The following is a 72089-nucleotide window of genomic DNA, read 5'->3' on the forward strand; positions in this document are numbered from 1 at the left end:
CTTTCCTCAACATTCTGTTTGGCTCTTAAAGCTATAATAGCAGTATCAAAGCAATATTTGAATGCCTGAAATAGTCATTCCAACCATGGATTATAGTACTAAAAACAATAGCCAAAAGCATCAGTCAAGTCAGTTAACATATTTTTATTAAATGCCTACTATGTGCCAAAGAACAACGGAAAGATGAAATTTTAGGAAATTTCCTTCATTTAAACAAAATAAAAACTAGGCTGGTGATTTTCCTCTTAAAACTAAGTCTACACGTTATGAAGGGAAGTTAGGTGGCAGCATAGTGCACCAGATCTGGAGTCGGGAAGCTTGTCTTCTAAGTTCAAATCCAGCCTCAGACACTTATTAGCTGTGTCACTCTGGGCAAGTCACTTAACTCTGTTTGCCTCAGTTTCCTCATCATTAAAATGAGCTGAAGAAGGAAATGGCCACCCACTCCAATCTCTTTGTCAAGAAAACTTCAAATGGGGTCAGACATGACTGAAAACTACCGAACAATAATAATACATATAAAATAATGTTAAGAATTATGCAGCTCTCTCTCTTTGTGTGTGTCTCTCTGTGTCTGTTTCTCTTGTCTGCCTCTGATTTCTCTGTCTGTCTCTGTTTCTGTCTCTGTCTCTGTGTGTGTATCTCTTTCTCTGTCTCTTTCTCTCTGTTTCTATTTCTCTGTCTCTATCTCTTTTATCTTTTTCTCTTCCTGTCTTTTTTCTTTCTCTCAAACATACACACACATAACCATATCTGTGTATGACAACGGAATTTGATTAGAAAATGGTAGACATCAAGGAAAGAAAAATTGCTGTCCCAGGCAAGAAAATTATTTAAAGGAAAGAGTTCTAACGACATAAAACCCCCCTCCCAAGTTAGGAGGCATAGAAATTCTTGAAATCGGTAGGACACAGTTCCTAAGGAACAAGTAGACATGAATGACAAGTATTACAAAATACAAGGCATCATAAAAAATCTTCAATGTCTTTTTTAAAAAATGGCCTATGTCTTTTTTTAATGGCCCCCATTTTCCTATTCACTCAAAATTACTCATTCAAAATCCTCTTCCTGTGGGGTGGTTAATAATGTTGTCCATCTGCAAAGCTGAAACCAGCATATACAAATAGACACATTTCTCCTTTTCCCTCCTTTGTTAGCTACAGTAGGGCTAGGTGACATGAAGCTAGACTGCTGGGAATCTAACACCAAGGGATATGTTTGTTCAGGACGTTTTCCTTTTTTCTCCTTTGAGAGAGACAGTAAAGCATGCTGGAGATCACCATAGTTTAAATGCGTTTGATACCATCTTGGGAAAGAAAGAGCCTGAAGACCATAAACAGCAGTGAAGTATTAATTAAGAAAAGTATCAACATAAGGAACTATCCTCACACCCTGCAGGGAGGCAGAGACAAATGCCATCTTTGCCTCCCCCATCTCTCCCTCCCTCATCTGTGTTACCCTGCGCCTCTTTTGACTGGGTACATTGCGAATATTGATCAAAGGCTCACTAGTTACTTGGCTTTAAATGGTATGAACCTTCCTCAAAGAATAAACAGGAATGAGCACATAGTTTCCTCTGCCCTTATAGAGATTTCAGTGACTATAAGCTTCAAATGATGTCTTTGTGAAGGTGGTCAGGAATCTCGTCCACCAAGTTTAAATTTTGTTTTTTCCTTGGAAGGAGTCGACCGTAGAAAAAACTATGAAGTGGGGCATTAGTTTGCCTTCAAGGATTCCTTGCTTTTTTATTTTATGGAGCTTCCCCTCCTTTCCAAACACCCTCCAAAGGTTCATTTGGCCTAACGCAACTTGCTCAGGGGTAAGCGGGACAATTCGATAACCAGCTCTCTGTGGGGGAAATGTATTCAGGATATGCTTTTAATTGTAATCTGCATTCTCTCCATCACATCTTAAATCTTAGTTCTTAGACAATCAACAAAAACGATAAAGCAGATCCGATTTGTAAATTGACTGATTTCCAAAGAGCACATAAATTCTCACAATAGATATTTAATAATAAGCTCTCTCCAGATGGTTTGAGCTGGCTCCAGCATCTGCCTGGTTTCCTGGGTCTATTCCTTTCAGTAAAAGTCATTTTTTGCACCTTTTTTTCCTTTTTAATCAACATTTATCTACCTGACATTCTAGTTCATGAGGGTACTGGTATGATCTGCTAAATTGACATAAAAGAAATTTCTAATTTTCTTTTTTTTCTTTTACTACATACCACATGCAAATGAACATTTCTATATATCAAGAACAGAAAAAGATTGTCTATGACACAGTGAATCTCTATGTAATTTTTCTGTTTCTGAGTAAAATATATTAAAATTAACAGTCTTTTCCATTCTGCCTTACTTATCCATGCTCTTCTGAATTTCCTTCTCTTTTTTACCATGTATTTTTTTTATTTTCCACTGATGGTCTTTTCTTGTTGTGGGGAAGGGGCACCACTATCTCCCCCTAAAAAAATCACTGCCTACAAATAAAAGGTGTAATCAAGCAAAACAAACCAATATTTGCATTTCAAAGAGAACTTTCTGGAGATTTTTCATCTGAAGGAGATATTCTAACAGTAGATGATTCACAGATTATGATACAAAGCATTTGAGAGTACAGATGAATCTTTGGCACTCTTTAAATCTACCTTTTATGTGAGGCTGTACATGTTAATATGTAAATGTTATTAATTTAAAATAATATAATCTTGATAGATCATTATTTAAAATTTTTATCCATTTTAGATTTTGATGGCCTGGCCCAAAGCCCAGTGCCTCCCATATTAGTTTTTTTTTAATAGCTTTTTTGCTTTTACTGCCCTCAAAAATGCAACTAAAGAAAATAAGAGGACCTATAAGTTTTACACAAGGGGAAAAAATTAATTTCCCTAAAATCAATAGATGGATTCTTCTTTCATCATCTCTAGGAAGGCCTATTGAAGAAAATATAGTGATTTCTAAAGATGTAATTAATACTGGTAATATATATTTTATCTACATATAGCCTCTTCTATTAGAATGTAAGATCCTTGAAGGCAAGGCTCATGATTTTGTCTTTCTTTATATCCCTAGCACTTAGCACAGTGCTTGACACATAGTAAACACTTAATAAGTGCTTATTGAATGACTTGACTGACTGAATGAAGTGTTGACATCAACAACGATGAGCCAACTGGAGGAAAAAAAGTGAAAATCAGGGCATCCTCAGATGGACAGTCTTCATTTAAGCATAACCACAACATATGCACGCAAAATCCTACTTCTTTATTAAAATGCATAAAGCAGCCAGAAGCAGAGACACCAATAAATTCTTCTGTATAAGCAGAATATTTTTAATGGCTCCCTGAACACTAATAACTACTGCCCTCTTATGTGTACTTGACTCTGTTTAACCTTTTGCTGGTGCTTTTTAACTTCTCCAACTCAGGTACTAATATGGAACTAATGTGGGGTTTATTTTCCCTATAGGAATAGCAAAAAGAGCACTGCACATTATCATAAGCACATGAGATCCTTCCAGCAACTGTAAGACTTGACATCAAAGCATCTGTATTATGGCACAGGGAAAGAATTTAATAACAATTGCAAGGCTAAGCATTCTTAGTTTTTAAACATCAGATAGTTCATTGAATATTTGTCATGGGAAAAAAAATAGCCAAGCAAAGGAACCAACAAGATAACATAGAGACATCTCTTTAGTAACAGATGTCAATTTCCAGGCAATGGATTCCTACTCCATGTATGATGGGAGCCCATCATGACCCGCCATTCAATGGGCAGCCAGCAAGAGCAAAATGGAAGGAGTTCAAGCGGCTGGAAATTGTAAAATCTAAATGTAGAAGGCAAGGGATGATGGCATAAGTCTGTTTCTATCAACCAAATACCTCTATCTGACAGTCTTTGTGTGCTGAGATCTTGCAATATGTTCAAAACATATCCCAGGATCAGCATTTTTGCCTAATTTTTAATCTTCATTTAAGTATTTGGTTATTGGGGTTTTTTCTTTTTTTGTTTCTTCCCTTTTTTGCTGTTGTTGTTATTGCTTCCTATCTCAGGATGGTGGGGAGACACCCAGAACACTCCTATAGCAAAAATAAACAAAATACTTCCCCCCCTGACATTTAACTGCTGGAGGTTTTTGTCCCCCCCTTTTTTGTTTTCCTTAACTAAGAAGGTTACCCCAGCATCCTGACATACTGTACTTGTGTTCCGACTGCATTAATCCGTGTCCTGCTGAGCTACTGCAGAGAGAAGAATTCATTTGACACCAGCAGGGAGAAGACAGAGGGAAAAATTAAGAGCAAATGCATAAAGAAATAAATAATTTAAATAACAGGGGAAGGAGGGAAGCAAGAACAAAGCATAGTGAGCATATGTGTTCACTACTACACGAGCACTCAAATGAGAGCATGAGAAAAATGATATAAAAGAGGGAGGAACACAAAACAACAAAGACTATCAAAAGGGAAAACTACTTTACCATTAGCCTATGAAATAGCTACTACACTGATTTCTATCAGGGTCCTGTTGCAGCACCACATCTGAAGTAAGAAGTAGACCATCATTTCCACTTACTAAAAGAAGCCTCCACTCCTATGTACTCTTTGACAATAACTATTTTCAACAATGCTCCTGGCATGTTGCTGCTGAGCTGAATTTGTTTAAAAGTAATTGCTTTGGGTATAGGAATATAAATTATTATCAACGAGAATAACAAATCTGAAGAATTCAGACAACCATGAGAAGACTTGCATGAACTGATGCAGAATGAAGAACCTGAACAATTAGACAATGACAACCGTGAGTAGAACCAAGAGAATATTATACACAACAGCAAGATTATATGATGATCAATTCTGCTCTTTTCAGCAGCAAGGTGATTCAGGCCAGTTCCAATAGTCTTGTGATGGAGAGAGCCATCTGCACCCAGAGAGAGGAGTGTGGGGACTGAGCGTGGATCACAACATAATGTTTTCACCATTTTTGTTACTATTTGCTTGCTTTTTTATTTTCTTTCTCATTTTTTTCTTTTTAGATCTAATTTTTCTTGTACATCATAATAATTATGGAAATATGTATAGAAAAATTGTTCATGTTTAACATATATTACTTGCCATCTAGGGGAGGAGGTAAGGGGAAGGGAGGGAAAAATTTGAACACAAGGTTTTGCAAGGGTGGTGAAAATTATTTATGCATATGTTTTGAAAATAAAAAGCTTTAATAAAAATAAATAAATAAACAATAAAAAGAGAATGACAACTTAATCAGCAGAGTACTGGCACATGGTTAACAATGGTTTCTTGGGGGAGGAAGGAATGTACATATGAAACAAAATTAAGTTTAACCTGCATTATTCTTTCTTAAGTCTAGTCAATCAACCAACTAAAAAATAAATCAAACCCTGATTTGTAGCTTTTACCCAGGTGTAAATTAAATGTTCACATGGAAAATTTAACAATTGGTTCAAGTTAGTTCTTGCACCCTAACCATACAATAAATGACAATAACACTAAAAGTCAGTAAAAATAAATTACAAGGAGTAGTTTTAACCCCAGAGAACACAAGATGAAACAAATCTTATTTGGGTACGCAGATGAGAAACTGCAGGTGTTTTATGGTGCATATATATGGTGGTTGTGTCCCCCCCCCATTATCAGAGATAAGGGAGGATATCTACAAATAATTGGGACATTCAAAAATGTACCAATAAAACCTTTGTAAAGGTTTTTAAAACTGATGTCTCAAACATACACAGCACCTTTGGAAAAGGAGTAAGAAACACTCCTCTTCATTTGTGTTGCCTATTGTGTTAATGTGGAAAGGAGACAAGAAAAAAGGGAATAAGTATTGATATAACGCCTACTAAGAACTTCCTAAAAATTATCTCATTTTATCTTGTAGGCAAACTGATGCGCCAGATAAACTCATGGAATTGGAGACAAGTCACTTAGCTTCTCTGAATCTGTTTCTTCAACTGTTAAATAAGGAGGCTGGACTAAATAATCAGTCTTTAAGGTCCTTTTAAACTCTAAAGCCTAGAATTCTAATCAATTAATCTCCATAGTTGGAAATATGTCTAAGGTTCTACTGAAAACTTACTCCAACACTCTTCTAAAATTATGATCAATGAAATTACTCTCTCCAATATGTCTTCTTTTCTCTTCTACTACTACCTATAAGAAATGATTTTAATGGAAATGTTTTACTGTAATTGGATTTACAGAGGATAAAAAGATTCTAAGTCCATGAAATGTGTTTCTTTGGTGATTTTTTCCTAAAAAGCTCCCTGTTCAATCAGTTACCTAATCTTCCCAGGTCCATCTCAACAATTTTTTGTAGGAATGGGAATAAGCATTTATATAATACCTACTATTTGCCAGGCACTGTGCTCAGTGTTTTACAAATATTATCTCATTTGATCATCACAACAACTCTGACAGATAGGTTGTGATTATTTCCATTTTAGATATATGGAAATTGAGGCAGAAAGATGGTAAGTGTGTTGTCCAGGATTCATATAGCTAGGCAGTGTCTGAAGCTGGTTTTGAACTCAGGTCTTCCTGACTCCAGTCTCAATGCTCTATCTAGTTGCCAACTAGCTGCTTCCCATGCATCTCCTTCTCTCTTCTTCCAGAGCCATTACCCTAATTCAGTTTTTAACCATCTCTCACATGAACTACCTCAAAAGGCTCCTAATTGATCTCCCTAAATTCACATCCTTCCCTCTCCAATCTATCCATCACACGGTTGCCAAAATAATCTCCCTAAAACATTGGTCTGATAATATCCCTCAATCTTTTCAAAAATCTCTATTGATTCCGGATACATCTAGGTAAAATACAAGCTCCTCCACTTTATTTTAAAAGCTCTTCTTAGTCTACCTTTCTAGGCTTAATGTAAATTGTTTCTGTTTTGTCTTCATATTCCCAGCACTTAGCATAGTGCCTAGTAAATACTAAGTGCTTAATAAATGTTTATTGAATTGAATTGGATTATCGAATTGTTCAGTTAAATTGCATTGGATTGGAAGGACCTTGGAGATCATCTCATTCAGCTCCCTCATTTTACAAATGAAGACACTTCATCCCAGAGAATATGAGGCTCACTCACAGAAAGAGGTAAAGCTGGTATTAAAATTCTAAGATCGCTGATCCTAAATTCAATTCTCTTTAGATTCAACTCTATACTCTGATTATTGGATAAATTCTTCTAGTTCTCCTTGCCAAGACACTTCTAAGAGCAGTATTTACTTTTTTAACTGTATATTATAAATTAAAAGAAAAATATTTATAACAAAAAGCTATACAATCACTAAAGAATCAAAAAATACAGAGTGTATTCAACCCAAACATCATATTTCAGGAAAAAATATTTACATTTTAAAATGAGGATTATTATTGGGAAACTATTTGATCTTTCACCTTAATAAGGTGAATGCTATTACCATGGTTACTGACCTCATTAACCAAATTTTGGCACTACACAAAATAATTTGATTAGTAGTCTATTCAATGTTCCGCTCTGAAGATTCATACAATGGATGGGAGCTAGCTGTTGGTGAGTTCTTTTAAGGGAATGGCCTCTTCAGAAAACACCTTTGATAAAAGGGAAAGCCCAAGATGGCCCCAAGGCCTGAGGGAGTTCATCAATTATTCCATTGTGGTCTTATTCCAATTATGACCTGTGAACTTCACAATTACACAACTTAATTTCTGCCAGAGGGCTTTCCAGGGGCTCATGAAATATTCCAACACGTAAATTTGCCTGCAGTAAAGTAATAAAGGGTGCCTATGCAAAACTCAATCAATGCTCATCTACCATGACAGAAAAAAGCTATTAAAGGAATTAACCTCCCCCCCCCAAAAAAAAAAAAAGAAGCAAATAAATCAGGGCCTATTTCACTATTATTGCGATTATAAGGACAATGGGATGTTGGCTGATCAAGGCTTCCTTTCAGACAAATCTGTACAGCAAAGATTCCATGACCAGATGTGGAATATTTACTTATGGGATCTCATTGTTTATGACAGGTCAAGTTAAACAGAAACTGTCTTGTGAATCAACCTCAGTTTTCCCAGCTGCTGATCATATATGCTCCTGTGGACACTTTTTATAAATAGTTTGACCACATTTGTCACATGTCTGGAAGTTATTTCAGAGACAAAAACGGGGCCATAAGCATCTGGGCCTGGGATTCACAAAAAGATCCCTCATGGGGGAAAGATTAGAATTCTTCACAATCATAGTAAAGGAAGTTGTTAACTCTGCTATTCCAGACAGAGTACCCTGCCAGGCTGCAGAGGATGACTGGGGAAGGGGGAAGCGGGGGAGCATCAGCGAGGAAAATAAAAGCCTGAGACTGAAATGATACAAAAGAAAGAAAGAAATCAGGAGAAAGGGAAAGAGAGGAAGGGTGGCCACATACAAAGCATAGAGACAGTCGTAACAAGGGGAATTTTTTAATGTAATTTTTAATAAATATTCATTTTTAATACCAGAAAATTCCACTCTCTGTAGCCTGTAGATATTTATGTTCTCATAAGTCAAAACACATGTGTTATAATAAAGACTCACAGCCTCAGGTGGGCAGTAACACACAGGAGGTATAATTTTCAAAACATACACACAAATCCCTTGTCTTAGCTCTTGGTAAACCTATGGATGGAGAATTTTTTTGGAGACTGGGCAAACCCTTTTGTCCAGGTTAGAAGTGCCATTCATGGTTCAAACCTCACTATTGATCAGTATGAAGATTTTGACCCAAACCATTTCCAACCTGCACCTCCCATGGTAGCCTGGTAACTACCCCATGCCCCTATTCCCCATCCCTAGGATTCACCATATTGGTGCCAGAGTCAGGACAGATATCTGATTTGTTTTAACCCTATTGCAGCACAGAACTTCTGAGCTCAAGCCATTACCAGTCTTTGCCTTCCCAGTAAAAGAGATTATAGGAATAAGCCATTATGACTATCTAGACTGAAAAATGGTGAATAAATCCTAGAAGATTTCAAGGGGTCATATAAGCAATTTGAATGTGGTCAATGAGAACATGGGGAATGGAAGGAAATGCAAGGACATTTCTCTGTTCTCTGCTGATGATAATATACTGGCAGGATTTTCCAGGATTGACTACTTAAGAACGGCATTTATCAAGTATTTTCTTGATTTCCACATGTCTTAAAAAGACATGAACTCTATACCATAGCAGGTAAAAAAAGTAAAGTAATCCTGTTCCAAGGTTTTCCCTCACAAAAGAGTTTAACATCTTTCATTGACCTAAAATCTGGTAACTACTGAATCACTCTACCCACACATGAAAAATTTGCTGGTCTCTTACAGTTGATCCTTGATGGTAGAGTTGATCTTCCAGAGAATGTGGTGCCCTTGTTGAATCATTCCTCACTACCGGTGAAATGAAGGAAGATAGAATACGATATCTAATATTATTCAGGCTATTATTTGCAGCTGTGTTCCCGGGCATAACAAAGTATCTGGGAGTTGTAGGAATACAATTGTAGGTAACTGGGAGTACTCAACAGAGGAAAAGCTTCAAAAGTCCTAAATTCAATCATCCAGGAAACACTGCATGTGTTAACGACCATATTCTTAACATACACATGGAATAAGTCCATGTGCAACTGATTATAGGACTCTTCAAAAAATCAATGTAGTGCTAACAATGAGCCAATAGTAAGTCTGAAGACAACTGAGCTCACTAAGCAGCCAGCATCAAGAAAATAGTACACACAGTCACAGATCTTCATCAACAATACAAATAATAAATTTGTCATCAAGATCAACTCTAGCATGCAACCCCGTGATGCACTAGTCAACCAAGAAGCCAAAAAAAAAAAAATCAAGAAATCCAGCATGTTCTTTAAGAGTTAACAAAAATTTTGGCATCAAATACCATGTGAGAAGAAGAGATCTATAAATCAGGGATGTGTTTGACCTTCCATATGGCTGCGAGAATTAGACCTACCACAAATATTAGATCTGGCTTCCATAAGTTATCAGCTATACATCCTATAGAAATATTTAATGTTGTAGTCAGCCAGCTAGTCAATGAATATTTATTAAGGACCTACTCTGTGCCAAGGACTATACTAACCTCTAGGGATAGAGAGAAAGAAAGGCAAAAGATGGTCCCTTCTCTCAAAGAGCTCAAGCTAATAGGAGAGACAACAGGCAGATAATTATGTAAAAACAAGTTGTCGTCTATAATAAATTAGAGAAAATCTGCAAAGGGAAGTCCCTGTTATAATACCTACGGGCAATCTCTAATTCATATTAAGGTGTTTTATCCACAGCTACCCCCAAGTTGAAGGTACTTCATGGGTCAGCATCTACTCAGAATCATAGCTCCTCTGGAGTCCCCATCGGTATGTCTACATTTACTAGTTAGCCAGAAGGTACAACTAACTCAAAGGAAAGGTATTTAATGAAATACCACACGAATAAAACATGGAATAAAATAATTCCTCTTATAAACCTGAGACCCTCTCCCACAAATGCACATTTTATTAATGGGAGAAGTAGACATGCATAGGGCATACTTATGGTACATATAGGGAACACACGTCCAGGAGACATGCAAAAAGTGAATACAAGTAGGTAACAGGCTGCTAAACGTTCCCATGAAGAGGTTCACTCACAGAGACCATGTGTAGCTGAAAGAGATTCATGGATAGGTAGCAGACACAGGAGATGCTATAGACCTGGTCTTTTGATAATGTCATTGCACTGTTCCACCTGGCCTGCCCCTCGTATTATTCAGTAACTGCTGAGTATCTCACCTCTCCAAGATGTATGTTCTTCTGATGCTGAATGAAGTAAGCAGAACCAGGAAAATTGTACATAGCAACAGCAAGATTGTGTGATGATCAATTGTGAAACATTTGGCTCCTCTTAGCCATGTAATGGTTCAAGACAATTCCAGTAGACTTAGGATGGAAAATGCCATCTTCATCCAGAGAGAGAACTATGAAGATCAAATGTAGATTGAAGAATACTGTTTTCACCTTTTTTTCCCTGTTTTTTTTTCCTTTCTCATGGCTTTTCTTTGTTGTTCTGATTTTTCTCTCCCAACACGACTCATGGAACTATATAAAAAATGAACTTATGTGTACAATCTAAAAAAAAAAAAATTTTAAGATATGTTTTATCAAAAGAGGTATAGAAATCTATCTTACCCTGAAGGAAAATAGGAGGGGAATGGGCTATGGGAAGGAATGGAGAAGGGTGGGAAAAAAAGAGGGCATATTGGGGGAGGAAGTGGTGAGTAGCAAAACACTTTTGAGGAGGGACAGGGTAAAAGGAGAGAAAATAAATGGGGGGGAGGGGGATACAATTACTAATAGTAATTGTAAAAAAAAAAAAATTTGAAACAAGTTTTCAAAACTTAAACCATTGTGGTTTTTTTGTGAAAGCTCTTTTAAAATAATACGAAAGTCCTGATATACACATTCGACTAGAGAAAAACCCTCTGCTTTTCTCCATAAGAAAAGACTTTCTCCATGTCCTGACAAGAATTGACAAGAAGGGGATCCCTGCACCAGGCCAAACACTAAAAAATACAGAGCCCCAGCCATTCCAAGTAATGGATTTCATATAATTTAAGTCTTTTTTTTTGTTTTATTTCCTGGCCACTACCTTTCCTCAGAATTGGAATTATGCCTCATTCTGACTTAGGGTTAGGAAGTTCTTCCCAGCTGCTAAATTAGGCTACCTCTCCAGCAAATGGCCAAAGGCTAAAGGGTTTTGAGAGCCTTCCCTACCCCCCTTCACCAGTATTGCAAATTTGAAATTCTTTAACTCACCCAAACAAAGAAGTGGTAGGGGAGAAAGGCAGAGGAATAAGCCTAAGAATCAGAGGCAAGATCCTTGCCATATCTCCTATACAGAAGAGGTTTTGAGCCAGCCCTACATGATAGAGATAAAAAGAAAAGAAAAACCAAGCCAAAATTCTGGAACATGGTCATTCTAGAAGCAGTGAAGTACTAGTCATCACAACCTAGCTTCACAGAATTGAGACAATTGATCAACTAGCATTAAATAAATAAAAAAGCACTGGACTTTCTGTTCTGGATTTTTTCACCAACTAGCTGTTTCATGGATTTTTCTGAAATTCAATGATTCAAATCTCATTGTTTCCAGATAATAACTGAGATCTCCATATCTCTGGGTCAGGGAGAAGGATTTGCACTTAAAATCTCATTAGAGAGGTAGGCCCACTTATAGATGCTCATACATAGCAGAATGCTCAAATCAGCAATTGTCAGTCAATTGACTAGCATTTATTAAGCACCATTATGTGCCTGGCACTGTGCTAAGCATAGGAGACACAAAAAAAAGCAAAGGTACTCCTGCTCTCAAGTAGTTTGCCACCTAATGGTGGAAACAACATACAAACAACTATATATATTATGTAAACTTCTCCCTGAAACTCAGATCTTTTTTAATACTGACATTTCACTAGTTTACATAGCTGTGAGTCATGGAATACTTTACATTTCCATGAATCGAAAATAAATTAGCAGAGAACAAAGGAAAGAGTCCTGGTGCTGGAGGCAGAAAAAGTGGGTTTAAAACCTGCTTCTGATATTTGCTACCTGTGTGCTCTTGGGCCTCCAGTATTTCCTAACCTGTACTTGGACTAAGACTAGATTGATGACGCTATAAAGACCTTCTCACAGAGGGTAACAGAGAGGAACGCAATAGGTATGAGGAAGAAGTATCTTGAGAAATAAAAGTAAAGAATGTTATCAAAGAAACATATGTTCAACTGATATAACTATTCTGGAGAACAATTTGGAATTATGCCCAAAGAGCTATAAAACTGCATATCCTTTGATCCAGCAGTACTACTACTAGATCTGGATCCAAAAAAATCATTAAAAATGGAAAAAGACCCACATGTACAAAAATAGTTATAATAGCCCTCTTTATAATGGCATAGAATTGGAAATTGAGAGAATGCTAATCAAATAGGGAATGGCTAAATTATGGCATATGAATGTAATGGAATATTATTGTTCTATAAGAAACGATCAGCAGGATGAGTTCAGAAAAGTCTGGAAAGACTTACATGAACTGAAGTGAAAAGAATCAGGAAAACATTGTACATAGTAAAAGCAACATCATGTGATGATCCACTTTGATAGACTTAGCTTTTCTTAGCAATACAATGATCTAAGACAATCCCACATCCAGAGAAAGAATATGGAATCTGAATGTAGATTGGAGATACTTTCTCTTTTTTTTTTTTTTTCCTTTTTCATGATTTTCCCCTTTTGTTTTGATTCTTCTTTCACAACATGAATTTGGGTTTTAAAAGGTGGGCTACAAAACTGAAACAATACCCTGATAGAATTAGTTTTCAAAATAATTGGTTTTCTCTATTTATTTAGTTTAAATCAACATTTTTAAAGGCACATTTTTTTCAGGCTTGATTTGGTGATGTTTATTTATGTCAGTATATAAATATCATTTAGCACTATGCTGCCCGGCAATGATAAGATGAGGTCTATTTTTGAAGAAACATTATTGTGATAAGTCAAGGATTTCACTCCCATACTGTAGCAAACTTTATTGTAGAATCCTTCACTCTTATATCTGCCTCACTATTTCCTGATCACAAGTGAACATTACAATTAAGGCCCAAAAAGTGACTAGTTCTGGGACACAGAGTTAATGTCTGAATCAGAATTTGAATGTAGATCTTCCTAAATCCTGAATCCAAATATAGTGCCCACCATGCTAAGGATTTTATTCTCTCCTAGGCAAACACTTTCACTAGCTCCCTATTACTTATCAAATTATAATGTCCACACTTTTTATACTGGCATTTAAGGTCTCCCACAACTTGAGTCCACCATGACTGTCCAATCTATCACACACTTCACATACATTAAACTCCAGTCATGTTGAGCTACCTGGAACATGAGGTCCAGATCCCACTTCAGTCCCTTCATGCCTTACCCTGTGTGGTGGAATTTCCTTCTTCCCATCGCTGTTATGTTTCAAAACATAGGTATCTCCTTTCTGCTAAATCTGAAGATGAAGAAGCACTACAGACCACTCATGAATAGCATGGACTTTGCCTGGACCCTGGAGAGCCTTGCCAATCTCACAAATACAAGACATATTAAAGGGAACTCTTGCTATAAGGGTTAACCTACCAGCAGAGAACAATAACCTACATAGAAAAGGCTTGAACATCTCATTCCCACTGGCACATTTCAAACAATCCAGTCATTCCTGACACTTTTACTTTGTAACTTCTCACTACTATGCTCTGCTTCAATAAATCTCATATATATTGGCAACAATATACATACAATATATAATACATATAACACACATATACAATATATAATATATAACAATATATACATATGTATATACAATATACAAGTGTGTGTAATATACATATGTGTTAATATGTACATATGTGCATCTACACATAACACAAATAACAATGTGTATATGTACAAATGTATATATAGCATTATAATTATATGATATGTACATATATAAGCAAATAACTATGTATTTATGTATATATATTTATATGTATATGCTTGTGTGTGTGTATATATATATATATGTGTATATATATATAATACAGTTTATTTCTCCCACCTAAATACAATGGACTATATGTAGCTTCAGTGGAGGCAAAAGTGCCTCCTATTCTCTCTCTGCTGCTATAGGTCATATGCATTGCTTTTCCCATGATGCTAACATTCAGTCTCTTCAAATCCTACCCGTCATTTAAGATATAACTCAAATACCATTCGGTTTATTAAATAATGCATACCAATTCACCTAATTAGAAGTGATCTCTCCTTCCGTGGAATTCTCAAAGCATTCTGTTTTATACCTTCAAACAACTTCCCATTCCTACTATTTTTAAAAATCTACTTTGCACAATGTTTAAGAAGAAAGCATTTTGCAAAGTTGAAAGGACCATATAATTTTGAATTAAAGATGGTGGTGTTTATTCTATTTCTTTCTGTATATAAAATTTCTCCTACTAAACTATGAGTTCTTTCTGGCCAAGATAGGGACTACACCCTATTTCTCTGAGTTTCTATTTCTAGATAAATCCTTAAAAGTTGTAGGTCTTACTTAAATATTTACAGATTTCACAATAAAAATTTTCTCTTCCACTCTCTAATTATGAGCTAGAAATTCTTTTGAAAGACAAAAATATCAAAGTTTTTGGTCACAAGAACACAAAAATGTCATAATTATGACTTTACTTTTGCATTTCAGAGGGATGGAATTTGACATTCTATTAGGTCATCACTTTCCCAAGGTCACACAGCTAGTCAGTGCCTAAGGGGGGATTTGAACTGAGGTACTTCCAACTCCAAGTCCAAGTGTACACTCTTCCACTAAACCACCCTGTTCCGCAAAAACAGGAATTTGGGAGAGACTACTTAAATTCTTCTGCTGGCTCTTTTTCATAGGTGATTTTGGGTAAGTCCTTGGAATGCTAATTCAGTTTTATCAACTACAAAATGGGGGCTTGGAATAGTCAAATGTTCTTACTACATTACAAAGAGTTCAGCCCAGAGAACATTTGGAGTAAGTTCTAGTATAGCATAAGCAAAAAGCATCATTATCCCAACCAGAAAGCTGTTTAGGTCAGTAAGTCCAATTCTTTCATTGGATAGATGAAGAAACTGAGTCCCCAGAACAGCATCTTGTTGCTAATCTGTTTTTGCATATTCTCACAGACTCAGAGTTATCATTCTAGGCACAGTTCAGAAGCCCTTGAAAACATACATTTCTGGTCTTTCTCTATGACTTATTTTCTAAGGCATTTTTGGTCTTTATCTTTCTCTATCAACACTTTTTGTCTTAAGGGAGAAAATGTGTCATTTTATTTCTCAATATAAGTAGTTTCAAAGGGTATTATTAAGCTTACTTCAAATTCAAAACTATACAAAATTTTCCTTTCAAAAAGAAATAGACTGTAGAGTGAGGGAGTTGAGGGGACTAAGACAGCAAGTGGTTAATTGTGGGAATTGAATAAGCAATTCTGACTGACTCTGACTCTATCTTGTAATTCAATTCTGGAGCTAGCTCATTCTCATTCTACTAGGTTAATTGGTTGTTGTTCTTCATTCTTGAAGACCAAAATGGCACCGCTGTGTTACAGACGAGTCAAATGTGTCCAACTGTGACTGATTGGACTAATATGAGTTCAGAATGTGCTGCCACAGGTAAGACACAAAGAGAGTCTATGAACATTTGGGGCGGATTCTCTAACTTTGCCTATCTCACACTTCTTCTGAGTTAATTCAATTCTTCTTTGTTCATAGACTACAGCATCTTCTCGATGAGGGTACGCCATGCTAGGTGGTCCTGGGTCAGTGTCTCCCATGTCATACAGTCAATTCTAAAGAGATCCCTTGTATCTTTAGAGAGTGTCCTTGTATCACTTTTTCTGACCATCTTGTGAATGTTTGCTCTGTGTGACTTCTCCTTTCTATTAAATTATAGGTACACTCCAATTTTTGTCTTTGAGAAAACTTTTTTTCAATTATGGGAAGTGGGAAAAAATTTATTACATTATTTGAATCTAACCTTGTGTGGCTGAGAAGCGTAACCTGCTGCTTATAAACCCTTTAACTAAGGACCTAGATTATGCAAACCAGAAACTCAATCAAATCTTAAAATGGATGCAGGAAGTTTTCTCATAATTGTACATCTCAAGCAACCCATATGTCTTATCTGAAAAATTACCTCATATTGATCAATCAGTTATTGTTTCCATGTTCTTTTGACTGAAAACAGATACTTGGGGGAAGTGAGACACCTCTTTTTTTCTGATTCCAGAGAATTATTTCTGTTCATTCTCTCCTTCCCAACATGAAAAGTCCCTAATCTTAGGTCAGCTAGGTGGTACAGTGGATAGACTACCAATCCTGAAGTCAGGAGGACCTAAGTTCAAATCTGGCTTCAGGAACTTAACACTTCATAGGCTGTGTGGACCTGGGCAAGTCACTTAACTCCAATTGCCTCAGCCAAAAAAAAATCCCTAATCTTTCCTCCAATTAGAATTCAGATTGCCTAATATTGTATCCTACAATATTACAATACAAAAAGGAAATTGTATAATTTCCTTTTAATTAATTATTCTTATTGATTATTTGTTTTTAATTTATAAAAGTCTGTTTCCCCCTATACTGAGACCCCAACCCTAAACTGAGGAAGGGACCTGTCCCAATTTGTTAGGCAATTGGTATGTATTACTTAATAAATGAAAATGTTTGGAAGATCCTCAGCCATTTCATCTTTTACTCACCACAAGGGCATACTTTAATTTTTATATAGTGTAGTCCCTTTAAAAGGGAGCCCAATTACATTTTTATTTTATGCACATAGAGAGACCAGTTTTAAATAAGTCACTGTAGAATATAGCTCCAGCAGTTTGCTTTATATAGTAAACCATAAACTACTCTACATGGCAACACTTCACCTGAAAAGATTTGGATTTGTTTGGATCCCTCTTTGAAGTGGCAGAGTATAGTTCCAAGTCCCCTCAGAGGCTCGGGAAGGTACTGAAAAGAGTATAAACTATATCCATAAAATTGCTTCACTCATATCAAAGGGGAAAAAAAGAAAGAAATTGATTATCGACTTACAAATAAAAATTTTCCTTATGGTGAGTTTTCCTTAAATATAACACAAATAATAAAGTCATTTTTAGCACTAAGTTGTCAACATCCTTGAAGAAAATGACAGTAATCTATTTCAAAACAATTTCTATGTACTTATAGGTGAAGTAGGGAATGAGAGGGAGAAATACTACATGATGTAGAAAGAAGTTCAAATTGTATTTTTCTTCTTTAGTTAAAGCTTCACAACAAAACACAGCTGCAAACTGCCCTGGCATAATTATAGCTCGACCCGTGTGTATGCACTATATTTCAGAGCATGAAATTTCATTAATAAAATGAAATAATGTGTGAAATTATATTTTAAACACGAAATAGAAGCAGTCTAGTAGGTGCTGGGCTCTCTTCAGTGGACCACAAAACAATGTTTTGAAAGGTCATCCAAATAACTTTAGCCACACATCCCATCCTAGCAGAGGGACTGTAGGCTGTACCATGCAGTGTTTCATATAAATGCACTTGGTTTTTAGGGAGTCCTTGTAATTTCATAGCATTGCAGGAAGAAGAATGGTTACAAAACAACACATCCTCCTGCTAGAAGGTCCGTCTGCATGTTTTGCCCCTTGGAATCAACAGGTTGTAGGAGAAAACCTTGAAAAGAATAAAGGGCAATATAAGGAAGAAAGTTGATTTAGGACCTTTCTACACATTTATTACTTATTTGTATAGGCTTCTGACTTTTAAGTTGTCTGTTTACCTATGTTGCTAATAAGAATCACAATCTCCAACAGAGCCCATCTTTAACTCCACCTGCCACTATTAATAGTACACATGAACTTTCAGTTACTAAAAACAAGAAGCATTAATAATTCCTCATAATGTTATGGAATATTATTGCTCTGTAAGGAATGATCAGTAGGATGAATACAGAGAGGCTTGGAGAGACCTACATGGACTGATGCTAAGTGAGATGAGCAGAACCAGGAGATCATTATACACTTCGACAACGATATTATATGAGGATGTATTCTGATGGAAGTGGATTTCTATGACAAAGAGACCTAACTGAGTTTCAATGGATAAATGATGGACAGAAACAGCTACACCCAAAGAAGGAACACTGGGAAACGAATGTGAACTATTTGCATTTTTGATTTTCTTCCCGAGTTGTTTTTACCTTCTGAATCCAATTCTCCCTGTGCAGCGGGAGAACTGTTCGGTTCTGCAAATATGTATTGTATCTAGGATATACTGCAACATATTTAACATATATAGGACTGCTTGCCATCTTGGGGTGGGGGGGGGATGAAGGGAGGGAGGGGAAAAAACGAAACATAAGCAAGTGCAAGGGATAATGTTGTAAAAAAAATTATCCTGGCATGGATTCTGTCAATACAAAGTTATTATTAAATAAAATAAAATTTAAAATTAAAAAAAATAAAAAAAGAAACATTAGCTCTAAAAAATAATAATAATAATAATTCTTCATAAATTAGAAAGAGAAGCTCAATTTTATATGTCAAGTTTATCACCTTTCTTAGCCTTTTATAAGTAACACGAAGACCCCTTAATAGGAGACCCTGTTAGTTAATCCCAAGCCTATGGTAGGTACTCAAATCTATTTCTATGTCAATTCACAGTTCACAAATCCCTGTTTCTGCTAAATCTCCTCCAACCCTGCCAGGAGGGAAAAAACACACGTGATATCATAGGAAAATAAAAAGTATTTACTCACAACTGAATACAAGGTAAAATAAAAGACACTGAATCAAGCAGCAAACATTCAGACCATCCATTTTCCAAATTACCACCTCTGGAAAATACAAGTAGTGAGTACACTGTCTAGACTGTATATTCAACATAATGGGAGAAGGACACGGGCAGTTTCACTCACACATTAGTCAATTAAAGAAGTTATAAAGTACACAGAAATCATGGTGGAGCATATCTTATCCCTCTTATCTCTGTTCCCCGTGCTGTCTTTCCAGTATGGCCTTGCAAAAGAGAAGTATTTACAGCATGATCTTGGGTTGACGGGTGGAGCGGTTGGTATTGGGTATGCTGGACTTGGTAAGATGCCAAACATTGTTGCTTCCTCTCAGGAATTATATGGGGAGAAATGTCTCATGTCATGACTAGCACCAGCATATTCTAGATACAATTCCACTTCCTTCTCCATCTCTTCCTTCTCTTCTTTTTTTCTTCTATTTTTTTCACTTCTCTTTCCTGCTCTTCTGGTTCTTTTCTTCTGCTTTTTTTCCTCCTTTCTTCTTCTTCTTCTCAAGATTTATCCTAAAAATCTACTTTTAAGTTATATCATAGGGTCAGAAGAAGATAGCCTCATTTCATGAAATTTTTACATCAATGGTAAATAATGACACTGTTATTTACCAGTGCAGATCATAATGCTTTCATTTCTTCCCAGACTGCATAATTCTTGTACCTGCCTTTCTATAAATCTTTTATAATAACAATAAAAATATCATTTTATTCCCAATAAGGTACTTCAAGATACTAAAATGTCCTCCAAAACAAAAAAAAATTCATAGTTAAGTACATCATTATTATTGAAAATTAATAATACATATATGTTAATATTCAGTTAACTAAAACTTCCCCTTCTTAAAACATCCTTGACTGAGAGCTGAAAAAGACATTAGAAGTCACCTAATCATATCCCCTCATTTTAAAAATCAGGAAACTGAGGCACAGGGAGGAAAAAGGATTGGCCTAAAGTATGCAAGTAGACTAGAAATTTAAATTCAGTGATCTATTCACTGAAACATGCTACAATTTTGAAAATTTTGTCACATTACTATATTTTTGTTTCTAGTTCTATGATCAATTTTCCCAAAGTTTTTTTAATGTAGTTTCAGGGTAAAAGATACATATCATAAATTGAAATTGAAGGCACTTAAAACTAATTAAGCAATGATGTTGCTTATCTCACATGCTGATCAATAGTGGGATTGGGCTATGGATAACTACACTTCAGAAATGAAAAGACCCAGTCTTTCTTCTTCTTCTTCTTCTTCTTTTTCTTCTTCTTCTTCTTCTTCTTCTTCTTCTTCTTCTTCTTCTTCTTCTTCTTCTTCTTCTTCTTCTTCTTCTTCTTCTCCTTCTCCTTCTCCTTCTCCTTCTCCTTCTCCCTCTCCCCCTCCTCCTCCTCCTCCTCCTCCTCTTCTTCTCCTCCTTCTTCTCCTCCTTCTTCTCCTTCTCCTTCTTCTTTTTCTCCTTCTCCTTCTTCTCTTTCTCTTCCTCCTCCTCCTCCTCCTCCTGTTCCTCCTTCTTCTCCTCTTCCTCCTTCCTCTCCTGCTTTTTCTGCTTCTTCTTCATCTACTTCTTCTTTTCTTTCTTTTTTCTTTCTTCCTTTCTTTCTTCTTTCTTCTTCTTCTTTGAAATCTATTATATATAAAACACAGTATAGGCTCTCAGAGTACAAAGTTCAAAACCAAACAGTACCTGTCCTCAAGGAGTTTTTCATTTATCAAGAAATAAAACATATACACAAGTTCCAAATCATACCAAGTAAAGAGACAGGGAAGATCAGGAAAGACCTCAGTTGGAGGGGGTGTGCTTTTACAAAAGCTAAGGTTTCAAAAAGAAAGCTATAACTAGTTTGAGAATTTTCTGTTTTGATTCTTTTCTATGGCTGTTTGGGGTAGGGCAGATAAAGGAAAAAGTACAGACCTGAAAATAAAACAAAACCACATTGAACTTTTAAAAAAGTAAAGCTATGGCTTCAATGAAGGAGAAGTGAGGAGGTAGTGTGTCCCATATATAGAAGGTTAATTAGACAAAGAAAGTACAAAGTCATGTATGGATAACAGCTAGCAGTTCACATATGAAGAAGAGTAATATGAAACAGAACTGAAAAGGAAGGTGAGTCTAGAGAGCAATTGAAGATTTTTGTGTAAGGATAACATGATCAGAGCTGTGTTTTAAGAATATCAATATGACAGCTATGTGAAGGTTGGATTAGAGAGAGAAAAGAATAAGGGCAAAGAGGGATTATTGAAATAGTCCAGATGAGGCTGGATGAATAGAGAGAAGGGAACACATATGAGATAGGTTATGGAGGTAGGAGCAGCAAGACTTAGGAACTGATTAATTGTGGGGATTGAGAGAGCAGGGAAAGTCAAGAATGACTTCAGTTTCACAAACTTGGAAGAATGGTGGCACCCTTGAAAGAAATATGGATGGTTGGAAGAAGTATTAAACTCAGGAAGAAAAGAAAATGCATTCTTCTTTGGTTATATTGAGTTTGAGAAGTCTATGGGACATCCAGGTGGAGATGTCCAGAATATAGTAGGTAATTCAGGACTAGAGTTCAGGTTTGGACTAGATATCTAGATTTTCCACATAGAGATAATGATCAGATCCTTCTTTAAAAGCTAAAAAGAGAGAAGAGACTCAGAATAAAGTGGTCTGAGGCATGCACAATAAGAAGGATTTAGCAGAAGAGACTGAAAATAGTCAGAAATAAAACACAAGATAAAAATATGAATGTATATTGAATATATGTGCCCTATAAAGTAGACCCTACACATTCAGACTTAGGCTCTCTTGAAAGCCACATCCTGCCACAAAAAAACACTATCATTAAAAGCAACCAGTACAAGTCATCACAGTAGTGCCACAGGATATCACCATGATCCAAAGAGGGAATACAGCAAGTTGTTGGAAAAGAGGATTAGGATTATGTTGGTTTCCTGTTGCTTCCTTTTGATGCCATCCTATGTTACCTTTCTCACAATTAGCAATCTCCCTACTTCCCATGCTCAACAAAAGGGGGCTTTGAATGAGAAAACTTGCATCTTTCATTATTCAATATAATGGAAATCTATCATCTAAATATCACAACTGCTAAAGAACTGTCGTGTTCAAATTCCACTTCACTGTTCATCGATGAAAGAAACCAAATTTTTTTTAAAATCTTGCCTGAATTTTCAACTAAAAAGCATTTGACTTCAAGGTGACAGACTGGATTCTTAAGAGCTGTTACCACCTTGGATAATTATAAAGCAGAGAGAAATTCAGAGTGATGGAACCAAAAAAAAAAAAAAGCCCACAAAAAATAAAAAAAGATTAACACCTCTGTATGTTTATGTAGTATTGCTCAGGTGGTGTCACTTCTGACATAGAGCTAAAAACACTGCTAAAATAGCTGCCAATTGGAAATAAAAGCAAAAGAAGGTAGAAGAGAAGACCCCAAAATCAACAATTAAAAACAATCTACTTTATTTCTAGGAAAGCTACAGACAATCAGAGCTGAGAAAATTCAGATGACTTTAAGTCTTACCAAGGTCACACCGATTCCAAATGAATGACTTGCAGAATACAGAATTTCAGAATTAAAAGGATACTCAGTGAGCATCTAGTTCAAATTCTACTTGGAAAAAATTCCCCTGCCCTAAAATATGCCCAATAATTTCAAGTCTTTGCTTGAAGTAAAAAGGAATTAATTGCATGCTGAGCCAGCCAGTCACCTTGACAGCTCTAATTTTCAGGAAGTTTTCTTTGTCACTTCAAGCCCCAATTGCATCTTCTACTAATTCTTCTCTAAGGAACAAGTAAAACAAAATTCCCATATTCTGGCCCTTCAATTACTTAAAAGACATCTAACACTATATCATCTAAATCTTCTCTTATCCAGGCTAAATAGTCCCAGTTTCTTTAGTCAAATCAATGAATCAATATTTAATGTTTATTAAGTACCTACTATGTGCCAGGCACTGTAATAAGGATTGGAGATACAAAAAAGACATAAAAGATAGTCCCAGTCCTCGAGGTGCTTACAATCTAATGGGAGTGACAACATGCAAACAAATATATACAGAATGAGCAGGATAAAAAGGAAATAATTAATGGAGAAAATACAGTGGATCTAAGAGAGGTTAGGGGGAGTCCTCCTGTAAAAGAAAGGAATTTAAGGGTATTAAAAAGGGATTTTAGTTGGGATTTTATGGAAGACAGAGAAGTCAGTAGTTGAAATTAAGGAGGCACCCTTGAAAGAAATATGAAAGAAATATTCCAAACATAAGGGACAGTCTGAGTTCTCCTATGGTTAAGGTTCTTGAGATTGGTTGAGTTTGAAGTCCTTCACCATCTAGGTTGCCATTCTCTGGATTCTATTTAGTTTTTCAAGCTTCTTCCTAATAGAGGATTTCCAGAACTAAAAACTGTGTTTCATATAGGACCTGACTATATTTCCTGGTCCTGGACATAACATCTCTCAATATAGCCTAAAACTACCTTTCTCGGCTACCTGAATCACATAGTTCACTAATATCTATTAGTTGACAACGATTAAATATCTACTGTATGTAAGGCTTGCAACAGGCAATAAGACTATAGAGACAAAAATTAAACAGTCTTGGACCTCAAGAAGCTTACATTCTGTCAGAGAGAGACAAAAGAGCTTTGAATATAATATGGTATTATGGATTTAATGAGCCTGATCTCCTAATTATACAGATAAATAAATTTAGGGTCAGAGAGAACTGAGGCACATAACACAGCTTGTTATAGGAACAACTAATACTAAACTCAGAATTTTCAAATTCCAGTTCACCCACTGGACTTGGAGTGAGGAAGACCCCAGTTCTAATCTGCTTTATACATTTTCTAGCTATATGATTCTAAGTAAGTCACTTAATCCCTGTCACCTTTCTTCTTCACCTATAAAATGAAGTTAATAATACCACCTACTGCCCATGGTTGTAAGGATTAAATGAGGTAATATTTATAAAACTCTCTGTAAACCTAAGGAACTATATAAATGCTTGTTATTATTATTATTTCAACTCCCAACGAGGATCAACAAAGCTCTATCATGGTACACATATAGAAAATAGGAGTGAATACCTCCCATCTGAGAAACCCATCCTAGTAATATAAAATCAACTTTAAGAACTTAGATTCTTAGGAGATGAAATACTTGCTATAGCCAATAACCAAAGAGGGTCCTATCTGAAACAAATAGGGCATTGGACTTTAGTTGCTATTGATTTTATATATAATTCCTATTCTTGTGGTTTTCAATTGGTATAATAATTAGAAATATAAAACCACAGTGTAATACAATGGATATTTTTAAAGAGAAACTTCAGTTTAGCTCTTGCAACCAAGTAAGTTTTATCTCAAACATTTGGAGGTCAAGACAAAATAATGGAGTGCAGAATAAATGCTTAGGTCATTGGATAATTAGTTTCTTTGACAGTAGCCTACCTCGAACTAATTTCAGTGAAAGTCATGAAATTGCATTGTTCAGTTCAAATGGAAATTGCAACATCCTTCAAAATGAAAACTCTAACTTTGGGTGATTCTAAATAACTTCTTGGTTTACTACAACTAGAGCAAGAGTTCTTTGCATGAACTCTTTTTTTAATGTTTTGATAACTCCATTTCAGTATAATTGGTTTCCTTTCTAATCCAATGTGTTGTATTTTATGCCTTTGAAAACATGATTCTGAGGAATTCATGGACTTTACCAGGCTGCCAGAGAGATCCAGGAAACAAAATAAAACTTAAAAAAAAAAAAAACCTCTTACATTAGAGAATCACCCCAAATTCAATTTTCCCACCTCTCAGTTCTCTGAAGCACTTTAAGCATAGCTTTCTGGCAAAAAAAAAAAATAATCGCCAAAATGTGAAATGGAGGGCTTTCATTAATAATTCCAAGAAATAAGAAAGAAAGAGAGAGAAAAGAGACACCGAGAAAGACAGAGACACAGAGAGAAAGACAGAGACACGGAGAGAAAGAAAGAAAGAAAGAAAGAAAAAAGAAAGAAAGAAAGAAAGAAAGAAAGAAAGAAAGAGAGAGAAAGAAAGAAAGAAAGAAAGAAAGAAAGAAAGAAAGAAAGAAAGAAAGAAAGAAAGAAAGAAAGAAAGAAGAAAGAAAGAAAGAAAGAAAAAGAAAGAAAGAAAGGAAGAAAGAAAGAAAGAAAGAAAGAAAGAAAGAAAGAAGAAAGAAAGAAGGAAGAAGGAAGAAGGAAGAAGGAAGGAAGGAGGGAGGGAGGGGGGAGGGGGGAGGGAGAGAGGAAGGAAGGAAGAAGGAAGGAAGGAGAGAAGGAAGGAAGGAGGGAGGAAAAGAAAGAAAGAAAGAAGAAGAAAGAAAGAAAGAAAGAGAAAGAAAGAAAGAAAGAAAGAAAGGAAGAAAGAAAGAAAGAAGAAAGAAAGAAAGAAAGAAGAAAAGAAGAAGGAAGGAAGGAAGAAGAAGGAAGGAAGGAAGGAAGGAAGAAGAAGGAAGAAAGGAAGGAAGGAGGGAGGGAAGGAGGGAGGAAGAAGGAAGAAAGAAAGGAAGAAAGGAAGGAAGGAGGGAGGGAAGGAGGGAGGGAAGAAGGAAGGAAGGAAGGAAGGAAAGAAAGAAAGAAAGAAAGAAAGAAAGAAAGAAAGAAAGAAAGAAAGAAAGAAAGAAAGAAAGAAAAAGGGAAGGAGGGAGGGAGGGAAGAAGGAAGGAAGGAAGGAAGGAAGGAAGGAAGGAAGGAAGGAAGGAAGGAAGGAAGGAAGGAAGGAAGGAAGGAAGGAAGGAAGGAAGGAAGGGAGGAAGGGAAGGAGGAAGAAAAGAAGAAAGAAAGGAATAAAGAAAGAAAGAAAAGCTTAAATGCCTACAGTGTTAGACTTTGATTCAAGGTGATCTAAGCTTATCTCATGTCAAAACCATGTGACTATTTTTGGAGCCTCAGTTTGTCATATTGTGTGTGTGTGTGTGTGTGTGTGTGTGTGTGTGTGTGTATTTAGGTACTCTGAAGAGCTTTCTGAAGTCCAAATGATATAAGGTTTATAAAATGTTTTATAAAATTAAATAATAATAATAATATTTCCTTTTCAATCTTCTTATACTTTAACCTCTTCCATATACTCTGTGACCCATCTAGTTGTTCTTTCTACAAAACAATCCATCGCCCATCTTTCTCGGTTACACTCTATTTCTCTCATGCCCTTCCTAACGCTATCTCAGATTTTCCTGTTTGTCTGTAAGGCTCAGCTCAAATTCCTTTTTCTATAAGGTCTTTTCCATTCCCATTTCCAATACTTCCGATGGGTTCCCTATCAGTGTTTCTAAGATGTTCCATTTACACTTTATATATCTTGTGTGTATAGTTATTTTTAATGTTGACTCTCCAATTAGAATGTGAACTCCATGGGTAAAGAGACATGTTTTATTTTTCTTTGTGCTCCCAATATGAGCACAGTTCCTGATACATAATGAGTACTTAATAAATGTCTATTTAATGTCTAACTAATTTGGCAGGATAATACATGAAGGGATTTGTCAGCTCACTGGTATGAAATTAGGAGAGACCCAGACAATTTTGCTTCCAAACTTTGAATGAAAGTATTCCGTTCTCAAATATGAAATAAACATAATCATGTCACATGCACTGCGGGTTTTTATATAGGCTAAAACTCAAAAAGCAATACATCTGTGAAATTTTATATTTTAATATAAATGAGTAAGGAAGAAAAATTACAACTATCCAATGTACTGGTTAGTTTGGATCTTTAAAATACTGAAATACTTGATAAATCCTTAAAATGAACATTTATCAACCACATTTAGAAGTTCTACATCAATGTAAGTTTAATTATACTGTTCAACTAAGTTCTCTAAACTTTGAAGATATTGATATATAAGAACTTAATTCTTTTTTAAAAAAAAGTAAAATCAATACTTGAATATAATCTAGTGATATGCATCTTTAATGCAAAATTTACTAGTGTAATAGAGATTTGATGAATGCCTAGATCACCTAAAATGGCATCACTCACATGGAAGATACCAAAAAATAAACTAATTCTGTGAGACACGATAACTGACATATGTGGTCATTCTGCATTGACCTTCCATATGGTAAGCAGCCCTTTTCCAGCAGCTGTCTAGCTAGAACTGCCGGCATGTTTTAAATTGCCTGACTGAGTATATTTGGGCCATTTTCCCACATTCTCATGACTTCTTCATACATATCACTTGATGGGGGTAGGATCTAAGGTCTCCCTGTTTTTGCTTCCTCTTTAAGCTATATGGCCTCAAGAATGGAACCTAGATTTTTGGCCTTTTCCTTCATCCTATTCTGTTCTAGATATAGGACATGGAATCTTTAAACTAGGAACTTGAGCTATTAAGGTCCAGTAGACTAAGAATCCAAGCCAGATGTTGCAACCATCTCAGCAGCAAAGTCCTATGGTTCAAGTGTGCCAGGATGCTAACCCAGTATGGCTTTGGACTTGAAGTTGATGGAATTAATGCTAGATAGGAACTAAACTAGGCTGTCAGCTTAATTCTCATTCCCCTCCACAAAGATAGGATGAAATAGGGAGAAATGTGTATTCAAGCTATAGGGGGGATGGTCGTATGTTTGTTGCTGTCATATTTTTAAAGTATTCTTTGTAAAAGCTAATTTGGTGAATTAAAAATTAGAGAACACTGGTGGGGGCTCAAGCAACAAAGATTCATGTCTCATATAAACAGGGCATTTGACTTTTATTCCTATTGATGTTGAATACGATTGCTACTTTTGTGGCCTTTTGTATGACTATTAGAAATATAAAACTATATTATGACATAGATGATGGCTATTTTCTTAAGGGAAACAAGTTTGGCTCTTGTAACTTTTCTCCCAGATATTTAGGAAATCAAACCAAAACAATTAGCAGCTTACTTCAAATCAACAAAAAGATTTCCCCAATCCCCCTCTGGGTACCAGAGGATCCTGATTGGAAGAAAACTAGAAGGAGTAAGATCACCAAAAAATATAACATCTGGCCTTGAAAGTAAGATTAGAGGCAACCCTGTTACATTGTTTTAAAAAATCTTAAAATATTATTAGTTACTTTTCCTTTATAGCAGGCAACTCAATATCGGCAGACCACAGGGCTCAGAAACAGTAATTAAGCCTAGGATGTAGGACTAAAAGACTATTAATATAATGTCTATCCTAGAAGTAAAATGCATAACTGAATATCTGCCCTCATATACTATAAACTAATGTAAGTTGAACCATGCAATAACAAAGGGAAGAATAGATGCAGTTTCCAATTCGCCACCAGAGTCAGAATTAAGCAATATCAAAAATAATGGTACCACCACTAATATATGTCTACCATCAAAACAAATGACTTTTCCACATCATACTAAACACAGAATATATAGACATACCATACAACTAACTTAGCCACTCCTACGGATGTGATTAATACTGATTCTATAGCCTACTAAAAGACCTACTTTTTTTTCAGCCTCTTAACCTTCCCCATTTTATGTTTATGAATTTGACTTTTTTTCAACTCAAGAGAAAATTTTGTTTTTCATTCTATTAAATTTTATCTTATTAGATTCAGTCCAATGTTCTAGCCTAGGCTAGACGTCTAGCCAGCCTTAGCTATTCATCCTTGCTTTATGACATTTTCAAATTTGATAACCCCATCACCTATTCCTTTATCCAAGTCAATGCTGAAAATATTCAACAGCACAAGATTGAGCAAAGAATCCTGAAACACTCTACTAGAGAGCTCCTGCCAACTTGACAAGAAACTATAAATGATTTTCTTTTTGATGTGGTTATGTAACCATATCTGAATACAGCTAATTGTAGCATTATCTAGTCCACACCTATCCAACTTTCCTTATATTTACCATTTCAGTAATTATGGTCCAAAAGGTCAGGAGAAGTGGAGAACAAGTTAGTTGACACCATTATGAGAACAAAAGATAATGGGATTATTTGAATAGAAATATACAAAACAGAAATGGATATCTGTCAGTTAATGGGTCAAGCATCATAGTACCTACTATGAGCCATCTACTATTCTAAGAATTGGGAATACCAAAAAAAAATGGTATATCCTCTGCCTTCAAATAGCTTACATTCTATCATGGAGACAGAACAGCTTACATGTATCTTTGGGCATACACTGAAACTGAGAGAAGAAATGAGCCTTGAGCTAGTTGAGGTCACAAGTAGCCAGGCAAAAAGCCATACTTTAATTTCTTCTTCATCACAAAATTACAATGACTCTGACTCTGACTAAGATTATACAAAGAAGTGGCCCAAAGTGAAATTAAGCAGAGAATCAAGATCCCTAGAAGAATAGCTCATAGGGAGCTCAGGCACTGAAACACATTCCATATAGGGAAATCATTCCCTTTTATGAGACCCCCAAGTTGACTACCAAATTAAAAGCCAATCTTGAAAACTCCATATTTTTGTAGAATATATTTGGTAGTAAGAGAAGATGGTTTGGGGGAACAGGGTAAGTAAGAAAAGCATGGAAACCAAGGACTTTGCTAATCAAACAACCAGCACGTTGAGTGTCCTACTATCATTTTTTTTTTCACTATATGGAACTAATTATCGCCATCTGCAGCTCCATACTTATATTTCCTCTCTAGCAGCTCATTCTTCAAAAACTCAGTAGCTTCCTCCCTTTACATTTGTAAATGCTGTTGACGGTGGATAAAATCCATGTTTGCTTTGTATTCAAAACCCCTAGGAAAGCTTGTTTTAATCACCGACAGATGTTACATTCTGCTTTGCTATGCTTGGCACAGAACTTCAGAGAGGAATAAAAGAAAAATCTTTATTTTATATTTAAATTGTAGATTGTTACAGACTAAATAAAATGCCAAATTGTTATTGGAAACAACACAGCCACTGTAATAACGATAGTCGGCATTGCGTTTTTACAATTATAATTTTTTTTCTGGCATTTGTTTAACCCAAGATGGTTTCCACATTTTGTAAAGGATTGGGTTTTTTCCCTTTCTGCTGAAATGACTTGTACTGAAGTAGCAGACACATGTAATTTATATTTACTAAATAAAATTATGTAATACTGGAAGCATAATGTCCAAGGGCCATAGATAGACTTTTAAATATTCTCTATTTTTCTGGACTCACCTTTCCAAGCACTTGATTTATTTGAGTGCATTTACAAACATCCATTTTTCCCAAAGACCACTCTGTAAGCATAGTTCTACAAACTTTTCATCCTTGTAATTCTTTTATCTCTTTTTTTCCTAGTTTATCATCAAGTTAAAGATCGATGACCATATACCCATTCATTTATTTGTACTTTTATTTATTCTCTTCATATGTTTCTCACCCCCCCAAAAAAAAAGTCAGTACTTTATGAATGGCAATGAAAGAAGTGGTTTCTTTAGGTTCAAAGGTAGATTCTGACTCATCTCCCATATTTGAAAGAAACCCCAACTTCTAAAATAAAAGATTGCTCAAAAAACCATCTTCTTGAAGCCTCCCCATCTGTCCCCAAAGTTCACCTGCTTCACTAATACCTGAAATTTCCCACTGACATGGTTTCTGATTTGTTTTCTATCCAACAATGTCAGAAATCCAACTGCACTCCCCAAGACTGGTCCCCAACATACACCAAACTTCCACTTCTCAGCCAATACAACCAACCACATTTCTCCTCAGGAATATTTCATCTAATATACATTTACATGGTTGAGTTATTTTTGAAATTCATTTTCATTCCAACCAGTTAGAACATCCTGATTATTAACTTTATGCATTCATTTTTTTTTTGGTTCAGCCCACACAGTTCAAGAAATTATTTACTTTAAGGAAAAGAAGGACTGGCTTTGTGAACACTTCAGAAAATAATTAAATCTTCTCAAATAAAAATGACAGCCAAGTGCAGCCTAATACCAATGGCTTCAAAGGAGGCCAAATCATTAGTTTACCATTGTTTTAAATATACCTAGTAAATCTATAACTAGAAAGTGTTTACATTTCTCTGACAGAATCGGAATGAGAAATAGATGATAAATTATATACATATATTATGTATACTTGTGTGTTTGCATGTACATATGTGTACATGTGCACATGTATGTATGTATACTCATCAATGTACATAAGAGTAAATCTAAAACATTTTCTTCCCAGGATAATATAATATCCTTGAGGGTAGGGCTCCTTTCTTTTTTTAGTGGTTTTCTATTGTCAATTTTACAAACTTGCTATTTCACTGAAAAGACTATGGCTAACATTACTGTAGAAGGAATTCACAGTCTTCATCAGATTGCCAAAGGAGTCCAACACACACACACACACACACACACACACACACACACACACACAAAGAACCACTACTGTAGACATTTTATTTTTTTTTCAGAATTTTATTTTTCAGAATCCTTATGGCTGTGTACACATACACAAAAATCTGCATGTCTATCAATTGCAAATTAGATTAACCTGTATGAATTGCTCACCAGAGTACAACTCATCGTAGTACTCAGGATGTTAACATATCAGAATTGTAAGAACATCTGATACAGTAGTGAGCTACTGAGAAGACAGTTAGGAAAAGTATGATCATCCTTTAAGGGAATTCTGAGTGAAAATGGAACCCTTAAGAACAAATGATAACCTGACCCAAATCACCTAGGATAGAATTATATTTCAGATCCCAGTTGAATGTTTGTGAATTATTTAATAGTGAATAATTTAATAGTTCAATAGAAAAAAATTCCAACATCCATACTAAAATAAAAGAATAATCATTGGCTCTGTCACATAAACTTCCCATGTAAGGATAAATATAAGCAATGGCAACCACATAAATTTCCACTGAAAGCCAAACAAACAGGTGTATATTGGCTTCAGTCTCTTGGATTCCATTACTACAAAGCTCTCCTTCATATACTTTACAGAGACAAGAATCACTTGGCTCTAGAACAGAGTGGCAGACTTGCTTTTTAAGAATACAGACATGTGTATAATGAATTCCTCTTTAAATCCAAAAAGGAAGAGAACCATATTGTGAAATATTTCCCCCAGAAATCTCATAAATCACAGAAAAATTTAATTTCTCTTGCACAAGTTGGAAAATCTTCTTGTGGTTTCTAATATAGTTTTACACATATATAACACCATAGTGAATTCTCTCACACATGCATCACACACACACACACACACACAAACACACACAGAAAAAGAATCCTCAAGTTTCTATTCAGTTATTTTATTTATATTTGACTTTCAGATTAAGTGTAAATTCAAGACATATTCTGTTTATTTGAAAATTACTTAGGATCAAGTCAAAGTGTTTTTTGGCTCCTGTCAACAATCATTTCTTTTAAAACTTAAAAATTTTCCCCAAAAAAGTAATTTACATCAATTTCAATGCTTACTTCCACTTGGTCAATATAGGTCAATATTTGGTCAATATGGTTTCCTGTCTTCTTTTTTTACTTTCCACTTTGTGTTAGACTCATCCATTAAAGTAGTATGATTGAACCCAGAGTAAAGAAAAAGTGTTGAATCAAACTACTGTGCATGTATCTTTTGGGATTTGCTGCTCATAAAAATAAAGAGTGGCTTAAAGAATCTCATTATCCAATTGTCCTTAAGTCTGGGGATACAAAGACAAACACTGTTCCTGCCCTCAAGGAGCTTATACTCATACTAAAAGACAATATGTAAATAACTATATACACACAAGAATGGAGAATGTTGATGGAAGGTAATATGAAAGGGGAAGCACTAGCAGTTGGGAGAAAAGGAAAACCCTCCTGCAGATGGAGGGATAAAAACAAATTGATGAGATTATAAATACATTTAACATTAGGAATCATCTACTTAATATGTAAAGGAACCTAAAAGATGATCTACTCCGAATTCTACCCAGTCATGAACCACATCTTCAACAAGTGTTCATCTACCTCTGCAATAACAGGAGACTTACTGCTTATTGCTGCCTCACTCCTAAAGGATAGAAAGACAGGAGTACAAGCTAGCGTGGGGAGATTTTTGAAAGACTTGTTGGTTAGGATCCAACATATAAGTAGCCTAGAATCAAATCAGTAAATCTTTCAATTGATGTTCAATTGATGTTCAATTGATTTTCAATTGTGTCCATCTTTTTGAGACCCTATTTGGGGTTTTCTTAGCATTGATATGAAAGTACTTTGCCATTTCCCTCTCCAATTCACTTTACAGATGAAGAAACTGAGGCAAAAATGATTAAATGACTTGCTTAGGGTAGCAGCTCATAAATGTTTATGGTCAGATTTGAACTCAGGAAAATGTCTTCCTGACCCCACCCTTGGTGTCCACTGCACCATCTAGTTGTCCCAATCTTTCAGATCTCTAAGTGATTAGTACAGTGGCTAATCTCCCTGGCAAGGACAAAAAGTTTCTTTCTCAAAAATGAAAAATTATAAATACTTCTAAGTATAAAAAAAAAGTTAAACCATGGAATTATAAAAGGTTTTGGTTATAATAGAACTTAGAAATTATCTGGATCCAACATTTTGTTCTAAATATGAGCAAATCCAGACACATAGAAATGAGTAGTGACACCATATTTAATAGTGAAGGTGGAATTAAAAGCTGAGCCTATTAATTTCCAATCCAGTGTTCCTGTCATACAGTATAAAAAGAAAAGAAAAACTTCTTTTCAATTTACAAATAGAAACCTACAAAGTCAGCAAATGTGTTTAGAAACAGAATTCAAAATATTTTTCAGAAAAAGAAAATATTCAAAAGTTTTTTGTTAGTAAGAGACCTAATGACTGAAATTTTGCTAAAGTATTATCTATTTGAGCATTATTCAAAAGAGTAAGTTCTGATTGAACTAAAGACATAGAGAAACAACTATAGGAGAGTCTAGGAAAAATATTATGTGATCCTATTATACCAATATACCATGGTTTTTTCTTGATTAGTAAAAATTAGCAGTTTTTTATATTTTTATAATCTCATCTAGAGTTATTCTCCCAAACCCACTCTCTAATAGGCTAGATCACAAGATCTTCCCTATTACTTGTCCCCTTGAAGGCTAGGGGAGGAGTTGGGGGTTATCTAATGCTATAACTCCTTAGCTCTACTAGCGTACTTCCCCCTTCCATTGATCAACTGATAGCAATTAGTCAACCAAAGTTATTTATCTTTTAGAAAAGGTATATGTGGCATATATTTTATAAAACAATGAGCTCCCACCAAAGCCTATGACATTTTTTCCCACCAATACATATAGAGCTCAAGGAAAAGAGGAGTCAAGTTAGAAAATGGTATTTCACAACTTGTAATCCTCAAAACACTCCCCTTAGGTATAGTATAGTTTATCTGCTGGGCCCTTTGTAAATCCTTAAGTCTTCCTTTCCTCATCACCTCCAGTCTATCATTGGCTCTCTCCTTTCTACTACCACAATATGCTCAGATCTCTTGAGTTCTAGATTCGTTGGCCATCTTCGAGAAGCTTCCTTTAGGACATGAATAATTCCCTCAAACAACTCCAATTATTTTTTTGCATCTAGTTAAAATGTTTTTTTAGTTGCTTGATGTCCAATTGTTGTCGGCTCCTTTTTCATCCTAATTCACACTTTTGCCTGAGATCATTTTGACATGGTCTCATACAACAGAGTTATCAGTTACTTGAAGATACTGTACCCCAGTAATTATCTAGTGGGGTAATTATCTAGGCTGACCTCATACATTCATCTTATACTTTTATAGCAAGTTATCACCATTGAGAAATATTCATGTCCCAAATTTGTTCCTTATGACTCTACATGATGGAACAATGAAGGATCAATGAATGTAGAAGTAGGAGAGATCTTAAAGAGCATCTCTTCCAACACTCATTTTATAGAAGAAAATGGAGGTTAACCAAAGAAATTAAGTGACTTTTTCCAAAATTACAACTAGCAAGTAGTAGAGCACGGATCTCACTATCATGGAATTGGATCTCAGATTTCATCAATAACTGAAGTTGATGCACAGCAATCCTTCTTTCCCTCCCTATTCCAAACCTCCATCTCCTAAATCCTAAATGGTGGTAATCTAGCCTCTATTTGAAAGAAAGGAAAATTTACTACAAGATGCCTTATTCTTATTTTTTTTTGAAAAATTACATTTGCTGTTCAGTAATGAAGAGAACAGCTACACCCAGCTGGTATAAACACTGGGAAATGAGTGTGGACCACAACATAGCATTTTCACTCTTTCTGTTGTTGTTTGTTTGAATTTTTGTTTTTCTTCCCAAGATATTTTTACCTTCTTTTTAAATCTGATGTTTCTTGTGCAGCAAGATAACTGTATAAACATGTATACCTATATTGTATTTAACATATACTTTAACATATTTAACATGTATTAGACTACCTGCCATCTAGGGTAAGGGGTGGGGGGAAGGAGGGGAAAATTTGGAACAGAAGTTTTTGCAAGGGTCAGTGTTGAAAAATTACCCATGCATATGTTTTGTCAATAAAAAGCTATAATTTAAAAAAAAAGAAAGAAAGAAAAATTACAATTGCTAGGAACTTTTGAGTCCAACTTTTTTTGGAACTTCTACTATGATTCCTAATTCTGCCCTTTGGAAACAGGTAGATCATGCCCAATTTCTCTTCCTCTATGACAATCCTTCAAATACTTGAAAAGACCTATGGTGTGACCTCTGACATTCCTCTTCTTTAGGTAAAATACCTCCATTTCTTCAATTGATCATCCTTGGTATGCCTCAAGACCCTAAACCATCTTAATCATCCTTCTCTATCTGTTCTCCAGTTTAATAACACTGCTTCTAAAACTAAACATAATATTCCTATGTTCTGGACAAGACTCTTCTCTAAATTCAGCAAGATAGCCCCAGATTTTTTAACCATATACTTTTAGTACATGTTGAAGTCTCCTAAAATCTCTAGATCTTTTTCATTTCTCTTTCCAAAGCTGCAAGGTGGCACAATAGAGTGCTGAAGTAGGGAAGACTCATCTTCCTGAGTTCAAATCTGACACTTCCTGATTGTGTTACCCCTAGGCAAGTCACTTAACCCTGTTTGCCTCAGTTCACTCATCTGTTAAATAAGCTGGAGAAGGAAATGGCAAAACAATCTAGTACTTTTGTCAAGAAAATGTCAAATAGGGTCATAAAGAGTCAGACATGATTGAACAACAGTCAACTTTTAAAATCCATGTTTAAGACTTTATCTATATTAAATTTCATGTTATTAGATTCAGTCTATTGATCTAGCTGTCCAAATCTATGTGGATCCTGTTATCAAATGTGTTAGCAATTCCTCCAACTTTGTGTCCCCTGACAATCTGATAAATACGTCATCTTTGCACTCATCCAAATCATTGGCTTTTTCATATAGATTAGCAATTTGACTGGTGTAAGGAGCTCCCAGGGAGCATCTTCTCAACCAGAACAGAATACTTTCTCTCCATATAGACTTAAATAATTGCCTGGTAGAGGGGGTAGGTTAAATGACTTACCTATATCAGCGGGAGAACCTGAAGTCTTCCTGACTCTATGTTACTATGTCTCCCAAATCATTGATAAAACTGTTCAAACATCAGAAGGAAAAAGACTACATTGGAGATCCCACTTCAAATTGACAAAAACCACTAATAACTTTTTTTAATATAGTCATCTTATCTGTCGTATAATCATTCAATAAATATTTATTAATCACCTACTAGGTGCCAGACAATAGGAAAACAAGTCCCTGCCCTCAAGGAACTTACAACTTAATGGGAGAGACAATTTATAAGCAAATATATACTAAGCAGATTATATAGGATCATATTTGTACCACAGTCTACTCTAGGCCCCTTTTCTCCATCTTATCCACAAGAACAGCATGACACATTTTGTCAAATGATTTGCTGAACTAGGTAATGAATGTGGACAACATTCCCCTAATGCATCATTCAAGTAACTGTCCTAAAAGGAATTAGAAATAGCCTTGACTGTGACCCTAGACTGTCCTTTCTGGATACAGAATCAAAAAGCACACTTTGAAACCTTATAATGTTTGTTTTGATGAAAAATTCATCTCATTTCTCTTCCATAAGACTTGTTCCATATATTTTCTTTCAGGCAATACTGGTCTGATCACGTGTGGCTCACTCACTGTGGGCTTCTCCAGGCACATTTTTGGGGCACATTCTCAACTCACTTTGAGGTAAGGTTGAGGCAGACTGAGTATCCATCTTTAGCCAAGTAAGGTAAGTGAGAGGAGAAATTGGGGCAGAAAGAATTAGTGAAGGGTGATGCGAGGAATAAGAGGGCTAGATTGGGTTGTAATACAACCTCAGTGGAGCCATGCAATTAGTGTGAGCTGTCTGCATTTCAAGTGGGCCTTGTCTACCCGGAGCAGCTCATGCTCACTAATGAGCCCCAAACCCACAGCTGGCACAGATACAAGTCATCCACATGCTCACCACTATTTACTATTAATTCATCCAATTTGAAGTTAATTCAGAATATAGAGGATTAACAAATTAATCCAAGTCAGCACAGAAAAGCACAATCATTACTTGAGTATTTGTGTTTTAAGAGTGCTTATCATGGTTTTATAATCTCAGCCATCCCTACTATTAAGAATTAATTATATCACTTTTGGCCAGAAAGGAGTGGGCTAGATAGTTCAGAGTAACAGTAGAAAGAGCATTAGATTTTGAGTGAGAGGGAATGTTTGAAGACTTAGAAGCAGTTAGAGGAGACTGGACCACCCATCACATCCCACTCTCAGCACTTTCTCCACCCTCCTGATTATCCTGAGAAGGAAGAGACAGTCCTTGCCTGGGCCAGCTGTCCCATTGTGCTCCCAGTATCTTCTTTGATATCCTTTAATTTTATACCAGTTACTCTATTCCTCCCCCAGTCTCTCCTTTCCACCCATACACCATTGTCTGACACTCTTGAATGTCTCCACACTGAGGAGTCTCTGCCATCAGCATGTCCCCCTTCCACCTGACCTCCTAGGATCAATGATATCCGACTTGAACTCCTTCTTTCATGATTAACACACTCTTACCTCCTCATAACCTCTCCATCTCTATTATTTTTAGCTGCTCTGTCAGCCTTAGATTATTCCCACCATCTACTGCCTTCACTCCTATTCAGGTTATGCTGAATAAAGCTAGAGAAAATCACAAAATTGCCCTGGTTGGACCTACCACAAATTTAAGCTACATAATCTTAACTGGACCTTTCTATATTAAAACAATTTGTATACATCCCTAATTGAGAGACTTTCCCACATATAAACTCCAAAAATCTCTCATGATTTCCCTTTACCCCAACTGCACAGCTAAGTACCTAATTCATTGAAAAAAAAATGCCATTCCCTAAGAGTTTTCTCACCTCCCCTTCTCAGCAATTAGATGCCTTATACCACTATTTCCTACTTTAAACCTGTATTACATGAAGAGATGATCTTCTTGCCAAGACAAACCCTTCTCCCATTCCATCCCTTCTTTTCCAACCAACTGCCCCCTCCATCAGCCCCAGTCTTCCCCTTATCTTCAATATCTTCCTATCTCCTGGCTAATTCTCTATTATCCAGAGACACAGTCATATCTTCCTCATTCTCAAAAACCCTCTTTCAATCTGTCTATTCCGTTTAGCTGTATTCTTATATTTTTCCTTCCTTTTGTGGTTAAAACTCCTTGAGAAGACTATCGACAATAAATGCTTCTACTTTTTTTCCTCTCACTCTCTTCTTAATTCTCTACAGTCTAGTTTCTTGAATTAACCATTCAAATGGAATTGCTTTCTAATTTTATGAATGTTACCAATGATTTTTTAATTTCCAAATCCCTACATTTCTTGACATCCATAATTTGACTTTATTTTTAATTTTTAAAAATTTATTGCTATTTTTTGTTTTTGCATCACTTTATTTTCAAATATGATCTTCATTCCTGCTGTATTGAGAGAGCCATTGCTTGTAACAAAGAATAAAAAAAGAAAAAGGAAAAAGAGTAATCCTATAAAACTAACTTCAATTGTATCTCATATCATAATAATAATGAGTTGAACTTCGATGGAGATGCTCTTATTATTGTTTATCTTAGTTGTTTTTGCTATTTATGGAGTCAAGATTCAAATCTGGGCTTTTTGCCTTCAACCCCAGTGTTCTTTCTACCGTACCCTACTCTACAAAATACAAGTCATTATCCCTAATCCTTAGCTCTACATACTACTACCTCTGTGAACTGGGGAATCAGTTTCCTCATCTGGTAAGTGAAAAAGATGCAAGATCAGGTTTTGGATAATTACCTTCTAAGCACAGTCATAACATTTAGCTCTGAAAGGGATCTTGAGCTTTTCTAGTTCAATGCTTCTTCATCTAAGATATGTGAATTTGTTTTTTTTTAATATTTTGATAATCATATTTCAATATAATTGGTTTTCTTTGTAGTTCTATGTATTTTATTTTATACATTCAGAAATAATATTCCAAAAGAGGGTCCTTAAGTTCCATCAGGATGCCAAATGAGTTCTTAACAATACACACACACACATACATACACACAACAAGTTAAGAATCTCTGAAAGTCATTTCACATAAGAGAAAAGTGAAACAGAGAAAGCCCCTGTGACTTCTCACAATGCTTTACTTCTCTTCAAGTGTGAAGATCTGACTAAATAGTATTTAACAGTATCTCTCTTTCCCATCAATAAATAGTACTTTAGGTGTTTGGCTTTTAATTCCCATTAAATATCCTACAACTATTTTGAAAAAACAATTTTATAAAATTTTTAAAACATGTATGTGTTTTGAAACTGAACTTATCTTCTCAAGTTTAATCTCACGTGTGATTGAGGGAAGGCAATTCTAGGGCTTCCCTCTGTTCATTATCTCCAAATGATAGATATAGATAGATAGATAACTTGTATATATCTTATCTGTACATAGTTGTTTGCATGTGGTTTCTGACATTACATTATGAGTTTTTTAAGAAAAGAAACTTTTTTTACTTCTCTTTTTATCCCTAATACTTAGCCCAGATGGCAGCTAGATGGTGCAATGAATAGAGGACTGGGGCTAGAATCAGGAAGAGTCCTCTCCCTGAGTCAAATCCAGCCTCAGACATTTCCTAGATGTATGACCTTGGGCAAATAACCTAAACATTAATCTCAGTTTTTTCATCTGTAAAATATGACAAACCTCTCCATTATCTTTGCCAAGAAAACTCCAAGTCGGATCAAAAAGAATTGACAAAACTAAAACAACTGAACAACAACAAATTTAGCACAGAGCCTGATATATTATAGGTGCTTAATAAGTGTTTCTTGATTAACTGACAAAGACAGAAACTGTCCAGACATCTTTAATACCTTGACTATCAAAGTAATGAGATGAGAAATAAAACATAGATAGGGCAAGTCACAAATATTTAGCAACATGGAAATCTACATGTGATTTTAGAAACAAAGAAAAGGAAGATTCTTACTTCTTACTTTTTTCCCTACTGACTATCCTTAAAAGTATCTGCACAGTCACTGACACACACACACACAGACACACACAGACACACACAGAGACACATGTTTATGTTCTTTTGACTTAGGAATTCTTAGCCCTTGAAAAAATAAAAATATCCATATAACTCATTAAGTCCCACAGTCATCACAGAAACTTCTATGTAGATTAATTGTCTAGAGTCACAGAATCACAAAAATAATGAGGGAAAAGGGAGAAGAGAAGTAGAGAGAATATGACACCATTCTCCTGAGAAGGAAATAAGAATGGTAGAGCCACAAGCCAGAAACCAGTGACCAAGTTTTCATTGCTTCCCAGCTGTGCCCAGGGCTAACCCTGCTGAAAAAAAAGGATGGAGCACACGTTGCTTTTGTGCACTCATAAAAAATTCCCAAAAGATTTGGAAACCACTGTTTCTACTATTTACAATTTATACCATTGACTGAAATTTTAATACTTGAAGCTGCCAAAGTCCATGAGTTTTAAATATATAAATATATATTTATATAATATCTTGGTAGAAAAGAAACTCACCTCAAGGTCTGTTTAATTTCACTTTTCTTGAATTATTTATTCAAACATAACCTGCTATATGCTGAAATGAAAAGAAGTTAGACTTAAAGATTCTGAATAAAAATTGAGAAAAGAACTCCAAGATACTTGTTTTTTCTGGAAACTGTTTTAAGTTATGTGATTTCTCAATTCTATTAAATATGAAACAAAGATATCTTCTTATAGTCAATCAGTTGATCAATAAGCAATTAAGTGTTTATTGTGTGCAAAGCACTCTGATAAAGCTTGAAAATACTAAGAGAGATGAAATTGCTCTCCTGTCAAGGAGTTTACATTCTAATGGGGATAGAGGACATCATGTAAATAATTAAGTATTTGCAGATATAAACAGAAAATGTAAGGTAATATCTAAGAGGAAGGCCCCAGCAACCAGGAGAACTGAAAAAGACCTCCTAAATATTGAATTTGAGCTGAATCTGGAAAAAAAGTCAGGAAAAATAAAAAGTGAAGGCACAATAAGCATGGGAGACAGGTGATCAATGCAAAGCCATAGACAGGGGAAGGAGTTCCATGTTTGAGGAACAGCATATAAGGCAGGGTCTCTGGATCAAAGAGTGCATAGAGGGTAATGGAAATAGGAAAAGACCATATGATGATTTTAAAAGTCAAAGTAAAAAAATTTTAAAGTAAAACTAAATATTTTATATTCAATCTTAGAGTAAGTAGAAGCTACTAAAACCTACTGATTAAGGGAGAGTGACATGGTCAAACCTATACTTTAGGAAAAACACTTTTGGCACCTAAGTAGATGATGAATTAAGGAAAAGAAAAGGCAAGTTTATAGAAATAACAATATTTGGCAACAAATTTAATATGTGGGGTGAGTTAGGAGTCAAGGATAACACCAAGTCATGATTTTAGTGACTTGGAGGATGATGGCACTCTCCATAGTAAAAGGGAAGTTCAGAAAGGGGGAAAGTTTAAAGGAAGAGAACAATAGAGTTCTCTTTTGGACCACATGTTGGTTGGTTGTTGTCCTTCGTTCTCAAAGAAGGATCAAAATGACATCACTGTGTTAGAGCCGATTTACAGGGTGTCCAACTGTGGCTGATGAGACCAGCGTGAGCTCAGAATACTCTGCCACAGGTAGGGCAAAATAATCCCAATGAACATTTCTGGGATGGCTTCTCTAACTTTGCACATTTCCTATTTCTTCTAATTGAATTCAATTCTGCTTTCACAGCATCTTCTTGGATTTTGATGCACCATGCTGAGCAGTCCTGGGCCAGTGTCTCCCATATCTATAATCGATTGTAAAGTTCTTAAGTAGTCCCTTGAGAGTGTCCTTGTACCACTTTTTTGGGCCATCTTAGGAGCTTTTGTCCTGTGTGAGTTCTCCATAAAATAACCTTTTTGGCAAACATACATTTGGCATTCGAACAATTTGGCCAACCCAACAGAGTTATGATCTCTGCAATAGAGTTGGAATGTTTGGCAATTTAGTTTTTAAAAAAAGGACCTCAATGTCTGGTTTCTTTTCCGGCCAGATGATCTTCAGAATCTTTCTAAGACAATTCAAATGCAAGTCAGGAAACTAAAAAACTTCCATTTGGACTTGTGGATTTTGAAATACCTACAGGATATACAGTTCAGGGTATTCAAAATGCATTTGGTGATGTGATCTTGTAGTTTTGAAGAGAGAATAGGGTTAGATTATGTAGATTTGATGATTATCTATAAAGAGATGATGATTGAACTTGTATTCTACTATGAAAAAGAAAATTAATTTATTCTTGCATCAACCATCACCTAAATTATTCAGATTGTAGTTAGTTTTTTTGTTATTGGGTTTTAATTACTAACATCTTATATTTTTATATCACTTCCAAAATATAATTTTTTATTGCTTAGTATTCACTAAATTTGAATGAACAAATTAAAGGAATTATTGATTAATGATGGAAGAGATAGGGACATATCCCTCCTTCCCATTCTCTTTGGAAACCATATCCCCCAGTCACCTAGATGGAGTTCATCACTTGTCAATTGTTCAGAGGGAGATAGGCTGCCTAAAAAATATGGTACTAGCTTTAGATTTTGAAGGAAAATAGAAACTTTGAAACAGGTAGGGGAGCAGGTAGAGTGCTTGGTATAAGTCAGGAAGACTCAAATTCAAATTTGACCTTAGACACTCACTAGTTGTGTGACCTTAAGAAAGTCACTTCACCCTGTTTGAATCTAAGCAATCATGTAAGCTCTCTAAAATTTAGTTTCTTCATTTGTAAAATGAATGGATTGCTATTCTCTGTTTCCCTAATATTGAGTACAATTCCTGGTAGATAGTAAGCACTTATTAAATGCTTGTCAGATGACTGGCTGGCCTCCTAGCTGATAGATCTATAATACTCCCGAGGTGGATACTCCCTCTAAATGTGTCTGTTTTAAACTATCAGCTTCCCATCTGGTGCCATCCTTGTCCAGATGCTTTCATAAATCCCTCTTAGGAGATTTAACCAATATAACCAATGGGCTTCCCATTGTTTATTCCTCTCTCTCACCATTTGGCTGGTCAAATTTCCTTTCAGAGTCTGATGATGACATCTTTTACAGCATTTCTTTGGCAATATGCTTCAAACTATTTACTCACACCATGTGTTTGTCTATTGCTCTGTCAATGACTCACCTTGTTAATTCTTCATAGATTTTGATCTTCCATAATTTATAGCCACATAATTAAGCCAAAAAGCCCTTATTAGGTACCTACTATATATCAGGGACTATTCTGTCATTGGATGAAATGACATAGTATCAAATTATGGATTTTTTTCATCATTGGGGAAATCCAGTCATTAAAAGTACTATACAATTTCCCAAATACAATCTAGCTTAGTTGCATCTCTTTTTACTTCTCAGTCCAGTTAGTTGTCCATTTGGAATTACTAATCAAGATATATATATTCAAATGGTCTAGTTTCTAAAGGGCTGCATATCACAATATGACTAATAGCCATCTTTACCCATTTGGTTTTCCTGATATAGACTGTTGAAGTTATACTCATTTGAAAGATTATGAGTCACATTCAAAAAGTTCTGCAGTATTTTAAAGCTTGACATAATAAGCATAATAGCATCCACAAATAAGAGGGGCATCTAGAGGATTCCCTCTTCCATTTGTCCTAAGTGCTGGTCATTTTACATGACCACAGCAAATGCTTTTGGTGATCATGTCTTCCTGTTTTGTGTTTGTTCCTTGGACAAATTAAGAAGTCAAATTTATCTTCTCCATCTATGTCATTTTTAAAGACAAGAGTAGGACTGTGCTTTATATATCTTTTCTTCCTCTTCTTTTGCTCCACCCCAAGCAGGTTTCATACAGAACTTTGTATGTAGAAAATAATCGGTATTTGCTAAATGAATGAATAAATGATTGTGTCTTCCTGAACTCATCTTTCCTGGTCTAAATAATCCTAATCTTGTTAGTTTTCTTCTTAATATAGCTATTTCATTAACCTGATTAGTTTAATTGCCTTTTTTTAAAACCTTTCCACTGGGTAGTTTTCCATTTCCACTGAGTATTTTTTCAGATTCAATGATCAGAATGGCATATGATATTCCAGCTGTGGGAAGCAAAAATTTTACATAAATATTTGTCTCATTTGATTTATGGATATCCATAAGCCTTCAGGAAACTGGCAAATATATTCAGTGTCAAATTAGATTAAAAATCACTGGCAAAAATAATAGTAATAGTCACCATTTATATAACTCTTTAAGGTCTACAAAGCATTTTAAATGCCATTTCCTTTGATCCCTAGGATCAACAACTCTAAAATGAAGGTGATTTGATCCCTAGGATCAACAACCTAGGAGAAAGGTGATTTGATCCCTAGGATCAACACCCCTAACAGGAAGGTGCTATTTTTATCCCATTTTGCAAATTTAAAAAATCAGGGATGATGGGGTTAGGTGATTTGTCAAGGTTAATACAGCTAGTGTGTGTCTGAGTTAGAATTTGAATTCAAAGCTTTTTGACTCCAAGTCCTGTATTCTATCCACTGTACCATTAAGCTTCAGAATATCCCACTGACATCTCAAACTCAAAGTGTCCAAAATAAAACTCACTATTCCTCTCCAAACCCTTCCCCTTTCTGAATTTCCCTATTCTATTGAAAGTTTCACCATCCTCCAAGTTACTGGGCTCATAATCTTGGTGTCGACTACATTTAGCCCACGTGTCCCATCTGTTGCCAAAGTTTTGTCATTCCTCCCTTCACAACATTTCTTATAAATGTTCCCTTCTCTGTACTCACATAGACACTAACTTAGTTTAGTCCCTCATCACTCTCAACACCCTCTGGAGTGATTAACCTCTCTGCCTCAAATCCCTCCTCATTCCCCTCCATCCTCCATCCTCTACTCTCAACTTGTTTTCTCCCCCTATTTCCCTGGTAACATCTCTTACCCTTACTCTTTAAAGTGTTTCATTCATCATATCTTGCCATTTGTTCACACCCACCATCCATCTTTCCATTTCCCTCAGCATGATATTCAAAATCAATGTTTCAGAATTGCTGTATTCAGGATCTCACCATCATACAACTCTGGTAAACCATTGGTATAAATACAATGGCCATTTATTTCTAGCAGGAACTTAGGGGTATTAAAGGAGCTTTGCAATATCTTGACTTTAATCTATCCCACTCTTCTCCTTTTCAACTCTGGACACCCCGACAGAGTCTAGCTATCCCAGATATACATAAACTCTATGGAATGTCCATCCAACTAACTGCATGACATAACCTTATCAATAGTTATTCTTTATCCATTTTGGTCTTTCCTTTGCAGATGGTTAGGCCAAATTCTTTTAAATGGATAAGGATTTCTTCATCAGTTGTGCAATGTTATGTGACTTAGGGCAAAAACCACATATATCTTGGCAAGCAAAGAATTTTCTCCAAATCACCTCCACTGTAGTGGCAAATATCTTTGCAGGCTTTTCTCTCTTGGTTTTATGCCTTGTCTGATTTCATGATTAGAGGTTGAAGCAGATTATATTTGTTATTATGTATTTCAAGGAATCTTCAATAATTTTGATGTGTGGATGGAAAACAGATCGTTGAAAGAGAGTTTTAGAAAAAGTAGAGTTTTATTCTACCAAATCAGATGCTTTCTTATAATTACCAAATAATAAGAATAAGAAGATCATGTAATCTTTTTAATAAAACTTTTTATTTTCAAAAAATATGCATAGTTTTCAAAAGTCACCCTTGCAAAACCCTTCCAAGTTTTTTTTCTCTCTCCCTTCCTCCCACCCTCTCCCTAGATGACAAAAAATCCAATATATGTTAAATGTGCAATTCTGTATAATTATCATACTGCACAAGAAAAATCAGATTAAAAAGGTAAAAATGAGAAAGAAAGCAAAATGCAAGCAAACAATAACAAAAAAGTGAAAATACTATGTTATAATCCCCACACAGTCCCTGTAGTCCTCTCTTTAGGTACAGATGGCTCTCTCCATCACAAGACCACTGGAACTGGCCTAAATCACCTCGCTGTTGAAAAGAGCTTTGTCCATCTGAATTGAAGATTATGTAATCTCTCCATCTTTCAATCAATTGAAGAATGTATGGACATAGATAAATCAAATCAAATCAAATCTTCAAAAGTGTTTAAAGTATCAGGATTGGGTTCTACTTGTCTAAACTCATTGGATCATTGCTGTCTCTTTTTCACTGAATGACATAAACTGAAGCTTAAGGGGGCAAGTATTTAGATGAACTTATTGGAAAAAATCCTATGACAACTATCTTTCCATCAAGATTTCTTCTGTATAAAACACTTCTTCTTCTCTTAAAGTTGATTAAAGTTGAGCAAACAATGACCAGGTTTCTAAATCTAAAAGAAAATCCTAAACTGAAGCAATTATCCACACAATTATAGAATTCTACAGTTAATTATAGCTAGCATATTAATACTTCTTTAAGGTTTGCAAACTAAATAAATATAATCACATTTCATTCTCACAACACTTGGATACAGGTGCTATCATTATCTCCATTTTACAGATGAATCAAACAAGGTTAAGGAGTTTGCTCAAACTCAGGCTATTACAGGTCTGAGTCTGGATTTGAAATCAAGTCTTCCTAATTTCAGAACCAATGTGCTGTGCAGTAAACCACTTAGTTACCTATAATTATAATTATCTATCCTCAAAATGATAAAGATAAGACTAAAAAAGCCACATCTAATAGAAAGGGGGGAATCTACAAAGTCAAATCTTGCCCAGAAAATAAAAAAGCTCATCTTATGAAAGTTTTTAAAAATGGAATATTGGCTATAGCTGTTGTTTATCTGATAATTTAATAGAAGGAAGTGATAGAATTGGCCAAACTATTCTGTTTAGATTGTAAGCATTTTCAGGGAAAGGACTGCCTTTTGCTTCTTTTTGTATCTCCAGAACTTATCACAACACTTGGCATATAGTAGGTGCTTAATAAATGCTCGCTATTGACTGAAATTAATGTAATCAAAGGTCATATTGACAAAGTCATTGAAACCAAATGGAGAATAATAAATTTCCAAACTGACTTTAGATCATCAAAGTATTTTTGAAACATGTAATATGAGCAAGAACAAAGCCTGTGTCTTATGGAGTATTTGTTCTATTTATACTAGAAAAAGTATGTTTTTCCATTGCCAGCCAGGCTCGTATTGCATCAGCCCTGAAAGCCCAAGTCAAATGCAGCAGCCCCGAAGCTGAAAGAAAATGGAAGTCTAACCCAGGAAGAGAAACTGCTTTTCCCCCATGACACTGGAGAGGTGTAGCTTTTCAGAATATTATCTGCATGTGAGGTCCTCCCAGAGGTGATTCTATTAGATCTCCCGTGCTGTGGTATAACATAGCAAACAACTATCCCATTATCTCAGGGCACTTTCTAGTTTGTGTGAAACCCATAAAGTGCAGCTTCGAGACACAGAATGTAGCATTCATTAGAGAGCTAGTTAAAGGCTGCTAATGGGATCCTTTGGCTACTTCTTCCTGCCGAGTTATTTGGAGGAGGTCCATGTTCCAAACCACATCCATCTCAGATGAAATAAATTCTCTTTGCAAATTCATATTACCAAACACCCCCCAAAATGTGTAAAAAGAATCTGCCTGATTTCATAGTCTCAAGCCCCCCTGACAATGGATTTTTGTGTGAAAATATCAAAATTCACATAACAAAGACAATTCTGGGGAGGATCAAAAATAGAAACCATTATTGGAATATAAAAACATTTTAGTTACTTAAGAACTCTCATTGCTAAGAAAAGCACACTCTCATTAAACTACATTTGCTCAATAGGCAATTTTTCCCCTTTTAATTTTCATAAATGGATCACGTTGAAATGTATTCCCTCTAACAAAGACTACGTATTGCCCCCAAATGATATAGTATCTTCAAATTTTAATTAATGTCGAGAGCTTTATTTTGATTCCAAGTAACTTATTAAAAACATGTGATTAATATAATTTAATTGGGGAGGGGAAATAAGAGGCATTTGTTTTCTATTTTTAAAAAAAAAAAAAGGTGGTTCTGAGACTCTGGCCCTGTCAACATCGTTTAAACATTCCCGTTCTGTGGCTCAATGTAATAAATTAAATCAGCATTTTAATTGTGCCCATATTTTGTGGTTCCTGGTAGTACAAAAAAGATCTTCTGTGAATGCACGTCCTCTCCACCCCATCAAAAAAAAAAACCCTACCGAGTGATTAATTACTAGTCTGGAAGATATAAATATGCCTTTCAATAAAGACAGTATGGACTGCAGGAAGCTTTGGCCTTATACATCTCTGTAGGGTGCTTTTACTTAGCAGACATCCTCTTAATTCAAACAAGATTCCTGTTCCAGGACTCACTGACAGCTTGACCATCCTTCCCTCTTCATCTATTAAACTGTATATTTATTTTAATTAGCATAATTTATACATATTAAAAACTGGGAGAAAATGCAAGCAAAGCTGTTGGTTTTCTATAGAATTTTCTCAATATCTCTCCTCTCCCTTCTTTCTTACATAAGAAATCAGAGAGAACAATAGAAAGTAACCTTGAACATGACATTCCCAAAGCAACGCTTTTATGCCTCCTCTTTTCGGTCAGACTCTTGTCATTATTCACCCTCTTTTCTGAATCAAAGTTGGTGGCAGAGGGGCCCCAACTTTAAGACAAGGGGCACACACTGAAAAGTCTCTTTGTTCAACAGAAAACTGCTTTTCTCAACTGAGTCTCTTGTCTACTACTGGGAGTAAGGAGCTATCTTGATCTTTAGAAAAGACAGCATTTCTCAGGAAGGACTTAAGAACTTGTGAACATGGTCCTCAAATCTTCAATTCCATAATTTGTGAGATTTCAAAATTGATTTCTTTAAAGCCTGGGTAAAGAAGGCAGAATTACTCAGGTAATTCAGACAAAAGGGAAAATCTGACAAGAATCTAATTTGACTTTGTTATTTGTTTTTATTTTTTTTAAATAGGAAGGAGAAAAGAACCTGGTTTTCTCCAAAGGAAGAATGGTTGTGAATGATTTTTTATTTCTTGTTTAACATTGATAATATTGTTAAATACTATGTCTTTCACTAATACACTGTTGGTGGAACTGTGAATGGATCCAGCCATTCTGGAAAGCAATCTGGAACTATGCCCAAAGAGTATCAAACTGATACCCTCTGACCCAGCAGTGTTTCTACTGGGCTTTTATCCCAAAGAGATCTTAAAGAAGGGAAAGGGACCTGTATGTGCAAGAATGTTTGTGGCAAGAAACTAGAAATGGAGTAAATGCCCATCAGTTGGAGATTGAGTGAATAAGTAATGGTATATGAATATTATGGAATATTATTGTTCGCTAAGAAATGACCAGCAGGATGATTTCAGAGAAGCCTGGAGAGACTCACATGAACTGATGCTGAGTGAAATGAGCAGAACCAGATCATTATACATGGCAACAATTCTGATGATCAATTCTGATGGATGTGGCTCTCTTCAACAATAAGATTATTTAAACCGGTTCTAATTGTTCAGTGATGAAGAGAGCCATGTACACCCAGAGAGAGAACCGTGGGAACTGAGCGTGGTTCACAACATAGCATTTTTACTTTTTTGTTGTTGTTTGCTTATATTTTATTTTGCTTCTCATTTTTTTCTGGTTTGATTTGATTTTTCTTGTGTGGCATATATGCATATAAAAAATCTCAAGACCAATTCAAATTAAAAATCTATTGTATCAAAATAAATAAATAAATGAATACTATATCTTCTTGCCCATTTCATAAGGAGAAAATAAGAATATCCTTGATGTTATTCAATCTAGAAAAGATTTAAATTGAAAATTCATTGAAATGAAAAAAATTGATAGAACAAAAGTGAATTCTGGGCCCTATTGATAATCACTCATCATCAATAGAGATCTGAAAAGCACCCCAGAGGCCCTCTAACTCAATTCCCTCCTTAACCTTTATAAAGTTAATATTTTGGGAACTGAAAGGTACCTCCTTAACCATCCAATCCAATCTTTTGCTAAAAGAAACCTCTACCATAACATATCCAACAAATGGTTGTCTAACCTCTGCTTGAGGACCTCCAGAAGAGAGAATATACTACTTCTATGATTAAGGTATTCTGCTTCAGGGGTCCTCACACTTTTTAAATAGGGGGCCAGTTCACTGTCCCTCAGACTGTTGGAGGGCCAGATTATACTAGAAACAAAAACTTTGTTTTGTGGGCCTTTAAATAAAGAAATTTCATAGCCCTGGGTGAGGGGGATAAATGTACTCAGCTGCTGCATCTGGCCCGTGGGCTGTAGTTTGAGGACCCCTGGAAATTGTTAGGAAGTTTTTTCTTGACATCAGGACACCTTTTGGCATCTTCCACCCATTGCTTCTGGTACTTCTCTCTGGGGCCAAACAGCACAAATCTAATGCACAATATGGTCTTTTAAATGCTACAAGACACCCATACCTCTTAAATTTTCTTGACTATAGGCTAAACATACCAAGTTAAATTCATCTAATCCTCATATGACATTTTGATTATACTCCCCTGAATACTTCTTCAGGTTATCAACATCCCTCTTCAACCTTGCTTCCTAGAGCTGAGTACAATGTACTAGATAAGTTCTGATCACCCAATATTCTGGAAGCTATATCCTTTTTAAACCAACCCAAACTTTTTTGGCCATCATATAATAAATACTGCTCACACTTGTTAAGCTTGTAGTTCAATAAAACCCTCATCATTCTTTCCAGAAAAATTACTATTTAATTCCTGTCATATTTTTAAAAGTTGACCCAAAAATCATATCCCTCATTTGTCATATCTGAAGTGTAGAAAATAAAGTCAGTTGTGTTCAGGTTTTATCTCACCAGCTCATATTTTCAGTTAGCATTGGTAGGGATAAAAATACAGCAATAATTACCACGTGTGATGGGGGGAAATTACAGATTTAGCAGACAGGAATTTTAATCTTAGCCAGCAGTGTATTTATTGGTAAATGTTTAACAACCAGCTCTCAAGGCAGGATAGGGGTATGGAGACATACACAAAACACATGTTTAAATTTAATCTGCAGTGTATTTTTCTCCATCACTTTCTACGTCTAGATAATCAACAAAATGATAAATCAAGTCAAGATATGTATCAACCACCAATTTCTGAAGCATAAAATGTTCATACTGGAAATTATAACAATCACTTTTTTGAGACAGTTCTAGCTAATGGCCTGCTTCTTGGCTATGTGACTCCTAAGTATCTAAAGATTTCCCATCTTTTAGTTTCTGACATAAATATGCCCTTCCCTCTACAAAAAAAGGAAACCCCAATTAGCATTAGATGACAATCTCAGAGCCCAAATCCTCATTTTTACAGATAAGGAAACTGAGGAGCTTGGCTTGTGTCGTCATAAAGAGATAAAGCAGAGTTAGGGTTTGAACTCAAGACCTTTGACACTATACCTAGCATCTAACACTCTTGGTCTGGCAGACTAAGTTGATTTTTCATTTCTTTGCATTTTAACATGTCTTTGAAAGAACTTAACACCCAATTATAAAAAAATAATAATACCCAGTGTTTGTATCACACACTTTGATACAATAAGAAGATTCCATATTATTTCACTTTCTAGTTGTTTAATATTGTCTTTAATCCCTGAAGGCTAGAGCTAGAACTTTTATTCCTTTTGTAGCTCCCACAATGCTTGATACAAGACCAAGTGCTTGCTGGTTACCAATAAACCACTAAGTTTCAATGAGTTAAAATCTTAACTCTAAACTGATTTGGCAGAAGGTCATTAATCTCCCTTTGCTACAGTTCTCTCATAAGTATAATAGATAATAATAGATATAATAGGATTGAGGATGTGAGTTCGAATTCTTCTTCTTATACATACTAGCTGTGTAATCATGGGTCTCTCACTTAACCAAGACTTTTAAGTTTCAGATCTGCCACAGTGAAATGAAAGATTCTTCAAGGGAAGAAAATCTACCAACCAAGGAGAGAACACTCTCACCTCTCACTCACTTCACACACAAGTCCACCCCTAGCAGTCTCTAGGGGTATAGACCCTGAGAATTGGGGTGCCACCTTTTCCCCACATATCTACATCTTCAAGGTTAATCATCACTACCTAAAACACCACATCTCATTTCCTTTCCCCAGCCCAGAGTTCTCTGTTTCTCTCTCCCAAAACTCTCTCAGCCAATCAGGAGTCACATCTCCCTGCAGTATATAGCATCACTGGGGTTTCTGGGACCTCATTGTCTGGCTATTATTGTTGTTGAGTCCCTTTTCAGTGTCCCACTCGTTTTACACTATTTGGGGTTTTCTTGGCAGATACTGGAGTGGTTTGCTATTTTCTCCTCCATTTATTTTACACATGAGGAAACTGAGACAAACAGGGGTCAGTGACTTACCCAGGGTGACACAGCTGGAAGTGGCTGAGGTTAGATTTGAAATCAGGAAGATGAGTCAGACTGACTCCAGACCCAAACACTCTGTGTACTATGGTACCCCCAGCTGCCCCTGGAGGTAAGCAATATTTCAGTGGATCTGCGATCTCATTACTGTGAAGTCTATTCAACATATCCCATCCACATCTGTTCTTTTTCTGTGATTTTGATCCATATCCTCCCAGAAGTTGAGAGTCAACCCAGCATGCTGAGACCTCTCTCTCTCTCTCTCTCTTTCTCTCTCTCTCTTTCTCTCTCGCTCTCTCTCTCTCTCTCCCTCTCTCTCTCTCTCCCTCTCTCTCTCTCTCTCCCTCTCTCTCTCTCTCTCGCTATCTCTCTTTCTCTCTCTGTCTCTCTCTCTCGCTATCTCTCTTTCTCTCTCTGTCTCTCTTGCTATCTCTCTCTCTCTTTCTCTCTCTTTCTCTCTCTCTCTATTTCTCTCTTTCTTCCCCATCTCCCTCTGCACCCCACCACTGCAATGATACCAATGAAGCTTCTGGTCTATCTACTTTTTATCCTCTGTTTTTACTACATGATGGGACCATCTTCTTTTTCATCAATTTTATTTCCATGTTGGTATCCCTTTACTCGACTTCTTTATAATTCCCAATTTATAATAACAAATTACCCTATACTGATGAAACCATAGATACAAGTAAAAAGAAGAAAGATAAAACTGCTAGCTTGCTTTGCAGGGCTGCCATGAGTAAGAACAAATGATAATGGTTAAAATCCTTTACAAATAGAAGATTCTATGAATGGAATAATAAGAATGGAGAAGACAAGGGACTGAAACTCAGCAAAAGAAATAGTAACTGGGGAAATCTGAGGGAACCAAAGATACTTTATCAAAAATGACTTTGATAAAAACATTGCTCTGGTTTCAATATCTATGTACAGAAAACAGTCAATTCATGCAATTCATGAAAAATTATATTGGATTCATTATCTACAGAAGAGATCTAGAAAATTATGACAATAATGACCAGATTCATCAATCAAACCATATATATTCTAACGAGAGAAAGGATTGTGTAGTGAAGTGGGTATGATAGCAAAAATGAGAAAGATTTTTTGTCTATGTGAGCCTGGTAAAGTCACTTATCTTACTTAAGTCTCAATTTTCTTATCTATAAAAAAGTAAGACTGATACTATAGTTAACATTTTACAAAATTTTTTGTAAAAATCAAATGAGATCATGTATAAATCTTAAAGTGATGTAGAAATGTCAATATTAAAACATTATAAATAAGAAGGAAGATAAATTTAGAATTACAGGGACCTAAGAAATCATCTATTCCAACCTCTTTGTTATTCAGACGAAGATAATTAGTCCTAAATTTAGTAAATTAACTTGGTCAAGGTTACAGGTAATAGAAATGACATTTAAATCTAGGGCTTTTTCCAATGAATTGTGTTGGTTTTAAAGTAGTTTTAAAGTAATAAACTTAGAGTGAGTGACTGGCTCAAGGACCTAATCAACGATGAGCAATTAATTTATTTACACATGTATGTTTTTAGATTGTAAATGTACATTTTTTTTACATATTTCCATATGAATCATGTTTGGAGAGAAACATCAGACAAATGGGGAAAACCATGAGGGAAAAAATGGGGAGGAGGAGGGAAATGAAAATCGTATGCTGTAATTTACATTTAGTCTTCATAGTTCTCTCTCTGGATGTGTAGGGTATTTTCCATCCAAAGTTCATTGGAATTGCCTTGGATCACTGAATTACTGAGAAGAGCTAAATCTATCAGAGTTGAACATCACACAATCTTGTTGTTGTTATGTACAATGTTTTCCTGATTTTATGTGTTTCACTCAGTATCAGTTCATGCAAATTTTTCCAGAATTTTCTAAAATCAGCTTGCTCATCATTTTTATAGAACAATAATATTCTATTACTTTTATATACCTTAACTTACCCATTCCCCAATTGATGGGCATTCACTGATTTTCCAATGTTTATCACCACAAAAGAGCTGCTACAAACATTTTTGCACATGTGGGTCCTTTTCCCTCTTTTATGATCTCTTTGGGATACAGACCCAGTAGTGACACTGCTAGAACAAAGGGTATTGCACAGTTTTGTAGATCTTTGAGCATAGTTACAAATTAGTGTCCAGAATGGTTCATTCATTTCAAAAGTCTACTAACATTGCATTAGTGTCCAGTTTTCCCACATCCCCTCCAACATTCATCATTATCTTTTCCTGTCATCTTAGCCAATCTTAGAGGTGTGAAGTGATACTCCAGATTGTGTTAATTTTCATTTCTCTAATTAATAGTGATTTAGAGCACTTTTTCATATGACTATAGATGGCTTTAACTTCATCTGAAATAGTCCATTGATAAGGGATTGCCACCAAGAATGGGGGTAGAGAGTAAAAATGGGAGAAATGAAGTTAGAACAGACCAAGACAGTGGGGTTGACATAATGCTGAAAATTCCCTCATAATGTCCAGATTGCTCAAAGAGAGATGATGGCAGATGTAACATGGCTGCTGGAAAGGCTATTTTACAGACCTCTGACTTAGGGAAGGATATAAAGTCAGAGAGAAGAACTGTCTGTGATTATAATTCTTGAAGAAGTCACCCACAGGATTAAAGAAGTCCCCAATATCTACCCTTGGAGCTAGTCAAAGTTATAGAAAAGTAAAATAGTGCTTGAATCACCAATAATAGGGATTGTAAACCATTTTTGTTTCACGGACTGGTAGTCTGATAAAGCTTGTGGAACTCTTCTCAGAATAATATTTTTAAATAATTGAAGGAAATAGCAAATTTCAGTTAAAGATTAATAAAGTTAAAGATATAATTGTTTTCTCACTAAAGTTCATGAAACATGCTTCTTCCATATTAAGAACCTCTGATCTACATGGGATTCTCTTTAAATTTCAGTGGTATATAAAGACTAGAGGCACTATAAATGCCTTACTGTGTTATATTATTCCCTCTGGTGTAGCTTCAGACTTGCTAATATTTCTAAGAGTTCATCAGAGGCCTACAATTGTAATCACACATATTGGGGAGTGATCCTGGGTAAGTTATCTAATTCCTCACTGCTCTGTGATTCATGTCCCTGCACTGTCTGATAGAAGGAGGAGGAGAACAAAGAGGAGGAAGGAAGGGAAGAGATGTAGGAAGAGAAAGGAACAAGGAGGAGAAGGAAGGGCAAAGGAGAAAAAGAAGGAAGAGGAGGAAGAGAAATGGAGGAGACAACAAAAGAAGTAAGAGGAGGAAAAGAAGAACAAGAATTGTTTTATATGGGAGCCACCTGCCAGTGGCTGCTGGAGGTCTAATTTTAGAGCTGTGGAATGGACTTCTTCATGTGAGAGAATGATGATGATGATGATGATGATGATGATGATGATGATGATGATGATGATACAAGGAGACTGAGAGGCAGTTGCTATTCTCTGACCTCTCCACTGAGAGATAGTTGCGTTGTCTAACCTCTCTCATCTTCCCTCTGCCTCCAATTTATTTCATTCCCAGTCCACAAGCAACACCTGTGTCAGTAAAGGCTGCTTTGCCTTCAGATGTTATGATTCACAGCTATGTTGGCTCTCAGAGAACTGACCTGCCCCTTCACCTAGGCATGGTCCTTAACAAAGAATGAGAAAAACAAGAAGAAACAAAAAACAAGAACAGGAGGAGGAAGAGAAGAAGAAGGAAGAGGAAGAGAAAGAAGGAAGAGAAGACAAAGGAAGAGGAGGAGGAGGAGGGGGAGGGGGAGGAAGAGGAGGGGGAGGAGGAGGGGGAGAAGGAAGAAGAAGAAGAAGAAGAAGAAGAAGAAGAAGAAGAAGAAGAAGAAGAAGAAGAAGAAGAAGAAGAGAAGAAGAGAAGAAGAAGAAGAAGAAGAAGAAGAAGAAGAAGAAGAAGAAGAAGAAGAAGAAGAAGAAGAAGAAAAAGAAGAAGAAGAAGAAGAAGAAGAAGAAGTAGAAGAAGAAGAACAAGAACAAGAACAAGAACAAGAACAAGAACAAGAACAAGAACAAGAAGAACAAGAACAAGAAGAACAAGAACAAGAACAAGAACAAGAACAAGAACAAGAAGAAGAACAAGAAGAAAGTAATAGGAGGGAGAATGGAAGCAGAAGGAAAAGAAAGAGATGGAAAAAACTAACATTTATTTAACATTTTAAAATTAGCAAAGTGCTTTGCAAATATAAACCTGATCCTCATGACCTTGGGGGTAGGTACTATTATCTTTCCCCATTTTATAAATAAGGTTACTGAGGCAGACAGAGGCACACTTAGTGGTCCTGCCTCTATTTTAGTAAATTTCTGAAGCTAGATTTTAGCTCTGGCCTTGATTCCAAATCCAGCACTCTATCCACTGTAACACCAGATGCCTCTAGTTTTGAACACCTGTTTCCTAAAGAAACCAAGCCTCCTTACCACTACCAAGATACCTTTCTCCAAAAAGGAAATTTTTAATTAAAAAAAAATTTTAATCATGTAATAAAAGATTGCTAACCCTAGATTAGGATTGTCCAATACATAAATGAAGGTGATGAATTGGTCACAGACCTGGGTCAGATTACATTCTTAACAGGTTTATAATGGATGGGTAAAATTATAAAGGTGAGAAGTAACCTTGTTTAGTACATCCTTCTCATTATTATACCCAGACTCTATTAAGATAATACAAGAAAGCATACTGAGCATGGTTGAAATTCTGCTTTCCTTAATTTTGTCATTGCATTCATTTATTTATAGATGGAATTTGTGACTATATATAGTACTTGACACCTTTTCCTTTGGAGTGGCCACTGTGGTAGATATTTTCTTCAGTGATTCAGGCCAGGATTGTCTTAAGTATCTAATTTAATAACAATAAGTATCTTGCATGGTACCTTGCACCTATAGTCATTTAATAAATGCTAAGATTTATATAATGTTCATATTATCTCATTTTAGCCTCCCAACTTGTATGACTAGCCCCAATTTACAGATAAGGAAACTGAGGTCCAGAAAGTTGAAATGACTTACCTTAGCCATTAAGTGCTAGAGATGGGATGGGAACCCAGGCTTGCCTGGCTCCAATATGAGCACTGTATCCACAAGGACCCTGCTTTGTCTCCCAAATAAGATGGCCACTCACGAAGTCAAAATCCCAAAAGCCCAACCCAATAAACTCCACTACTAAGTACAGGGAGTTGTGGCTTGGTATTAATGCCATTTTCTTAAACCCCATTATGTAGGAAACCAAAGCATACCAACTATGCACCAACCAAAACTTTTAGAAAGGAATCTTTCTCTTAATCTTTACTAATTACAAAATGAACAGACCCACTTGGCAGCCGCCAGTGAATCAGCAAGTATTTAGCAAGAGCTTGGTAAGTCAGACACTGTTCTAAGCTACCTAGGTACAAAGAAAGGTGAAAGCCAGTTTCCTGCCCTTCAAGAAGCTCAAAATCTAACATCAAGATAAAATAAAGGAAACTGATGAGGAATTAGTGTCTCCTATTTTTCCGAGCCCTATCTACTTTTTAAACAATCAACTAGTGATTTTTTGGAGAATTTGCCAATTCAAAGAGAATCTCTCCACAGGGCTTTCTCTACCCTGCATGCCATAGAAAACTCTTCATCCTGAAAACTCATTCTACGTCTTCAGCTTCTCCTTCTGACTGGCTGTTTCCTCCCAGAATCTCTATTTTAAGGAGGAAGTTCAAGACTGACCATGTCTCCATTCCTTTCCTGGATGTACTCCTGACTTTCTTAAGGACTTTCTACCATGTTCCCAAGCCAGGTATCTTTATCTTTCCCTTCTCCTCTCCCTTCTCAGCTCCTTTTTAAGTGTCTTCCCTCATTAGATTGCAAGCTTCTTGAAGACAAGAACTGTCTTTCTGCTTATATTTGTATTTTCAGGGCTTAGCACAATGCCTAGGATATCGTAAACACTTGATAAATGCTTGCTGTTATCCAATCTAGGTTCCCAGGGAGAATAAATTTGCTTACAAGTTCTTTTTTATTGAAATGCCTCCCAAAATAAATATAACAATAATGTAGAAAAATATTTAAATCTGACTTCTTAAAATATATTTAGACATAGCTCCAACTTTAGCCAAATATGTAGAAACAAGCTATATATAAGATAAATGGGAAATAATTTACAGAGGAAAGGCACTAAGATTAAGAGAGTTTGAGAAGAGCTTCCTGTAGAAAATAAGATTTTTAGTAAGATCTTAAAAGCCAGGGAATCCAATAGGTAGAAATGAGGAGGAAGAGTATTTCAGGGAGGGCAGGCAGCCAGAGAGAATGCCCAAGACAGACAGAAAGAGTATCCTGTTGGTATGTGGAACAGCCAGGAGGTCAGAGTCACTGAATCAAAGAGTACCTTGGGGATTAGGATATAAAAAACTGGAAAGGTACGTTATGAAGGATTTTAATGCCAAAAAGAGAATTTTTGTATTGGATCCTAGAAGGAGATTAGGGATCACTGGAGTTTATTGAATAGCAGAAATGATATGGTCAAATCTGCACTTTAAGAAAATTACTTTGGGGACTATATAAAGGAGGAATTGGAGTTGAGAGACTCAAAGAGGCAAACTCACTAGCAATCAATGCAATAATCCAAGTGAATCCAATGAAGTCTTGTATTAGATTAGTGGTCTAAGGAGGTGGAAGGAGGAATATTTGAAAGATTTCACAAATCGGAAATCAACAGACCTTGGCAACATATTGAATATGAGAAGTGAGAGATAGTGATGAGTCAAGGTTAACATCTAAATTTTGAGCTTGATGGAAGAGCAGTATGTTGCTTCATTCTATAGTAATAAGAAAGGCAGGATTAGGAAGGATTTGAAGGGAAAAAATAATGAGTTCTGTTTTAGAGTACTGAATTTAAGATGTCTACTGGGCATCCAGTTCAGAACAAAAAGGTAGTTGGAGATATGAGAAAATCAGCAGAAAGATTAGGGGGAAAAAGGCATATTTGAGTATCATCAGCATAGAGTTCATAATTAAATCCATGGGAGCAAAAGAGATCCCCAAAATAAATGGTATAGAAGAAGAATAAAAGAGGGTTCAAGCCTGAACCCTATGAGACACCTTTGTTTAAGAGGCTGTGAACTAAAAGAAGATCTAGCAAAGGAGACTGGTCAGAGAGGTAGAAGAAAAACCAGGAGAGAGAAAGGTTCCCAAAACCTTGAGAAAACTCACTAATGAAATCACAGATGGAGGAGTAGAATATTTAAGAAGTAATATCCCAGTAGATAGTAAGCTGGTCTCAAAGTTGCCCTACATTCTGGACCCACCTTTTTCTAAGACTCTAAATACAAAGAAAGACTTGAATTAGTCAGAGTTAACCAGAAACACTTTATAGCAATGAAATCACATGGCAGCACACTCTTCTTTCTGAATTTCCAACCTCTATAGAGGAAAAAATATCTTTAGTCTGGTTTTCCCATCACTCACTGCCTTCAGTATCCCATTAACTTGCCTTGACCTTTCTCCATCCTCTTTCTCTTCTCCTCTTCCTTTTAACTGTGTTTTCTAGAACCCTTGGTTCATCTTTAACAAAGTTATTCATTATAAACCTCATCCTCTTGTGCAAAACTCCATTTTGAGTCTTCTCATCTAAAGAATAAATATTCCCAGTTCCTCCAAATGGTCTTCTCATGGCATGTCCTCCTCCAGACAATGTTCTTCCTAAAATATGACCACCCCCACCCCCGAGACTGAACCCAACACTCCAGCTACAACTTGACTGGAGCAGAACATAGTAGGATTCTCACCTCCATGGTCCTGATCATGGACCCTCTTCTGACACAGACAAAATCTTGTTCAGTTTTATGGCTGGCTGGCAAATTACACTGTTGACTTACAATAACAATGATGATGATAACTGACATTTATAATAATAACAGCTAGGAATTATACAGTACTTTACATATAGCAACTTATTTCATTCTCACAACAAAATTAAGAATAATAACAATAATAATAGCTAACATTTAAATAGGACTCATTATGTGCCAGGCACTGTGCTGAGAACTTTACAGTTATGATCTCCTTTGATCTTCAAAGCAACTTTAAGAGATAGGTACCATTATTATTCCTATTTTACATATGAGGAAACTGAGGCAGATAATGGTTAAGTCACCTGCCTAATGTCACACAACCAAAAACTATCTGAGGCTGGACTCCAGGCCCAATGCTCTGTCCACTGAGCCACCTAACTAACTGCCTGACCAGTACTTTCAAGCTTGCAAAATGCTTTACACATATCATCTCACTTGAGTCTTATACCAACCCACTGGAAGGTCTTAAGTCTATATTGTGTGAAGACTGATTGAAAGACTTTGGTATTTTTTTCCCTAGAGAAGAGACAACTCAGGGAAGAGGTATGATAACTGCTTTCAAATTGTTGCAAGACTCTGAGGAGGAAGAAGAATTAGATTTTTTCTGTCTTACCTCAAAGTCCAGAAAGAGGAACAATGAATATACATTGTAAGAAGCAATTTAGGCTTGGTATAAGGAAATCTTTCTGACAAACAGGACTATCCAATAATGGAATGGGTTGCCCTCACATGAAAGGCTTCAGGAATAGGCTGCATCCATGTTTGGGCCACTGCTACCCTGTACAACTCTGAAATTCTGTGATTCTCAATTCCGTTATGATCCCCATTCCACAGATGAAGGTACTGAGACTCAGAAATGGTTAGTGGTTTGACTGTAGTTACACAGTTAACTGTCAGAGATAAGATTCAAGTAATTTTTCTTTTCACTCTATAGAATTAGACATCCATTATAATCCCTTTTTTCCAAAAGAAATTGCTATCTAGCTATTTCTTCAACATTTTCACTTGAGTGATTTTTATTTTTTAATTCTTTAAAATTATTTTTATAAAAGCTTTTTGTTTTTTAAAATACATACAAAGATAGTTTTCAACATTCACCCTTAGAAAACCTTGTGATCCAAATTTTTCTTCCTCCCTCTTCTCTTCCCCCTCCTCCAGAAAGTAAGTAATCCAAGCTAGATTAAACATGAGCAATTCTTTTAAATATATTTCCACATATGTCATGTTGCCCAAGAAAATCAGATCAAAAGGGAAAAAAACGCAAGAAAGAAAAATGAAGCAAATAAACAACAACAAAGGTAAAAATACTATTCTTTGATCCACATTTAGTTTGGGTGATTTTTAAAAATCTAATTGTAAGACTTTACATTCATTACAATTAAATTTAATCTTGTTAAATATGTCCCAAGATTCTAAGCAGTTAAGATCTTTTACAATCCAAACTTTATTATTTAACAAGTTACCTATTCCTTCTGGCATTTGTGTCATCTGAAAAGTCAACAAGTGGGCCAAGTACATCAAGTCATTGATAAAAAATGTCAAGAATCTCTGGACCAAGCACATTTCCTGGATCCTTCCCTATGCCTAATTTCAAATTCAAATTTAAATAATTGGTGATTTTTCTTGGAGTCCAACTATTCAGTCAATTCTAAATTCTACACAATTGTACAGTCATCTATCCAAGATACTCCCATCTTTCTCTAAAATAGCATGAAAGGTTTTGTCAAATATTTTGCTCATACAAAATATAATATATGAACAAATATAAGATAAATAAACAAAAATAAGATAATTTTGCTTACTTCTTTGATAGAAAAGTTGAAACGATTATAAAGCCTCCTACTCTCTCCAAAAAAACATCAAACCCCTCTCCTTAATCCATTCTCTCCTCCTTTGCCATCCATCCATGAAGATAGTCATTCTCCTTGACAAAGCTAACCTCAGCAAACCAGTCATTCCCTCTTTCATCTTTAATGTTTTCCAATTTAGAAGCAGTTGGATGGTACAGTGAATTTCTGAGCCTAGAGTCAGAGACCCAAATTTAAATCTGGTCTCAGACACTTATTAAGTGTGTGATCCTGGAAAGTCACTTAACCTCTATTTGCCTCAGTTTCCCCAATTAGAAAACTATAACAATAGCACCTATTTCCCAGGGGTTTTGTGAAGATCAAATCAAATAATATTTGTAGAGCACTCCATACAGCACCTGGTACATAGTAGGAGCTCCACAAATGCTTGTTTCCTTCCTTCCCAATCTATTGACTCTTTCCCTGCATCCAGGTGGACCCTATAGAAAAAATCTTTTATTTGTCCCTATCATCTCCTCAAACATCATCTTCTCTCATCTCCCTTTCACCTCCAAACTCCTTCTTATCTTATGCATCATCTATTTTCACTGCCAAATTTCTTCTCTCTAGTTCATTGTGCACCACTCATTGACTTTTCAACTTCTTGCAATCTGACTTCCCTGAAAACATTCTCTCCAAATGTATAGCTGACATCTTAAATATTCAATTCAGTGGCTTTTTCATGAGCTCTCTTCTCATTTCTCCGCAGCATTTTTGACATTGGTAACCACTTCCTCCTCATGGCTGCCCATGCTTTCTATGTGACCTTCCAGAGCTTCCTCCTTTTTTTTTTTTTAAACTTTTTATTGACAGAACCCATGCCAGGGTAATTTTTTACAGCATTATCCCTTGCACTCACTTCTGTTCCGATTTTTCCCCTCCCTCCCTCCACCTCCTCCCCCAGATGGCAAGCAGTCCTATACATGTTGAATAGGCTACAGTATATCCTAGATACAATATATGTGTGCAGAACTGAACAGTTTTCTTGTTACACAAGGAGAATTGGATTCAGAAGGTAGAAATAACCCGGGAAGAAAAACAAAAATGCAAGCAGTTTATATTCATTTCCCAGTGTTCTTTCTTTGGGTGTAGCTGCTTCTGTCCATCCTTGATCAATTGAAACTGAATTAGCTCTCTTTATCGATGAGATCGACTTCCATCAGAATACATCCTCAAACAGTATCGTTGTTGAGGTATATAATGATCTCCTGATTCTGCTCATTTCACTTAGCATCAGTTCATGTAAGTCCGAGCTTCCTCCTACCTGTCTAACTCTCCCTTCACAGTATGCATTGCTAAATCATCATCCAGCTCCTCCCCATCCTAGGTATACATTCTAGGCTACCTTCTTCTGTCTCTAAATTTGTTCTTTCATTGATCTCTTCTGATCCTATAGACTCAGTTGTCATGTATATGCTGCTGTTATTTATTCACTTTCACTTGTGTTTGATTCTTCATGATGCTATTTGGAGTTTTCTTGGCAAAGATAATGGAGAAATTTGCCATTTCCTTCTCTAACTCATTTTACAGATGAAGAACTGAAGCAGAATTAAATGTCTTACCCAGGATTACATAGCTAGTGTCCACAGCTAGATTTGAATTCAGTTTTTTTGTGATTCCAGGTCAGGGGCTATATCCCTCAGCCACTTAGCTGCCTTTACCCAGACTAGCTATTTTCCCATATTGATATTCCATCTCCTACATTTATGGACCTATTCAAACTATCCTCAGGTCTTGGATAAAATAGACTTTTCTCTTGACTTCTCAGAATCATAGCTTTCTTCCACACTCAGCTCAGCCACTTCCCAGTTTATGAAACCTTCCCAGATCCCCATAAGTTGTTCATGCTCTTTCCTTCCTCAAATCATCCAGCTTCTATTTACTTACCAGTATACTAAGGGTACCGCCATATAAAATAAACACTCCCTAAGAGACAAACTATTCTGATCTTTGTATCCATGCCCAACAAAGGGCATTTGATAAATATTTAGAATGTAATTGAACCATATATCCATCAGAGATGCACAGAAAACCCTCCTAACCAATAGCCTTCTTGTTTCTACCTTGTCATCTCCCTCATCCATCTGCTTCTTACCATTCACAGCTGGGCTCGGCCCTCATCATCATTTTCAATAGCCTTCTAATTGTTTTATTTGCCTCAATTATCTTCCCACCCCAATACCCTTCCATTCAGCTGTCAAAATGACTTTTCTGAATTGTAAGTCTTATCACCATCTCACCTGCTCAAGAAACTCCAGTTGACCTACCACCTTCAGAAACAAATATAAACTCCTCTCATGGCATAGCCACTTTTTACCTTTCCAACCTATTCCAGGGAATAAAATGTACTTTATTCTCCTCCATGTGCTCACTGAATGACAAAGTTCAAGTGACCTATAAGAAATTCCTCAGCACACCAGTCCATCCCCTTATTCATACCTTTTCACATACCTAGAATCCTCTGCTCCTTTACCTCTTCTTCCTGACTCCCTTCAGGACTTAGTTGAAGGGATAGAGCACCAGCCCTGAAGTCAGGTGGACCTGAGTTCAAATCTAACCGCAGATATTAATACTTCCTAGCTATGTGATCCTGGGAAAGTCATTTAATCCCAATTGCCTCAGGAAAAAAAAGACCTAGATGAATTCTTACCTCCTTCAGGAGACCTTCCCTGTGCCCTACCTCCACACCAGCTGCTCACATCTTCCCCTTCCTTATTACCTTCACATTTCTTTCTATATCTTCTCTGAATATAACTGCATATTTACATGTCATCCCCACCATTAACATGTAAACTTCATGAGAACATGGCCTGGGGAGTGTCAAATGTTGTGCTGTCCCTCCAGAATTAGCAGGTTACCCAAAACGTAGCAAAAGTTAAATAAATGTGTGTGGACTGATTAACAGACGAGAGCTCCAAGGCCATCTAGTCCTCATTTTTACAAATGAAGAAATGGAGGTCCAGGAAGATGAAACAATTGGCTCAAAGTCATATAGGTGTAATATCAGAGGTGAAATCTGAACCCAAATTCTTTATAGAAAAAGTTTGGGAGGCTAAAGAACTCATACCACAAGCGATTATCTTATTAATAATCACAAGATCCTAGAAAAATTAGGTCTTTTTATCTATCAAGGAAATGGAAGCTCAGAGATCAGACCAAGCTGTCTAAGACTGTGGGTAAGTAAATAGAGTTGGAGTGGGGCCTTCCTTATACCTGGTCTAACACAACCCACTCAGAAAGCTTCTCTAAAGAACTCCCAGGTCCCACTTGAGTATAAGATTCAAATCCTTCCCACAGAGACATCTGGAATTTCACTCTGATGTGCTTTTAGGAGAATCCATAAAAGAAATTAATAGTTTAAGTTCAGTGGGTGAATCTTCATTTATCAGAAAATGGCTCCTAATTGGTTCTGTGGCCAATAATTCTCACACCCAATCCCCCAGTAGTTCTCTCCCTCTCCTCTCCTGGAAAACAACAAGAACAGCCATGGAGTTATAAGTACCCTCTCAGGCTCTTGAAACAGTCGATCCATATCCTAATTAGTGCTCACCAATGAGGAAAGGAGAGTTGGGAAATAGCATATAGGAAATTACAGTGCAATAAACTACACTGAACAGGTAAACGAGGTGAAGGCTTTAAGGGATATCAAATTCAACATCTTTCATCAATTTCAACTCACAGATTTCCCACTCTAAAAATATTTAAACTATTGCTACCCCTTTTTACTATAACCCATTAAAAATAAATATTTTCCTTTATGATTTTTTCTATTTTTACCATGTGAAACCTGAACATTAAACATATACAGAAGACTAAGAAAACAAAGCTGACATCTCCAATTAAACCAAGAGGGGAAAGAGACAGAGAGAGACACACAGAGAGACAGAGGAGAGAGACACAGAGAGACAGAGAGAAAAGGAAAATAAACACAGAGGGAGGGGAGGGAGGAAAAGAAGGGAGGGAGAAGGGAGAGAGAGGAGGGAAGAAAAAAATCAACCTTTGATGAAATAATTGCTTCTGCTGTTATTTTTTGCTATTGCTTCAGAAATGTTCTCTCTCTCTCTCTTCCTTTCTTGTCCCTATAGCAAAGTGTCCTGCTGTTGTGCAGATGAAAGGTCCAGTCTCTTTAAAATTTCATGCAGGGCTCTTCACAACATCGGAGCTTTAAAGGCCCATGGCAAATTCAACACATTGTAACACTTGATGGAGCTAGATAAAAAAAATTACATGCAAAATACACTGGATAGGTCCTATCCTGAAATCTATAGCAGCTTACAGTTGCCCATTCTTTGCTCTCTATGCCATCTGTTGTGAGTTAAATATTCAAAAGGAAAAAAATTCATGTAATAAGAGTGATGAGGTCATGGCACTTCCTCTGGTATAATGAAAACAAAAAGTAAACTCGAGACTTCGGAGATTGGACTGGGGTCCTAAAATATGTCGATTGTTTTATCTATAGTTTTCCTGATTATTTGTTTGATATTCAAAAGACATCAAAGGAATCAAGAAAAACATAAGTTTTATAAAATCTACATCTATTAGCCCTTTGTCCTATTTTATTTCTATTGTGATTTGTTATAACGATGATAACAACACTGTGAGCGCTATTTTTTTAAAGCCCATTTTATGGATGAAGAGGCTGAAATTCAGAAATTTTCTGTGACTTGCCCAGGATCACCCTGCTGACTGCAATGCAAGGGGAGAAAGGGTAAAAAAAATGTTTATGACATTCTTTCCTCCTCTTACACATGGACTTAACTGTGAGTTAGCTCCTTCGTCCCCTGCTGGTCTTTTCTACTTTCTTTCTCTTTTCCTGGGTAGGAACCCAAAGGATTATTGATGTGCGTGTGACCTTATGATTTTGAAAAGTCTGAAAGTCCTAGTTGAATGTGAGGTACAATTGTTTGCAAGGCGTGTATTTAATTGCTGCAGAAACACAAGCAACCGAGTAAGATAGGAGAAGAGCTTGAAGCAAATTCAGCTTTGGAGAAAAGTAAGAGCAAAATATAAATATCTAATCAACATTTTCACAAACTACTTTAGGTTCTGATGAAATTTAAATATCAACCTCCCACCAGATTGTTCCAACAGTTCTAAGTTACTGAGTGCTGTTCTATTATTCACTTGTGGAATTGGATTGCTTTTTAAATTTTTTAATGTTTAGCGTTTCTTGTGTATATAAAAGTAAATTACCTGTCCTGTGCCTAATCCACGTTGTATATTGTGTATCTTTTTTTTTATTCCCCCCACTCCCCTTTTGTGGAGGCTATAGACATGAGCCAAAAGTAAAAATCATTCCCTAGGGGCTACTGGGTGAAGGACTTAATGAGCCGAGGAATGGAAGAAAAGAGAACCTAATCCCCCTAATTAGAGGCAGGCTCCCCCAGGACTGAACCTAGTCCAAACCTCAGGCTTAGGCACAGACCAGGGAGTGGTACAGTATACAGTCCCTTGGCTTCCTCAAGGCTAGATCATTATTATTATTACACCACAATGCCTCACCCACATTTTGTATGGATCTATTAAAAAATCCAACATGATCATGAATTAAATTAGTTTCCTACATACCATTTTAAAATTACACATTAACTTAAAAGACTTTCTTAGAAAAACAAAGAAATGGAGAAAAGCCTCTGGTGGTAGTAGTGGTGGTGTTTTTTAAGATATACACTGATTTCCAAAAAAATCGAAAGTCTGTGACTAAAAATAAAGATTCTGACATCAAAAAGTACTTTGCCAATCAGCTGACTCATTGTGTTGTAGCTGAAATGCTCATTTCTGGGATGTGACCTTCAAGCCATTATTTCCAGACCTAAATTTTTGGACTGATTCTTTTTTGTATTGATTTTTAAATATCATCTAATGAATAACTGACATCATATCTCTAAAGCCATACCAGGTCAAGGTCACTTAATGTGGGATCTCTGATCCTGTGGCCATAGCCTACTTGAGGAGATCTTTCCACATCAAAAAGATTTGCCACTACTATGTTTTTCTTCAACAATTCATTTCAATTGAAAAAAACATTTATGAAACCCTCCTAAATGCAAGACACTTATGCTAGGCTCTGGGGTACAGATACAAAGACAAAATAAAATCATTCCTATCCTCAAGCTATTTATAGTCTACTTCAAGAAAACAATGTATACAAGGATAAATAAATACAAAATCTGCATAAAGTAAATATAAAGTAACTTTCAGAGGAGAACACTAATAACTTGGAAGATCCAAAACTTATGGATCATAGTGTAAGTGTAAAATCTTAAGAGTAAAACCCAAAATAATTTTTTAATCTTCTGTCTTTTTTTAGAAAAGCTATAACTGACCCTGCTTCTCAATAGAAAATATTCCATTCCCCTATAGCTTACATTCTTCAGTCTGATAAATGTTACCACAAAGCTATAAAGTTGCAATTTAAAGGCAAAAATCATGTGCCTAGCACATTGTGGGTAGTAAGTAAATATTGGCTTATGATTTAATTTCCTGCCCTAGCTTTCTCCTCCATATACCAACCAGGACAACTTTACAAAATGTTGGCTGAGCTAATGTAAATTTTGTCATAGTGACATGATTCTTCAAATCATCTGAAGAAGCCCACTGAGTGACCTAAGGATGTCCCCAAAATACTAAGATTCTTTCAAAGTTTCATTCATTTTCTAGTTATTCAAAAAAGTGCAATATGATCATGAATTATATTAAATTTTTCTCTAAAATGTTTTAAATTAACCATTAATTTAAAAGATTCAATATTTAGTATAGTGGAAACAATACCTGCTCTTGAATCAGAGGACCAGGGTGTAAATCTTACCCCTGATACTTACTACCTGTGTGACAGTGAAAAAGTCACTCAACATTCTTAGGCTTCCATTTCTTCATCTGTAAAGTGAAAGCATTGGACTAGATAGACTCTGAGGTCCCTTCCAGCTCTAAAGTCCTTTGTTGCATTATGGGTGCCTTGTGCTCTGGTACTGGGAGTTTTTTGGGTGGGGGGGTGAAGTAGGAGAGATTTAATATTTTAGACATTTCATTAAATCTTACTCTAATGCTTCAATGTGGGTAACTAGATTATTATGGGCTCTCAAAGAACATAAACTTTATGAGGCTCTGCTGTGCTAGAAAGGCTTTGAGTGGGGTATGGGTAAAAGACTGTACCTGCCTTTTGTAGACCAAACAAACTAGCTATGTACAGAGAGGGACATGACCAGTAGACTGGCCGCTTTTTGATGAATTCTTTGGCCGTGGAAACCCATGAATGAGACAATTTATGTAAAATGCTTTGCAAATTTTAAAATTCTACATAACTGTCAGTTGTTATTATTGCCAAATATAGAAAAATACAAAATGGCCCCTTATCCTGAGCAACCCCAGCTATTTATGAAGAGATAGTAACAGAAAAGAGCAGCAATAGGTGTTAAATATTAAAAGTCACCAATTTTAGACAATGATAAATATTCACTTAATTATTAGTTCCCTAAATGTGAAGTCCTTGTCCAGATACCAACGAGTGTCCCTACAACTAGAATAAAGGAATATCACAGTCTTGATATTATTGCTTTAAATGAAACCAAAAGGCACAACTCAATGAAAAGATGTTTCGTTTGGGTCTCTTTGGAGAGGAAAATGAAACCTTTGGCAGAGTCAATTTTATTATGCATCCAAAGGCAAGAAGAATGATGATTAAATCATCTGCAACAATCTTATGAAAGATCATGGACGATCACAAATAGTGTCATAACATAGTGAAAAGCAATGGAAGGAAAAGCAAATATAAAGAAAGTTCAGCAAGAGACTAAATTAAATAAAGTCATTTAGAGGTCATTTAAGAATGAGCCTGGGGGGGGACAATATGCCCCAAAAATGGAAAAAAAATCTGTCAAGATATTTTTAACAAACTTTTTTCACTTTTTTTCGCTATCAATAACAATGAAACTACTATATTTGTATTCCAATATGCTAAATGAGAAAGTGAAAATGACAATGAAGAAAATAAATATGGGAAAAATAGCTAAACTTGACCAAATATAACAAAACAACATCATTCAGGAGGCAGCACAACTTTGAGAGTGTTAAGAAATCATTTGCTTAAAATAACAAAGACATGGGGGTGGATCTCTAATCTTATAATTATCACAAAAAAGGTAACCAAAAGAATACTAATAACTACCAACATATATAACTACTTTTCCAACTATCTCGACAAAAGTTTTATTGAAATACTCTGATAAAACTAAATAGTTTATGAAAATAAATGAGACAAAGGCATCTTTGATGAAGGCATAAGAAACACATACAAACTTTCATAAGTAGTATTATATAGTAGACCACATTTTTATAGTCACACAATTGACTAAAAGTTGTAAAATAACACACACATATACACTGCAATTGTTTATTGATTATAAAAAGCATTTGACCCAAAAGAGTAAATGTGTCAAAATAATTCCAGATTCTTTAAAAGATATAACAGAAATAATTTTATTCAGCAACTCCCTGATTAGCACTTTCAAATGACACATAAAATTGTCTTAAAATCTTAAATAAAATATTAGCAAAGATATTACAGCAAATTATCACCAAGATAATACACCATGACCAAGTAGGATTTATACCAAGAATGCAGGATTGGTTCAATATTGGAAAAAACAAGGGACACTGATACATTGTTGGTGAAATTGTGAACACATCCAGCCATTCTGGAGAGCAATTTGGAACTATGCTCAAAAAGTTATCAAACTGTGCATACCCTTTGATCCAGCAGTGTTTCTATTGGGCTTATACCCCAAAGAGATACTAAAGAAGGGAAAGGGACCTGTATGTGCCAAAATGTTTGTGGCAGCCCTGTTTGTAGTGGCTAGAAGCTGGAAAATGAATGGATGCCCATCAATTGGAGAATGGTTGAGTAAATTGTGGTATATGAATATTATGGAATATTATTGTTCTATAAGAAATGATCAGCAGGATGAATACAGAGAGGACTGGCAAGATTTACATGAACTGATGCTAAGTGAAATGAGCAGAACCAGGAGATCATTATATACCTCAACAATGA

Source organism: Antechinus flavipes, chromosome 2 (assembly GCF_016432865.1).
Source record: "Antechinus flavipes isolate AdamAnt ecotype Samford, QLD, Australia chromosome 2, AdamAnt_v2, whole genome shotgun sequence".
In the NCBI taxonomy this organism is placed as follows: domain Eukaryota; kingdom Metazoa; phylum Chordata; class Mammalia; order Dasyuromorphia; family Dasyuridae; genus Antechinus; species Antechinus flavipes.